The sequence below is a fragment of the Alnus glutinosa genome, chromosome 13 (assembly GCF_958979055.1).
Source record: "Alnus glutinosa chromosome 13, dhAlnGlut1.1, whole genome shotgun sequence".
Classification (NCBI taxonomy): Eukaryota; Viridiplantae; Streptophyta; class Magnoliopsida; order Fagales; family Betulaceae; genus Alnus; species Alnus glutinosa.
In genome coordinates, this window is record NC_084898.1 from 10,008,315 (window position 1) to 10,080,403 (window position 72,089).

General features: G+C 38.8%; 2 protein-coding genes and 1 long non-coding RNA gene across 4 annotated transcripts; 1 reads left to right on the forward strand and 2 right to left on the reverse strand.

Moving 5' to 3' along the window:
• Positions 1-25,512: 25,512 nt before the first annotated feature.
• Positions 25,513-35,371, reverse strand: LOC133854204 (flavin-containing monooxygenase FMO GS-OX-like 4). 2 transcript variants are annotated; one of them, XR_009896791.1, is made up of 8 exons: positions 34,738-35,371; positions 34,580-34,650; positions 34,344-34,496; positions 34,141-34,223; positions 33,694-33,829; positions 33,415-33,588; positions 28,243-32,905; positions 25,834-25,962 (listed from the first exon to the last, which is right to left on the reverse strand). XR_009896791.1 is itself a non-coding variant. In XM_062290291.1 (7 exons), exons 1-7 carry the CDS (start codon positions 35,321-35,323, stop codon positions 25,750-25,752), a joined length of 1,416 nt encoding a protein of 471 aa, XP_062146275.1. In that variant the 5' UTR covers positions 35,324-35,370; the 3' UTR covers positions 25,513-25,749. The 2 variants fall into 2 exon arrangements, 1 of the variants encoding a protein (XP_062146275.1); XM_062290291.1 differs by lacking the exon at positions 28,243-32,905 and having other exon boundaries at positions 25,513-25,962; positions 34,738-35,370.
• Positions 35,372-50,619: 15,248 nt separating this feature from the next.
• LOC133853883 (uncharacterized) lies at positions 50,620-51,534 on the forward strand. The gene has a single exon (XM_062289902.1). The coding sequence runs from the start codon at positions 50,620-50,622 to the stop codon at positions 51,532-51,534; it is 915 nt and encodes a 304-aa protein (XP_062145886.1).
• A 7,490-nt stretch (positions 51,535-59,024) lies between these two features.
• Positions 59,025-67,326, reverse strand: LOC133853779 (uncharacterized). The gene is made up of 5 exons (XR_009896737.1): positions 67,202-67,326; positions 67,059-67,123; positions 66,304-66,358; positions 59,774-59,802; positions 59,025-59,347 (listed from the first exon to the last, which is right to left on the reverse strand). It is a non-coding gene; the product is annotated as an uncharacterized LOC133853779 (long non-coding RNA).
• Positions 67,327-72,089: the final 4,763 nt, after the last annotated feature.

The following is a 72,089-nucleotide window of genomic DNA, read 5'->3' on the forward strand; positions in this document are numbered from 1 at the left end:
ATGAGGCTTTTGAGTACCTGGAACATCATCGTTGACCTTGTCCTTCCCTTTATCTTCAATAGTGGGAGGAGGCTTTGGGACTGCAGGTTTCACAAATACAGTTTTTGAAGTAGAGGGAGCATCAGGAGAGGGAGCTGCATACCCGAGACCGGTCTTGTCAGTTGGGCTCTTCTGGATAGACAGCATTCGAGTCAGCTTCTCATCAGTGACTCTTTCTAACTGGAACTGCGTCTCTAGTAGCTTTTCCTCAAGCTCCTGTATTCTGAGCAACAATGAACTCTTCTCAGTCTGCAAACTGTTTAGATCATAAAGATGCGTCTTACGACCTTCCCTCAGCTTCTCATAGTCTACGTAGAGTGCCTTGTAAGCCTCCTTAAGCTCTTCCCCATTGTCACTATGCTCAGAGTAATAAGAGTCCTCTTCTTCAACGAGCAGAGCCACAAAGGCTAAAAATTTCTCGGACTCTGGAGCTTCTTCTTCTGACTCGTCACTCAGAGTCACATTGTAAGCTTTCCCCTTGCCCTTTTTGAGATTCCCGCAATCGGCTCAGATATGCCCAAAACCCGAGCATTCAAAACATCTGGGCCCTCTAGGATCCTTCTTTTCTTCTTCCTCAAGTTCGGCTTCTTTGGGAGCTTTCTTCACCTTTTCAGAAAACTTCTTTTTAAACCTATCATCTCTCATTAGTCTTCTGAAATTCTTGGCTAACATAGCCATAGCTTTTTCTTCCTCTTCAGAGTCATCTTCAGATGAAGCTTCTACCTACTTCTTGGAAGCCTTTAGGGCAATGGTCTTCAACTTCTTGACCGGAGGCAGAGACAGCTCATATGTTTGAAGAGATCCCACCAGCTCTTCAATCTTCATCTCTTCAAGATCCTTGCTTTCCTCAATTGTCGTTACTTTGATCCTGAAATGCTCGGGAAAAGATCTGTGAATTTTTTGGATGAAGTTTTACATCCGAGATAGGCTTCCCAAGACCCACCATGGAGTTTCTCAGGTCACTCATCTTGGAGTAAAACTCTCCAAACGTCTCATCTTCCAACATTTTAATTTCTTCAAATTTTGAAATCAACATTTGAAGTTTGGCAGATTTTACAAGTTTCGTGCCTTCATATGTTGTTTCCAAAATTTGCCATGCTTCTTTGGCTGATTCGCAATTTGAAATTTTTGCGAATTCCAATGGAGAAAGTGTTCGGCACAGAGCATGGAGGGCTTTATCATTTGAAAGACGAGCGGTTTTCTGAGGGACTAGTTCGAGTGTTGCATCCTTTGGTTTAGTCCAACCAGTTTCAACAATACTCCAACAGTCAATGGATTTCAGAAATAACCGCATACGCTCCTTCCAATAGCCATAGTTCATACCATCAAAGGCAGGAACAAAATTAAGAGTTCGAGACATTTTATTAAATAGAAGTAAAAAATAATGACACTGAAGAAATAAATCTTCTCATAGTGTACCAAGCTCTTATACCAATTGAAAAATGAAATTGACTTTAAAATAAATGGCAAGTGTGTGCTCAAAGTGTTAACAAAAATAAACAATGCCAGAAGTAAACAACACAAGAATTTTTGTTAACGAAGTGGAAACTCAAGAAGAGAAAAACCACTCCGGGGCAGCCAAACCCAGGATATCCACTCTTCAGAAGACAAGACTAGATACAAGATAGTAACACTCACATACCCCTGATGCAGTGGTCGTACTTTGCTCTCTAACATGTAACCCAACACGAATGCCTCCCAACCAGGTCTCCTACCTGAAGGGGTCTTCATTGGAATCCTTTATCTTAGGGCCTACCCTTAAGATATACTTCAGTTGTAGCGTAGTAACAGCACACTTGAAATGGCTTGAGAGAGAACGAATCAGCTCCAATAACTTCACAAATAACTCTCTAAGCTCTAGTGGAATTCAATACCGAATTCTTGAAGTTCTCAATGCCCAGGGGCCTCTATTTATAGGCTGAGGTTCAAATAGGCGACTGCAGTGAAATATACGGGTGCCGTCTAGGCGGTGGACAAGGGCCGTCCGGACGGACAACTGTGCGACCAGAATTTCTGAGATTTTCGCTGAAAATCTTTCCTGTTTGAGAACCTCGTTCGGACGGTGAGGCACCATCATCCGGACGGTCGCACGTCCTCTGCAAGTAATTTCCATATAAGGCTTCGCGTGTACGGACCAAGGGGGATGGCCGTCCGGACGGTTAATCTTCAACACGCAATTGTCTTATCAAATGAGCGCGCGTCCGAACCATGATCGGCAGGCGTCCGGACGGTTGAAGTTGAATACGCAATTTACATATCTGTTGAACGTGCGTCCGGACCAAGCTACCTGACATCCAGATGCTTGTATTTGAATTGCGATTCTTGCCTTATGTATGAGAGCATCCGGACGGGAATCCACATCGTCCGGACGATTGCATCAATCTTCCCTTATTTGAACTTTGAAAGAAAATCTGAAGCTGATCGATCTCTGGACGTCGTCCGGACGGATGCAAGCTGGCACAGAAGCTTCTCGATATAGTGGAAGGTCCAGATGGAAAACCAAGTCGTCTGGACGGATGATGCTTGGTTTGCTGGCGTTCGGACGGGATGGCACAGTTGTCCGGACGACTGACAGGGAACCGATTCTTTTGACTTGTAACCAGTACAGAATCTCTGAAATACTTCTGAATAGTCGACTCCCTGTGAAGAGCATCTTTACATACAAGTGATTTTGTCCTAAACAGAATGAATCCAATCACAAACTAACATAATAATTAAACTCTAGTTATTTTGATATGTATAATTATATGTGCCATGTGTGGCACAACTGCTATCTTATGTATAATTATGCTAACATACTTTAAACATCTATTTTGAGGTATTTCTGTTAGAAGCTCTGAAGTGTTATTTAATCCCATGACTATTGTATATACATTCCGTTGCCAATATTTTATTCTGATAAGATCGTAATGTCACATGAAAATTAAAAAATAATAATAATAGTAATAATAAAATTCACTTACGCTTTTTGTAAAAGCGGGGCATTATAGTAATCCACTTCCATGGGTCAAGCAGGTATGGGTTAAGAATAATGAGACCATTCACCCCTTGAGGGGGAGTGGACTCACCAAATAAAGGTGAAGTCTCACCATGCCTAGGATTTTTATTCCTAAATCCTAGTGCATGTCAGGTATGTTTGCATTGCAGTATTTATCATGTCATATCTTATTTATGCCTTACTTTCTATTTGAGGAACCATTTATTTTATTCCCCATATTTTCTCTTGTTGTCTTGAGAAATTTCTGCAATTACTTTTAGGGGATGACAGAAAAAGCACATCAGGCTGCTATTTTTCTGTCTTGGTAAATTTTGAACCTTTCGTGTGAACAGGTGTGATTTTATCTCACATGCTAGGAGGTATTTGTGTATTTATTTTCATCTAGCATGTTTTTGTTGTTTTTCTGTCTTATTTTTCAACATTATAAAAAAAATAAAAAATAAAAATTTGGGGAGAAGATGCAGAATTTTATATTTTTTTTCTTTTGATAGCTTTTCAGATATTGCATATATTTTTGCCTGATATCTCAGTTCATTGTGCATTGATGGAATATTCTTATATATGATTGAGAGTTTATGCCTGATATTTGCTAAGTCTTCCTGTGCATCTTAATGCTAGATATTTGCTTTTCTTATGCAATGAAAAATTGTGCACTATCCAAAGCTCCCCTAAGATACATTTTTTACTCTTTGATTTTTGGCTTTTGAAATTTCTAATAAGAGAGATTTTTTGTGCTAAGATGGTCAAATTGACCAACTCGCTAGTTGAACCTATAACCTAAAAATTCTGGCATTCTTTTTGGCAATCGTCCAGACGGTTGAAGTCAAATCGGCAATTTCCTTCTTTGATGAACGCGCGTTCGGACCATAGTTGTCAGACGTCCGGACGGTTATATTTAAATTACGATTCTTGCCTTAAGGAGACGCGTGTCCAGACGGGATACCACATCGTCCGGACGGTTGATTGATCTTCCCTTTCTTAGAACTTGGAAAGCAATCAGAAACTGATCGAGTACAAAGAGGTGTCCGGACGTGCTACTGAAACGTCCGAACGGATGCAAGCTAGCACAGAAACATCTCGATACTGTATGGGGTCCGGACGGTATGAACACTTCGTCCGGATGGATGATGCTGATCTATCTTGGAGGTCCGGACGGTAGACACGTCGTCCGGACGGATGGAACAGTGGACAGATGGGCGTCCGGACGGGATGGCTCGATCGTCCGGACGGCTGACAGGGAACTTGAATTCTTCTGACTTGCAAACTCTGAATAGTGGAATCCCTGTTTACAGCATCTTTATACTTAAGTGATTTTGTCCAAACACAGAATGAGGCCAAAATACTAATAGAAAACAACCATGTATCATTCTCAGTAAGTATTTGAGGAATACTTACAGTACTTTGGTGCAATTCTCAGTTCATTATATGCAATAAATACATAGATGTAGGATATCTTTACCATTTCTATTTTCCATACATTAAATCGGTCGCTTTTATATTCATTTTAAATTATAAACATTATAGGGTGATTTATCATTTTCACATAAATCACCAAAATCTTCTGACAACACCCAATTATTTAGATTTAATCTAATAATTGAAAAATACTCTTAAACATAAACTTATCTTTAAACTTTCCATCTTTTAGCCAACACCATAAAATTAATACTAGATTATTTTAAAATCTAATTCATGCAGTTATAAAATTAGTCATGAAACCCCATTTAGAAATTTATAAATCCAGAATTAAAAACTAACCAACAATCAATGAACCCCCTACTAAAATCTTTATTAGAACTCAACAAACCAAAACACAACTCATAACCCACAATTGGCTGATTCTTCAATAACCTCAATAATTTTGAACGTAATGAAGACATCACAACCATTCCAAAATTAACAACTTATTCAATTTTAAAACATCAAACTCAACAATTATTTCAACCGACATAACATCAAAGAAATCATAGCAAAATAGCATACCCAATTTCCATAATTTATTTAGTTAAAAACAGAGGATAAATATAGTTCCAATAGTTAACAAATCACCCATACAATTGTACAAACACTATATAAAATCTATAACCAATTTTTAGAACATCATAACTGAAACAATTACCCATCACAAGCTCAAACACCAATGATTAACCCAATTATTATTCTGCCAGCATAGTACCTCTTTTGCCCCCTTGGTTATCAGATTCAATCAAAACAGAGGTTGTTAATCCCAAAAATCATTGATCCAAAATACTCAAACAAACACTAGCTTAAACTGGATGATATTCGGTTAAGAGCAAAAATAACCAACATCAAACACGGCTCAGCCAAAATATACACTCACTGGACAGAGAATCCAGGAACCCAAATACTCATAGCTGGCCAACACACAGTAAATCTAAACACCCACAGCCGATACACCTGAAAATAAATATAATAACTTCTAGGGGTAATTACCTTTTCCCCCCATCAACTACCAAAAAATGCGCGATGCCCCCATGAACTACCAACTCAACCAAAATAGAGCATTCAACTACCAAAGACAACCATTTTTCCCCCTTCCATCAGTTAGAGGGGTTAAAAGAAACAGTCAACGGGTCATGTGCCGTTTTACATGGGGGCATGTTGAAAGATGGTGGTAGTTCATGGGGGGAAAAGAGGAAGATGGTGGTAGTTCATGGGTGGAAAAGAGGAAGAAAATGAGGGTAAAATGGCGTGTGACGGTCACGTGACCCGTTAACCGTTTATTTTAACCCCTTTGACTGACGGAAGGGGGAAAAAGGGTTGTCTTTGGTAGTTGAATGCTCTATTTTGGTCGAGTTGGTAGTTCATGGGGACATCGTGCATTTTTTGGTAGTTCATGGGGGGAAAAGGTAATTACCCCTAACTTCTAAATTACCAAGTGTGTATTCGTGTGCAACAAAATATCTTAAATGTGGAAAATAAAAAAGACAAGATATTTATTAACGAAGTGAAAACTCTGTGAAGAGAAAAAACACTCTGGGGAAACCAAACCCAGGATATCTATTATACCATAGACAAAGCTAGTTACAAGACACTCGTAGTCATATACCTCTGATGCAGTAGTCATACCTTTAACTCTAACACAAATCCCACCGTAAACGCTTCCCAACCAAGTCTCCTACCTAAAGGGGTCTTCAATGGATTCATTTATTTTATGGCCGACACCTAAGATAGACTTCACACGAAACAAAAAGCACACACTGGCAATGGCTAGAGAGCTAGCGGATCTTCAATTCTTCCTAAACACCCTCTCTAAGCACTATGGAATTCTATACTAAATTTTTACAAATTACAAGCCTAGAGCCATCTATTTATAGGCTTACAGAAAACCTAATTCTACTAGAAAATAGACTCTGGTGAGTAGCGTTTGGATGGTAACTTACCCTCGTCTGGACGGTCTTCTGTAACTTACTTTCCAGAATAGCGTAATCCACTTCCGGACAACTTGGCCGAGCGTCTGGACAGTCTTCACAGTCATTCCTTTCCGCGTCCATAAAGGAAACCTAGAATATTCTGGAATGCTGGGTAGCGTCCGGACGTGTTGCCACGTCGTCCGGACGTCTGACAGAAACTTCATAAATAGTGTCGACTGAAATCCAACTCCGTGTTGAACTTGGAGTAGCTTGACGTAGCGTCCGAACGGTGTTGCTTGGTCGTCCAGATGGCTGCAACGCTGAAGCTTCTAGATACTGAAGGGAGTCCGAACGCCTTCAAAGGCCCGTCCGAACGGTTGCACCGGAACCAGCAGTTCTAATTTGGAAACTGCATGGAATCTTCATGAACATCTTCTAGAACCTTGTGACCAACACATAGCATGAAATGAGACACTGTCCATATTACAAGAAGACTCTGAATAGAACCGATAATCCTGTTTAAAAAGCAACCTTTACATAAAGTGTTTTTGTCAACTAGAATGTTGCCAATATAAAATACTAACAACACCCATTGCAAGGAAAAACAACACTCAAAACATCACACAACCATGTTCAGCCAATAGCAGGGGTATGTGTGGGCACTTGGGTCGGATCTGACCGCTCAACCCACAATGATGGCAAATAGGGACAAACTTTTGAGTGGGTAGTCTCCTATGTGGAGAAACATATTTTGTCTTGGAATGTTCTTCAACATCTTAGGAGCATTCTTCTTATTCCAAGTTCTTGGGAATTTTAACTTACCACAAGTTGGTCTAATATGTCCCACCATCCCACAGTGATGACATGTAGGTAGGCTTCTCTCTATAGAATGCTTAGATTTTCCAGGTGTAATATTATCATTCTCACAAGAAACCATAATAGCCTTACCTTTGTAATTCTGAGGCTCTGAACCTGAGGCCTTCACAAACACAATTTTGGAAGTAGAAGCAATGTTGGAGGAATTAGTAGCTACATACCCGAGACCAGTTTTGTCATATGAGCACTTCTGACCTGTCAGCATCTAAGCTAGCTTGTTGTCTGAGAACTTCTCCAACTGTAACTGTGCATCCATCAGTTTATCTTCCAAGTCCATGATCTTCTGAAGTAATGTGTCTCTTTCTTTCTTTATAGTGTTCATCTTCATCAGCTTCTTTTGATTGGATTCTCTTAGCTTCATGAGTTCCATTTATAAGACATAATATTCCACTTTTAGTTTTTCGTCACTATGCTCAGAGTAGTGAAGATCGTTCTAGTCTTCATGTGGAGCCACACAAGCTAGAAAATTCTCAGAAGATTCTTCTTCTTTCTCAGACTCATTGCTGAAGGTTGCAATGTAGGCCTTCCCCTTGGCCTGCTTGAGATTTGCACATTCAGTTCTCATGTGCCCAAAGCCGGAGCACTCACAACATCTATGACCATTAGGATTCTCCTTCTCTTCTTCTTTTGGCAGGGCTTCACTGGGAGTTTCCCTTAGTCCTTCAATGAATTTATTAGTCTTCATCAATTTGTTGATCATGTTGGCGATCATGGCTAATTCATCTTCTTCTTCATTATCTGAGTCTTCATCAGAGGAGACTCTACTTTTAGTAGTTTTGAAAGCCATCCCCTTTGCTTTCTTGACTGGGGGTAGGGAATACTCATAAGTTTGAAGAGATCCCACCAACTCTTCAATCTTTATAGAATCTAAGTCCTTGCTTTCTTTAGTGGAAGTCACTTTGATCCTAAAACGCTCTAGCAAAGACCTTAGAATATTTTTGATGAGTTTTACATCAGAGACCCTCTTCCCAAGACTCACCATTGAGTTTCTCAAGTCGTTGATCCTGGTGTAAAACTCACCGAATGTCTCATTCTCTAACATATTAATTTCTTCAAATCTAGAAATCAACATCTAGAGCTTGGCAGATTTTACAAGTTTGGTGCCGTTTGAAAATTGAAATTGACTTCTAAAAATAAAGTGTGTGCAACAAGTGTCAACAAAAATTAAGCACAGCGGAAAGTAAAAGACATACAGATTTTTGTTGATGAAATGGAAACTCAATCAAGAGAAAAACCACTCAGGGGCAGCTAAACCCAGGAATTCCACTATTCAGAAGGCGAAGCTAGATACATGATAGTAACACTCACATGTACCGATGCAGTGGTCGTACCTTGCTCTCTGACGTGTAACCCAACACGAACGCTTCCCAACCAGGTCTCCTACCTGAAGGAGTCTTCAATGGAATTCCTTACCTTAGAGCCGACCTCTAAGATAGACTTTAGTTGTAGAGCAGCACACTTGAAACGGCTTCAGAGGGATTTTGAACTTCTCTGAGCTCTTGTGGAATTCAATATCGAATTCTTGTAGTTCTCAATGCCCAAGGGCTTCTATTTATAGGCTGAGGTGCAGAATGGGCGATTGCTGTAATATGTACGGACGCCTTCCGGACGGTGAACTTGGGCCATCCGGACGGACAACTGTGCGACAGGATTTTCTAAAAATTTCGCTGAAAATCTTTCCTGTTTAAGAGCCACGTCCGGACGACAATTCTTCAACACGCAATTTCCATATCTGTTATGCGTGCGTCCGGACCAAGAGAGACAAACGTCCAGACGGTTGAAGTCGAATCGCCAATTTCCTTAACTAATGAGCGCGCGTCCGGACCAATGTTGACTGATGTCCGGACGGTGACATTTGAATTGCGATTCTTGCCTTATTTATGATCGCATCTGGACGGGAAACCACATCATCCGGACGGTTGAAGTCGATCTTCCCATATACTAAACTTGGAATGAATCTGAAGCTGATCGATCACTGATGGACGTCCGAACGGGCTGCTGAGAGGTCCGGACGGATGCAAGCTGGAACAGAAGCTTCTCGACATAATGTAGGGTCCGGACGGAAAAGATACGTCATCCGGACGGATGATGCTGGTCTGTCTGGCGTCCGGTCGTGATGAACATGTCGTCCGGACGGATGGAACAGTGGACAGATGGGCGTCCGAACGGGATGACATGTCGTCCGGACGGCTGACAGGGAATACGAAATCTTCTATCTTTTTCGCAGTGCAGAGTCTTCTGAAAATGCTCTGACAAGTGGAATCCCTTTTTACAGCATCTTTACACATAAGTGATTTTGTCCAAACACAGAATGAGGTCAAATTACTAACAAACTCCCCCTTTGTCCATTCAGGGACAAAAATCACTTGACCGGTTTGAAAATACAGTCCCGGTCCAAAAATTAAAATTACTCCTCATTTTTGTCACAAAGGGACAAAGGGTAAAACAGAGTAATAAAAACCAACTCTCATAAAAATTACTCCCCCTAACGGTCTTAGAAGGAACCGGGAAACAGAGTAATATAAGTCAACCAGTTTTACAAACAAAAAGGAAGGAAAACATCAAGCTGAATGGAAAGAAAAAAAAAAAGTATGGATAGGTCCTTCACAAGTATAAGAGCACGCGCATGTATCCCTGTCTTGAGAAATTAGACACAAAGCATGTCAAAATTATTCAAACATACAGTTGATAGACAAAAATAAGATAGGCACAGATTCCCTTGCAACTCGAATACGGAAAGTAGCACTATTTGCTCATGCAATGTGTGGGTGTGTGAAGACTTTTACGCATAAGGTATGACTTTCAATATTTTGACCAATAGCGACCAGATTTTCTTAGATAGGAGAGAAAATAAATGGAAGATAAGCCAAAAGTCAAACCTCACTAGGGCCTAGCCACCCTCATCTGATACACTCCCCCTGCGATGCAGCACCTAAGTGATTTACTTGTACCATGAAGGACAACGTAAATGTTTTACTTGCACGTAAAGGGCAAGGCATAAAGCAAATATAGCACATAAGCAGTGAATATATACTGTAAAGCATAGATTTCATATGATTAGCTGCTTGTTTCTTATGGTGCTGCAAACTATAGGACATGTCAGAGTTTATAGGTGCTAGGTTCAACTAGCATGTGGTCAATTTGGTCATCGTATCAAAAACTTCTTATCTTATCCAAAATTTCTAGAAACAGAAAGGTCAAAGAAGGAAAGATGTACCTTATAGGAAAGTCGTAGATAGTGCACATTTTTCATCGCATGAGGAAAAGAAGCTATCAATCAAAGCAAGTGAGCAGGAAACCTTTGCATATGTCAGATTTGTGTTCTCAACCATATGTAAGAATAATTCATCCATGCATAGTGAACTAATAAACCAAGTAAAATGCATGAGAGACCTGATATACCTTAGAAGGGACCAACCTGCTATTTATTTATTATTTTTTTTTTTTAAAGCAACATCATGCTAGCAAGAAGCTTATCCCAGCATGGAACATCATGTCTAGGACATGGCACACACACCAATGGCTTTTCGAAGGGACTCAGACCTGCTACCATCTAGAGGTTTGGTAAGAATATCAACCAATTGGTTTTCAGTGGGGATGAATGAGAGTGAGACTACCTCGGATTCCACAAGATCACGTAAGAAGTGATGTCTAATGTCGATGTGCTTGGTCCGAGAATGCTGAATGGGGTTCTTGGAGATATTGATAGCACTAGTATTATCACAGTTGATAATCATAGTATCTTGAGAGAATCCGTAGTCCCCCAGCAATGTCTTCTTCCACAGTAATTGGGTACAGTAGCTACCCGCAGCAATATACTCAGCCTCAGCAGTGGAGAGAGATATGGAGGCTTGTTTCTTGCTCATCCATGCAACAAGATTGTTCCCCACATAGAAACATCCTCCCGAGGTGCTCTTTCGATCATCAGCATTTCCAGCCCAATCTGCATCAGAGTATCCTGTAACAACAAGGTTTGTTTCTCTAGAATACCAAATGCCATAAGAAAGGGTATCATTGACATACCTGATGATACGCTTTACTACAGTGAGGTGAGATTCCTTAGGATTGGCCTGAAAACGAGCACATACTCCCACACTGAAAGCAATGTCTGGCCGGCTGGCTGTAAGATACAGGAGGCTCCCTATCATACTCCTGTAAAGGGATGGATTAACAGATTTGCCTGCGAGATCACTACTAATCTTGACACTGGTACTCATGGGAGTACGGGCACGACTCTTCCCATCCAAACCAAACCGCTTGACTAGATCTTTAGCATATTTTGACTGAGAGATGAAAATCCCTTCAGTAGTTTGCTTAACTTGAAGGCCAAGAAAGTAGTTCAGCTCTCCAATCATGCTCATCTCAAATTCCTGCTTCATGTCCTCAGAGAACTCATGGGCAAGAGAGTCTAAAGTAGCTCCAAAAATGATGTCATCAACATAAATTTGAGCGAAGAGTTTGTGAGTAGGGTTGCCTGATAAGTAGGTTTCGATCAGCTTGTCCCCTTGTGAATCCCTTAGCCAGGAGATAAGTGGTGAGACGCTCATACCATGCTCGAGGAGCCTGCTTAAGCCCATATAATGCCTTCTTCAGTTTGTACACATGATGGGGATGATGAGGGTCTTGAAAGCCCTTTGGTTGCTCTACATAAACTTCTTCTTGAAGAATACCGTTTAGAAAAGCACTCTTTACGTCCATCTGGTATAGCTTGAACCCAAGATGACAAGCAATGGAGAGAAGAATTCTGATGGATTCTAACCTGGCAACTGGAGCAAAGGTTTCATCGAAGTCTATTCCCTCTATCTGAGTATATCCCTGAGCAACAAGGCGAGCTTTATTCCTGACTACAGTGCCATGCTCATCTGTTTTATTCTTGAAGATCCACTTAGTGCCAATGATGTTATGTTCAGCAGGATGGGGAACCAAGGTCCAAACATCATTTCTAGTGAATTGATGGAGCTCATCATGCATGGCAGACACCCAACCTTCATCCTGTAGAGCTTCATCAACTTTCTTGGGTTCTGCTGAGCAAGGTAGCAGCTGTAGGAAACTTGATTGGCTACTTCACTGTTAGGCTGAATGACCCTGCTTCTTAGCCTGCGCCCTTCATTTATGGTTCCGAGGAGCTGCTGAGGAGGATGATTGTGCTTTACCCATGCTTGCTTAGGCTGATTAGCAGAAATATCCTCATCTTCGAAAGTACAAGAGGTGGTGTTCGAAGCTGTGGGGGAAGAGGGAGGCTCATCTGGAGACACGTTTGGAGAGGACTTAATAATGTCAGTTGGAGTTGCTGAAACATCAACTGAATCAAGTTAATTTTCCTCCCTGCTGATTGGTCTCTGAATTTCTTCATCATCAATGACTACATTTATAGATTCCATCACAGTCTTTGTTCTTTTATTGAATACCCTATAGGCACCACTGTTTGTGGCATATCCCAAGAATATACCTTCATCACTCTTGGTATCAAACTTCCCCAGATTCTCCCTGTCACGAAGTATATAACATTTACTTCCAAAAGTTCTAAAGTACTTTACCGTGGGTTTTTTACCTCGCAAAAACTCATAGGGAGTCTTGTTTGTCTCAGGCCTCAGGTAGACCCTGTTGATGATATGGCAGGCAGTGTTTACAGCTTCCCCCCAAAAGTGTTGAGCAAGATTCTTTGAGTGGATCATCACACGAGCCATCTCCTGAATTACTCTGTTCTTCCGTTCAACAACTCCATTCTGTTGAGGAGTGATAGGTGAAGAAAATTCCTACTTGATTCCATACGAGAGACAAAAATTCTTTGAACTTGGAATTTTTGAATTCTCTTCCATGATCACTGCGGATTCTCATAATCTGGCAATTTTCCTCAACCTAAATGTTCTTGAATAAGTGCTGAGCTGTTTCAAAAGCATCAGATTTTTTCCGAATAGGAATAGCCCAAGTATATCGAGAGAAGTCATCAACAATAACCAGAATATACTTTTTCCCACTTAGACTAGCAGTTCTAGTGGGACTCATGAGATCCATGTGTAGTAATTCTAAGTTTCTGGAAGTTTGAATACCTGAGGTCTTCTTATGGGCTGCACGAGTCTGTTTCCCTAGTTGACAAGAACCACAGATTCCCTTTCCAGTCTTCTCCATTTTGGGCAGACCTTTAACCACATCTTTGCCTGCAATTTTCAGCATATCTGAGAAATTTAGATGCCCTAACCTTTGGTGCCACAGCTCACTGTCATCTATGGTTGCTTTGTTGCAGAAGATCTGAGGATCTGTAGTTAACCCAAAAAGACCATAGCAATTATCAGCAGTTCTTTCTCCTCCCATGAGCCATTTGCCACTGCTGTCAAATATATTACACTCCTTCTTGGAGAATTGCACCACCAGATCATTATCACAAAACTGGCTGATGCTGAGGAGATTCGCCTTGAGCCCCTACACATATAAAGCTTCCTGAGATGTTCCGAGGCCTGGAATGTCGATGATCCCTTTTCCAATGACTTTGGATTGGCTCCCATCTCCATAGGTGATCCGTCCACCTTTGCTCATCTGAACTTCTTTTAGTAAAGTCTTATCACCTGTCATGTGTTTAGAACAGCCACTATCCAAATACCAAAAACAAGTATCAAGAATTTTTAGTGCAGTATGAGAAACTAAACACAGATTGTCTTCCCCTTTAATCCAGACTTGTTTGCAAGCTTTTTGATTATTAACTAGGACAGATCTTTGCTCATTAGGGGTGAGGTATGCTAACTTCTCACTAATGAGTTTAACTTGATCACTTAGCATTTTGACTTGCTCTACAAAACCTGGTTCATCTTTTCTAGGGACAAGGGTTTTGTTCCAAGGTTTCTGAGACCTAAGTTGAAAACAATCTGGACGAATGTGACCAATAATACCACAGTGATGACATGTAGGTACAGATTGATTTTCCCTTTTTCCCTTAGATTGAGTATGACTATGAGACATGATAGGCTTAACAAACATGGTTCTATGAATAGACATATCATGAGAAACAAAAGCAACTTTATCCATACTCAAATTAGGCATAATAGAAGTCAAAAAAAAAAAAAAAACACTCAAGAAATTAATCTTCTCAGAGTGTACCAAGCTTTTATACCAATTGAAAATTGAAATTGAGTTCTAAAAATAAATTGTGTGCAACAAGTGTCAACAAAAATTAAGCACAGCGGAAAGTAAAAGACACACAGATTTTTGTTGACGAAATAGAAACTCAATCAAGAGAAAAACCACTCCGGGGCAGCCAAACCCAGGAATTCCACTATTCAGAAGACGAAGCTAGATACAAGATAGTAACACTCACATGTACCGATGCAGTGGTCGTACCTATCTCTCTGACGTGTAACCCAACACGAACGCTTCACAACTAGGTCTCCTACCTGAAGGGGTCTTCAATGGAATTCCTTACCTTAGAACCGACCTCTAAGATAGACTTCAGCTGTAGCGCAGCACACTTGAAACGGCTTCAGAGGGATTTCGAACTTCTCTGAGCTCTTGTGGAATTCAATACCGAATTCTCGCAGTTCTCAATGCCCAGGGGCCTCTATTTATAGGCTGAGGTCAGAATGGGCGACAGTTGTAATATGTACGGACGCCGTCCGATCGGTGAACTTGGGCCGTCCAAACGAACAACTGTGAGACAGGATTTTCCAAAAATTTCGCTGAAAATCTTTCCTGTTTAAGAGCCACGTCTGGACGGTCGCACGTCCGTTGCAAGTAATTTCCATATAAGGCCTAGCGCGTCCGGACCAAGGGGGATGAACGTCCAGATGGCAATTCTTCAACACGCAATTTCCATATCTGCTATGCGTGCGTCCGGACCAAGAGAGGCAGACGTCCGAACGGTTGAAGTTGAATCGGCAATTTCCTTAACTAATGAGCGCGCGTCTGGACCAATGCTGACTGACGTCCGGACGGTGACATTTGAATTGCGATTCTTGCCTTATTTATGATCGCGTCCGGACGGGAAACCACATCGTCCGGACGGTTGAAGTCGATCTTCCCATATACTGAACTTGGAAAGAATTTGAAGCTGATCGATCACTAATGGACGTCCGGACGGGCTGCTGAGAGGTCCAGACGGATGCAAGCTGGAACAGAAGCTTCTCGACACAGTGTAGGGTCCGGACGGAAAAGATAAGTCTTCTGGACGGATGATGCTAGTCTGTCTAGCGTCCGGTCGTGTTGAACATGTCGTCAGGACGGATGGACCAATGGACAGATGGGCGTCCGGACGGGATGACACGTCGTCCGGACGGCTGACAGGGAATCTGAAATCTTCTATCTTTTTCGCAGTGCAGAGTCTTCTGAAAATGCTCTAACAAGTGGAATCCCTTTTTACAACATCTTTACACATAAGTGATTTTGTCCAAACACAGAATGAGGCCAAAATACTAACACCGTTATATGTTGTTTCTAAGATTTGCCATGCTTCTTTAGCGGATTCACAATTTGAAATTCTTGCGAATTCAGATGGGGAAAGCGTTTGACATAGAGCATGGAGGGCTTTATCATTAGAAAGTCGTGTACTATTCTGAGCAATAGATAGTTCGGCAGTTGTAGCCTCTGGTTTAATCCAACCAGTTTCTACAATTTGCCAAACATTAATAGGTTTTAAAAAGAAGCACATATGAGCTTACCAATACCAATAATTCGTGCCATCAAAGGCAAGAATGCAATGAAGAGATTGAGACATTATAAAAAATAAAAGTCAAAAAGATCACACTCAAGAAATAAATCTTAAACAGAGTGTACCAAGCTCTGATACCAATTGAAAATTGAAAATGACTTCTAAATTACCAAGTGTGTGTTCGTGTGCAACAAAATATCTTAAATGCGGAAAATAAAAAAGACAAGATATTTGTTGACGAAGTGAAAACTCTGTGAAGAGAAAAACCACTCCGGGGCAGCCAAACCCAGGATATCCACTATACCGAAGACAAAGCTAGTTACAAGACACTCGTACTCACATACCTCTGATGCAGTAGTCATACCTTTAACTCTGACACGAAGCCCATCATGAACGCTTTCCAACCAAGTTTTCTACTTGAAGGGGTCTTCAATGGAATCATTTACCTTAGGGCTGACCCCTAAGATAGACTTCACACGAAACAAAGAGCACACACTGGTAACAGCTAAAGAGTTAGCGGATCTTCAATTCTCCCTAAACACCCTCCCTAAGCACTATGGAATTCTATACTGAATCCTTACAAATTACAAGCGTAGAGCCACCTATTTATAGGCTTACTGAATCTAGGTTAAATTCGATTCTCTTCAAAAGGATCTTCCAGACTTGGTCCATTAGCAATTTCCTTAAAAACTACTTTACTCCCAAGTGTGGTGGTGGCCTGGGCATGCTCATGATAAGAAATACTGAAATCATCCTCATCAATCATGTAATACCTTGTGGCCATCAGGTGGCTTTGAAACTCTTCTTCCTCTATTCTGGTGACTTCATCAACCAGATATTCTATCTGTCCTTCTATCCTGGCAATTGCTTGAGTGTTTTCCACAGTAGCATTCTTCATGTCACTAATAGCCTGGCCTGTGAGCTCTGACCTTGAGAGTGTCTTCTAAAGTGGATTGTAAGGAAGAAGCTGGATAATTGTAGGATGAAGGATGGGAAGATTGGCTATCGAACTGCGGATAATCAGAATGGTGCAGTTCTTGAAATTGGGGAGCACAATTTCCCATGGCTTGAGCTTGCCACGAGAAATCAGGATGATTGCTCCAGTCCGGGTTGTAAAAATTGGGATTTGCATCAAATCCCGGACTAGAGAAATTGGGGTTCATTTGCTCATAAGAAAGATTACAGAATTGTCCCCAGGAGAGACAACTACTAGCACTATGATAAGGATCAGAGCAATATGAACATGGTTCATGTGGGTTGAAACTGTAAGGGTAGTTGGTTGGAGCAAGTGTCCTACCACTAGGTGAAGCATGTTGTGCCGAAGAATCACAATAATTATCAAAGTAAAAACTCATGTTTCACTTACACCATATAGCAAGAAAATATCCCACCAAAGATATGAACCAATATTTTTATTTTTTTAAAAATAAATTAATCAAAGAAAAACAAACAATAAAATAATATAAAACAGAAACAGAATATTAACAAAATAAACTAAAAACAACTGATTTTTTAATTTATTTTTTTTTTCGGATTTCTGCTGCTTAGAAAATTCTCACGATCGAAGTAAAGTTTGATCGATCGAATTACTTCAAGATCGATCGACTATATATAGGGCGAATGCTTTCTCGATCGATCGAATTGATACTCGATCGATCGACTTCGCAGGGCACTCAGAAAGTGCAGAAACAGCAGAAACAGAACCGGGAACACAAAAATTTTTCTTTTTTTTTTTTTTTTTTTTTTTTTTTTTTTTCTTTTTGAACGAAAACAGAAACAAAACAACAAATATATGAAAGAAAAATCCATCTAAACTAGAAGAAAAAAAGAATCAATTCAAACAAAAATCAATTTCCACAAACAAAACAATTCCCCGGCAACGGCACCAAAAACTTGTTGTGAAAATTTTGATACTCGCAAGTGCACGAATCGTTTGCAATATAGCGTTATACAAGTGCGAGGTCGATCCCACAGGGAATTGTGTTGTGAAAATTAATCCCTATTCAAGCTAATCCCTATTCAAGCTAATCCTATTTTAACCTAGTTCCAAATTTAGGGATTTTTAACAAAAGAAAATATAAACAAAAATAATGAAAATAAAGGGGTCTAAGGTTTTGGAATCCACACTCACCAAATCACAACAACCTAATCTCATGCTCATCACACATATTTTGAGGTTTTCAAATGCAAATCTTAGGTATGTTCTACTTTTGCTTCAAAAATAGTTTAAATCATTCAATGAATCCATTCTTCCACAAATCACAAAAGATATCTAGCTTCAACTAAATCATCAAATGTATCCATAGAATGAAACACAATGAATATCCAACATACATGAAAACCCAAGCCATCAATTTAATGAAACTATATCAAATCATTACTTGTATCCAGAAATCACAAGAGATATCCAAAAATAATCTCAAAAACCGAAATAGAACAATGAGAAATCAAGCCCATAAACTCAAATAGCATAAACAAGCATGAAACTCAGTTTCTATTCACTAGTGAGGTTTCATCCTCAACCCTAGATGAAAGTATTAGCTAGACATGAACAAAGAAAGCATAAATAAACTACAAGAATGCATTAAAAACGAATAAACTTACAAAAGATTGAAGTTCTAGGTCAAAATCAACCCAAAAACCCTAAGATACAGTGAAATCGGCCCCTAGGGCACTCCTAAGCGGCCTCCTCTCCGAACAAAAGAGAAAAGAATGGTATTTATAGAGTTAGCTAGGGTTTCTGAAATTCCAGCTCCGCATAAATTCGATCGATCGATCGATCTACTTAATATTCGATCGATCTACTTTTCGATCGATTGAATTAATATTTGATCGATCTACTTTTTCAGCACTTTCGAAACCCAGCTTTTCTATGTATTTTTGCCTTGAAAATTGTCATTTTTCTCTTATTGCCCTGGAAAACGTAAAAACACTAAAACTAACCAAAACATCAGAAAGTAACAAAGCTAAAGGTTTAACTAATGTAAATTAAGGGGTCCAAATATACACTTTTTGGCACTCATCAAATAGCACAATTCTTCCCAAAATAAGACCACGTCTGGACGGCTTGGCTGAGCGTCCGAACAGTCTTCCATGTCACTCCTTTCCGCTTCCGTAAAGGAAATCTAGAATATTCTGGAATGCTGGGTAGCATCCGGACGTGTTGCCATGTTGTCCGGACGTCTAGCAGAAACTTCCCAAATAGTATCGACTGAAATCCAACTCCGTGTTAAACTTGGAGTAGCTTGACCTAGTGTTCGAAAGGTGTTGCTCGGTCGTCTGGAAGACTGCAACGCTGAAGCTTCCAGACACTTAAGGGCGTCCAGATGCCTTCAAAGGCCCATTCGGACGGTTGCACCGAAACCGGCTATTCTGATTTGAAAACTGCATGGAATCTTCATTAACATCTTCTAGAACCTTGTGACCAACACATAGCATGAAATGAGACACTGTCCATATTACATGAAGACTCTGAATAGAACTGATAATCCTGTTTAAAAAGCAACCATTACATAAAGTGTTTTTATCAACCAGAATGGTGCCAATATAAAATACTAACAACACCCACTGCAAGGAAAAACAACACTCAAAACATCACAAAACCATGTTTAGCCAATAGCAGGGGTATTTGGTCCAAGCTTTCCAGACTTAAAACACACACAAAATCAGGTAACAACCAAACCAAAATTGGCTAAAACATCCATCCAGTCATAAAACTACCCACACACACATATATTCATCCGACCAAAAACCCACCAAAACAGAGGACACCAAACCTGCCAAAGCAAGGGAAGAACATCATCCAACCAAAACAATCCTTAAATCAACAATAATCCCAATAAATTAGAAGAATTGTTTAAAAATTACCTACTGAAATGGAGCTTAAGAACTACCGAAAATCCCACTGAAATCACCGGAAGAATTTCATCCCCGAAATTTAAATCGTATCATGCATGTTTAATAATTTTAAACATTCAAAGTAAATAATCTCTTACCTAATAATCTTCAGCATCGCTAAAGATATGCTCTGGAGGTACTAGGGCAACTTCGTCCCTTGGATCAATGGGGATCAATCCGTTAGGCTGCCCCGCATCGTATTGGCCCGGAACGTAAGGAGCGGGGACTCCCTCTTGACCACCTCATCCCTATGTGTGATGTAAGAATCATGTAATTTAGCATGACCGCATTATTTTCTAAATTGTTTTCAACTGCTTGCTGCATCCAAAAGTATTCATCCAATGGATCGAACTGCCCCAACTCTGGAATGGGATCCACGATCTCATACTCCACTACAGGATCAGCCATAGTCATCTCATTCTCAGGGCTACTTACAATATTACTCTCTTCTACTGATAGTTTCCCTAGTGGATCCATTCAACGAAGCTTCCTGACAATGATAACACTATCAAACTATATATATCACAATTTGTAAATCACATCACTCACATATAGTAGGTATTTTAATAAAATATTGCGAAGGATTTCCAAACCTTTAGAATAGATGTGGATATCTATTTCTCATATCATGCTCAAGTTCCCAAGATGCCTCCTCTACATTATGATTTCGCAACAGAACTTTAACTAATGGAATGGTCTTTGTTCGAAGTTGTTGTTTATTGCGATATAAAATTTGCACTGGTAGTTCTTTGTACTTGAGGTCTTCTTGAATTTTGCAATGGTTCAAAATCAATAACGTGCAATGGATCATGCACATGCTTTCTCATATTAGATACATGGAATACGTCATGTATTGCAGATAAAGTAGGTAGCAGATGAACTCTATATGCCACAGGACCCACAACTTCCTTTATTTCAAAAGGACCAACGTACCTTGGGCTTAGCTTTCCCTTTGTGCCAAACCGCATCACTCCCTTTATTGGTGAAACCTTCAGATACAAAAGGTCACCAATATTAAATTCTAGCTTGTGGCGATGCTTATCTGCGTAGCTTTTCTGTCGACTCTGAACCGTCAACATTCTCTCCCAGATAAGTGCAACCTTATCCTTCGTGTCTTGTATTATCTCTAGCCCAACCAATTGTCTTTCACCAAGCTCATCCCAATATAATGGAGATCTACACTTGCGCCCATAGAGAGCCTCAAATGGTGCCATCCCAATAGTTGTGCCCATAGATATTTAATCCATTTACCTTTAAAGTCAAGTATGCACAATCTCAGCATATCTTCCAAAGTTTGGATGGTCCTTTCTGACTATCCGTCGGTTTGAAGATGAAAGGTCGTGCTAATGTTCAGCCTTGTACCCATTGCATCATGTAAGCACTTCCAGAATCGTGCAGTAAATCGAGGGTCCTTTTCAGACCCGATAGAGGCAAGTATTCCATGTAACCTGACTATCTCTCTTATGTATAGTTCAGTTAACTTCGATACTAAATCCGTGATATGGAATGGAATGAAATGAGCACTTTTGGTAAGTCTATTGACTACCACCCAAATGGAATCTTGGCCACTGAATGCCTTTGGCAAACCTACCACAAAGTCCATAGCAATCTGATCCCATTTCAATTCTGGAACATTAAGGGGTTGGAGAGGCCCTATAGGTCTTTGATGCTCAGCCTTCACTTGTTGACAAACATGACACTGTGCCACGTACTCTGCAATATCCCGCTTCATGCACCCCACCATAACTTCTTCTTCAAATCTTGGTACATCTTGGTGCTTCCTGGATGTATCGTATATTTGTATTTGTGAGCTTCGTCCAGAATATCTCTCTTCAGCTTTGCATCGTTTGGTATGATGGTTCTAGCATCTCCAGTTCTTAACAAATCGTCATCCGTAAAATGAAAACCAAGGGCATCGCCGTGACTAGCCTTCTCCATGAGTTCTTGTAACTCAAGATCATTTTCTTGGGCAATCTTGATCCTATCAGCAGTTAAGGGGTGGATTATTAATGTTGCAAGAGCGGATTGCTCTTCAGTTGGAGCAATGTCCAGTTGGATCATCCCTAATTGCCGAGCAAGTTGATCTGGAGTAGTCAAAGTGTTCAAGGTATCACTTCGTGATTTCCTACTTAGAGCGTCAACAACAACATTTGCTTTACCTGAGTGGTACAAGATATATCAATTGTAGTATTTTATGAGCTCTAGCCATCTTCATTGCCTCATATTCATCTCCTTCTGCAAAAAGATGTACTTGAGAGTTTGATGATCGGTATAGATTTCAATCTTCTCCCGAAATAGATAGTGCCTCCAAATTTTCAAGGCATAAACTACTGCTGCAAGTTCTAGATCGTGAGTAGGATAATTTCTTTCGTGATCTTTGAATTGTCTCGACACATAGGCGATTACCTTGCCTTGTTGCATGAGTACGCAACCTAGTCGTTTGAAAGAGGCATCGCTATAGATAATGAATTTCTTTGACTCCATCGGAAGTATGAGGATAGTTGTAGATACTAACCTCTACTTGATTTCTTGAAAGCTTGCTTCGCACTCGTCGCAAATGAGTGTTTTTCTTCGTCAGAGCGGTCAAAGGGCCTAAAAGCTTAAAGAAGCCTTCTATGGATCTTCGATAATATCCAGCCAATCCTAAGAAACTTCGAATTTCATGGACATTTGTTGGCCGCTCCCATTTCATTACCGCTTGAATCTTACTTGGATCGACAGCTATCCCATCTTTGGAGATTACATGGCCTAGGAACGAGACTTCTTCTAGCTAAAATTCACATTTCTTGAGTTTAGCGAATAGCTTCTTCTCCCTTAGAATACCCAGTACTGTTTTCAAATGATCCCCGTGGTCACGGTGATTGGTGGAATAAACTAAAATGTCATCTATAAACATGACTACGAACCAATCAAGATACATATGAAATACAAGTTCAATAAGTCCATGAATACAGATGGTGCATTTGTTACTCCAAACGGCATAACCAAAAATTCATAATGGCCATACCAAGTACGTATCGCCGTCTTCTGGATGTCTTCTTCTTTCACCTTGAGTTGATGATACCCTAACCGTAGATCGATCTTAGAGAAAACCATGGCCTCCTTAAGTTGATCGAAGAGATCGTCGATCCTTGGTAAAGGATATTTGTTTTTTATCATCACTCGATTCAGCTCGCGATAGTCTATGCATAAACGCATTGAACCATCCTTCTTCTTCGCAAACAGCGCAGGCGCTTCCCATGGTGAGACAACCTAATCTAACATGCTAGCTCTTAATTTAAAGCTCCTAATAGCATAACAAAGGTAAAATAAAATATGACACTGTAACCATTTATGAAAACAAAGAGTGGATATAAACTTATATTTTGAAAATGGCATTTTCTTTTGAAGTGGGAAAACAATTCCTTAAAACTTTTATGTAATGAAAATTGTAAAACAAATAATGAACCAATAAGGATAGAACATTAACAACATGAAAGAAATGTTAGACAACAAAGGTTACCTCAAATAAAGGTTGATTCTCAACTCAACTTCTTATTCTTTGTCTAGAACTTTCCTCTAATCAAGAGTGTGATAGAATAAGTGCACAGAGAAGAAATGGTGCTGAGGGATGTAGGGTAAGGGGTACTTATGGATAGAGAATGCATAGGATAAGGTTTAACTGATCTGGCTATTTGGCGAACATTCCTCAAGCGAATAGTGAACGTTCGTATGAATTTTAGGGTTGGGCGATCGTTCATGGAACGATTTTACACACATGATGAAGGCGTAGGATGTACTTTCCAACACATAGTACAACACGTCAACAATCGTTCGTGATGGGGACCATGAACATTCGTAATGGGGACTACAAATATTCGTAAAAGGGATAAGGATGACCGGCTGCGTTAGCTAGGGTTTCCCTCGATCATTCGTGAAAGATTTGCACCAAACGTACCAAGAGTCACAGAGAATGTTCGGGAGAGAAATAAATGAATTATTAACTAAGGCATTCTTTTCTCTTCATTTTTTTTTTTTTTTGCAAAAAGTTTGTGTTTATTGGATTAATCATTAATAAAAATTTTGATTTTTATACGGAGTATCACATTCACTTTAGACCATTAAAAAAATAAAAATCGTATTTTTGGATTAGCTAAATGAAATGTATAAAAGTATTTTCTTTTTTTTTTGTTTGGATGTTTGAGATAAAGAAAATAAAGAAAGAAAAATTTATGATTTGATCATTATATATAAATATATTGGGAAAACTACACTCTACCCCCTAATGTTTCGCCTATTTTTCAATCTTGCATCTAAAGTAAAAAAAATTTGCGATGGACCTTAACAAAGTTTCCTAATTTTGCATTGTAGCCATTCCGTTAAATGATTCCGCCTTCATGTGATTTTTGCTCTCAACTTTACCAAAACGCCCTCATGTTTCATTGGGATAGAATTCAACATGGGATAGCTACAGAAAGCCTGACTCATATATTTTTGTTGCAAGAGAGATCAAATCCCGGTTCACAACCTTAAGACCAATCGGTATGGTTTTTCATATTATATCCTGGAAGGCAAGAGCATTTCCTCTCAGAACCAGCAACATAGCTGTATGTACTATTGGCCCCACAAATACCATGAATCTTGCAAGGTTTCTGAATGGCTTCCCATCAAATAACCCACGTCTCCTTTTCCTCTTTCCAGCTGTAGACTCGAATATCACCATCGTAATCAATTGTCAGTCTTCTATGAAGCACAGCCCCATAATCAGCTGATACCGCAGTGAAATCATCGGAAGAACTGAAGTTCCCTAAGAAATCAAGCACTGCAATTCTACTATTGTTGTACGTGGACCTTTGAGCATCCCAACTCACAAGCCATGGATCAAACCAATAAATACTGGAAATCTCAAGTCCATCGTAAAGAAGGCAGAGAAGATTATTGTCGTTGAAGAAAAGCTTGTAGAAACTAGAGGAATAATGGCTCTGGCTCCTTGAGGAGACAAGCTTTGTATTTCTAGTGAGTAGTTGTTGGGGGAGAAGGGTATCTGTCGGAAAATGGAAGCTCTCCCACAAAGTAACACCCTCCAAAGTGTGTAGAACAAGATTACCAGTGTTGTAGAGAGACAATTGTACTAATGAATGCGAAAGAGTGTTTATCGCCCATACGGTGAACTTACCGGCGTCAATCAAGATAAGATTTCCAGTTTTAAGAAACATGAAGGCATTTTGGTGAAATCGAGAGCAAAAATCACACGTGTGGTGCACGTGCGGCAATTTCCATCAGGGAAGACGGAATCATCTAACAGAATGACTACATTGAAAAATTAGGAAATTTTGTTGGGATCCACCGTAAATTTTTTCACTTTGGAGGTAAGATTAAAAAAGGAGTGAAACATTTAGAGGGTAAAGTATAGTTTTCCCATATATTTTAATTGTCTTTTATACGTCGGAGGATAGCAAGTATGCTTAACACATATAATGAAGGAACGTGTAATTCCGTACCATTTGGGGGAAATTAATACAAGGGAGTGGAATGGAATATCGAACTCTGTTCTACCATTTGCTTTGCCTTCAAAAGATCACGAACAAGGGTGGTTGATTTCAACTAATTTTTTCATTCGATTCCTCTCAAAATCCCCCATCCAAATCAACCGTTAGTGATGTACAAGGCATCATATCAAATGAATATGACTAGTAACGGGGAGTAAAGAGACAAATGCAAAATGTCATGATGTATTCAATTATATTTGAGCATTTTCTAAGCACTGTCAATCTTGATTTATTCAATTTCAGTTCCCAAGCGCTTAGAAGAATGAACAGCTCTCTCTCTCTCTCTCTCTCTCTCTCTCTCATTATTCTTAATTTACATTATTATTCAAAAATAATGTATAAACCACCAGGAATAGAAGAGAATAATAATAACGCAAGGAAAAAATGAGTCTTGAAGCTTGATTACTGAGAGAGGTATCTGTCACTAACACGATTTGAGATTTGGTCAATGAAATCCTCATGAGCTTGCAAAACCAAGTGATGATCTTCCCATTCGTCACGGTAAGACTCAGGTCGAGCAAGTCTGTTCTTTGCAGTTGAGTAATACATTTGTTTTCTCCATTCTTCATCTGCAGGACATCCACAATGGGCGGCAAGCCAAGCATTGTACTCGAACTGCAAAGTGACACCAAAAATTCTTTTTGAGCATGACCAAATTAATGTAAAGAAATCAGAACAAGAGGTATGCACTTTAATTGGCTTCAAAGGCCAAAATACATCTCTCCAACTTAGCTGGTCTCTTACTACGTGAATCAAGGTAGATTTTAGTAAATGTGTTACAATCCTTACGTAAAGATAAAGACTAACACAATACTACTTCTGGTAATCTGAGAGAGGTAGGCAGAGATATACTTATAGTCTTAACTTACTAAGGATTGTAACATTCCTCCCCCCATACAAACGTCCTTGTCCTCGAGAACAAATTTTGAAAAGCGAGAAATGAAGTCAGCCTTCTTTTCCCAAGAAGCATTTGCTGTAGAATAACCCGCCCAATGTACCAAGATTTCCAGGTATTCCCTTGTGCACCCTCCGCTCCAGTATTGCTTGATGCTGGACCTGCGAATCCAGCCCATCGGGTAGCTCGATCCCTGTAGGTTTTGTGGTACCCACATGCTGCTTAAGAACTGAGATGTGGAAAACAGGATGCAATGATTCCTAGGCAAATCAAGCAAGAACGCGACGAGTACAATTTTTTTAAAAAATCTTAAATGATTCTCCTTGTGATGCTTCTTGTAAATTTGTGCCATTCGATGTTGAGCTTTTAGCAAACAATCCCTCGCCTCCCTAAGTAGCTGATCATGCTCCACTAGAGTCTTCCCAACGGCTTCCACCTGTGTTGTGCCCTTGACATATGATAACAAAGTGGGAGAAGATCTTCCATACACCAATTCATATAGAGTTATGATATGAGCTGAAAGGGTACTAGTGTTGTAGCAATACTCAACCCATAGAAGCCACATAACCTATTCTTTAAGCTTTGAACTCGTTAGACATCCTAAGTACATCCCTACCGTGCGATTAAGGACTTCCGTTTGCCTGTCAGTTTGCAAATGATAAGCCGAACTAAAATTGCATTTAATTTTATGAAGTGAAAAAAATTCAGTCCAAAAACGACTTGTCAATGTTGGATCTCGATCACACAGAATGGACCCCGGCATGGTGTGTCAATGACACAAAACTGAGACAACCATGCCTTTGGGCCTCTTACAACCTAGCCGGTCAACAACCACCAGAAGAGTGGATTTCCCATGCGACTTGGGTAAATCAATAATGAAGTCCATTGAGGCCTCAGCCCAAACGTTAGTATGGGTTGGTAAAGGTTGCAAGAGGCCCAAAGGCATGGTCGTCTCAGTTTTGTGTTGTTGACACACTTCACGCTGCCTAACAAAGGCCTTGACCCGCTTCTTCATTTTGGGCCAGTAAAACAGTCTTTAGCATCTTCATGGTTTTAAAGAGTTCTTCGTGTGTGTCCCATGTATTTCTGCAATGATGGGCTAAATGAAAGAAGAAGTGCTGCGCAAATATACCCGCTCCATAAAGAAAATCAGGCCCTCCTTGAATTGCCATGGCCCACCGCCTCTCCTTGTATTCTGACAACTAGAGCTTGGAGTTCTAGATCAGATTGAATTTCTTCTTGAATAGGCTCTAGCCAATGTGGTACTGGATGAGAAATAGCCAACAAAGTATTCAGACCTTCTATTCGTGACGAGGCATCGGCTACTGAATTTTATTTTCCCCGCTCATACTCAATCTCATAATCTTATTCCAATAATTTTACCAACCACCGTTGCTGGGCTGCAGTTGATATAGTATGATCCAATAGAAATTTTAGGTTTTTCTGATCAGTGCAAACAATAAATTTTGAACCCAACAAATAGGGTCTCCACTTTTAGAGTGCCGAGACTAATGCCAGCATCTCTTTTTCATAGGTAGATAGTCTGAGCTCTCTCCCCTTGGTATCTTTGCTAAAATAAGCTATGGGTTGATTTTCTTGCAGCAAGGCCGCCCCAATGCCTAACCCAGAGGCATCACATTCTACTATGAATGGTTTGGAAAAATCAGGTAAAGTTAGAACTGTGGCCTGGGTCATAGCCCGTTTCAGCTCATTAAAGGATTCCTCTGCGTGGGCTGACCATCCAAAGGCATTCTTTTGAGTTTGGGCCACCCCATTATTGAATCAAGTTTTCCAGGATCCATCTCCACCCGTTGCGGAGAAGTTATGTGTCTCAAATAGCACACCTCAATTTTGCCAAATTGGCATTTATCTCTCCTCAGGAACAATTGATGGGTCCATAAAATTTCAAAAACTTGGGCCACATGATGCAAGTGTTCCACCTAGGTTTTGCTATAAATTAAAATATCATCAAAGCAAACTAAAGCAAACTTCCGAATTACCTTCTGAAAGATGTTCTTTAGGGCCCGAAAGGTGGACTGGGCATTGGATAGCCCAAACTGCATTACTAGAAATTCGTAGTGCCCATGGTGGATCCGAAATGCCGTCTTTTCAGTATCTGGTGGATGAACTCTGATTTGATGATAGCCTAAACGTAAGCCCAATTTGGAGAAAACTCTGGCCCCCATGCAACTCATTCAGAAGATCATCTATCACAGGTATGGGGAAATTTATCCTTAGATAAATTTCCCATGATTGGATTCGAAGCTCAGTAGTCAACACACATAATCTCCATGATCCATCATGTTTCTTCTTGTGCTAACTGTTACTACTCTGGAATTTAAAAAGCAAGAGACTTGCCACTCAATTTCATTTTTTTTTTTTTTTTTTTTTTTTTGATAAAAAGGATACTCATAAGGCCAAACGCTGACCAGACCATGGCTTGACAAGATTGGAATTTTATGATTATGGGCTCTGGCAAGTGCTACGCCTTTGGGCTCATGAAACAGGCTAGAGTAGTGATCAAGTAAGGCCTGGATACCGGGCTCCACTTCTTCAAATTGGGCTCCCTTTTCTCCTAAGTGGACTGCCTTGATTTGTCATACCTCTGCAGCAGCCACGAGTTTCAGAAACTTTGTCCAATCTACCACCTTATCTTGAGGCGTTGAAATTCCCTGCAACACTTCCCAGTCTCCTTCCCACACAAAACTCATCCATAGACTTGAAAAATCCCACAAAATGGAACCTAAGACCCTCAGCCACAGCCGCTAATACAGCCTCACATCCTTCAATATCTAGTATGCAGAAGTCCACCATGAAGAAAACGTTGTCCAGCCATATGGTGATTCCACGACAAACACCCCCATTGAGCAACCATTCGCCGTTAGCCACGAGGACCTCCAGTCTTCCTCCCTTCGTCGACGAGATTCCCACTCTTTGGGTCATGGCGGTGCTGATGAAGTTGTGAGTGCTTTGTTATGTACCTATGCTAGGCGAAACAAAACCCTAGTAAACCCTAGTGGCGGCTGAGACACTTATGGGGATGTAAGGGAGGAAAGTCGTGTACTTGGGGAGCACAACTTTGGGTTAGGAAGTTCCTAGAAATAAGGGGTTGTTATCACCCACTAGCAGCCTAAGATTCAGCCTAAGAATAAGGGATTACAATTCCCATTAGCAGCAGATTTGAAGGAGACCAAATAAGGGAATTATACTTTCCCTAGAATCGGTTATTTCAGTATTATTTATTTGTTTGTTTGCACCCTATTAATAAGGGGTTTTGAGGAGAAATAAAGCATGCAGAAAATTATCAACAAACGACTTCTATAGTTGTTAGGAGGCAGGGATACCTCGAATACCCCATTATTCATTCATCACCTTCACCATAGGTAAACCCAGGAAGACCAATCCTGCAACTTTGCCCCTCACCAAACCCATCACTCGCTCACAAACACAATCCCAAACACAGGCCCATAACATTTTAGTATCAGAGCCAGGTTGTGACATGACGGAACCACGGATCAAAAGATTGGAGAAGGAGATGGGATCGATGGAAGACCGACGACTCAGGAAACAGATGGAAGAGATGCTGGCGGTTCTGGTCGACCAATTCCAAACAGCCTGAGCGGAAGACACAGCAAATTCGCAGGTTCCTCTGGGTTTGGCAGGACAGTCGCCTAGACTGAATCTAGCAACTCTTTCCCAAAGGTTGCCAAATTGAACTTTTCTAAGTATGATGGTACCGAAGATCCAACCAGTTGGGTATGTCGTGCGGAGCAGTTTTTTGAATTTCAACATACTGCAAAAGAAGACAAGGTAGTTTTGGCAACCTACCATCTTGAGGGTGAGGCGCAATTACGGTACCGGCTCTTTAAGGAGACTAAGGAGGACGCATCATGGGAGCAATTGAAGGATGGGCTGCATGTGAGATATGGCACTACGCAGTTTGATGATTTCTTTGGGGACCTCACTAAATTGCGGCAAACAAGGACCGTACGGGAATATCAGGGACCATACGAGCGCTTGTTGAGCAGTGCCGAAGACTTTCGGTAGCCCTACAAAACGAGGGGTTCATCAGCGGCCTCAAAGAGAGTATTAGGCCGAAAGCCCAAGCCTCCCGACCCACCACCCTCACTGCCGCAGTGGGGCTTGCAAGGTTGTATGAGGCATGGCTGCTGTCACAACGAAGAGGCCCAAACGTTTTAGAGCCAAGGAGGGCCACGGGACCACCCAACATACCGCCACTGCCGTCAGCCAATTTGGTGCGAAACCGAGCTCCAATGATCCGAAAACTAAGCCCAGCCGAATTGAAGGACCGAAGGGACAGGGGCCTTTACTTCAATTGCGATGACAAATTTTCACCCGAGCATAGGAAATGTATTTGCGGTGCTTCACCAGCTCTTCACCAAAACAATGGGCCAAGTGGCTCCCTTGGGTGGAGTATTGTTACAACACGGGTTTTCATTCGGCCACTAAGCGAACTCCCTTTAAGATCGTTTACGATTGTCCTCCAGCTTCCTTATTGCCATACATTCCCAGCACAACCAGGTCCGTTGCTGTTGAAGATACATTGAAGGCCCGAGATGACATTCTTCGGGAGGTGCGACAACATTTGTTGGAAGCTCAGAATCGAATGAAACAGGCGTATGATAAAGATCATATGGAATGGGTGTTTTCCGAAGAAGAATGGGTCTACTTGAAACTCCAAGGGTACCAGCAAAACTCTGTGCAGACTACCAGCATCCAAAACTAGCCCCCAAGTTCTATGGGCCCTACAGAATTGTCAAACAGATCGGCCTTGTAGCATGCTGCCTTGCACTCCCACCAAAAGCCAAAATCCATGATGTATTTCATGTCTTCAAGATGATCTCCCCCTTATTTCAAAAGATAGCCAGTTGACTCCCCAAGCCATCCTTGATCAACGACTCCAGCAGGGAAATCCGGAAATACTGGTGCATTGGAAGGAGCTCTCACCCGCTGATGCCACGTGGGAACTCCTCTCGGACTTCAAACTTCGCTTTCCAACTTTTACCCTTGAGGACAAGGGTCATTTTAAGGCCGGAGGAGTGTTACGTATCTATGCTAGGCAAAACAAAACCCTAGTAAACCCTAATGGCGGCTGAGACACATATGGGATGTAAGGGAGGAAAGTCGAGTACTTGGACAGCACGACTTTGGGCTAGGAAGTTCCTAGAAATAAGGGGTTGTTATCCCCCACTAGCAGCCTAAGATTCAGCCTAAGAATAAGAGATTATAATTCCCATTAGCAGCAGATTTGTAGGAGACCAAATAAGGGAATAGTATTATTTCTATGTTTGTTTGCACCCTATTAATAAGGGGTTTTGAGGAGAAATAAAGTATGAAGAAAATTATCAACAAACGACTTCTATGGTTGTTAGGAGGCAGGGGTACCTCGAATACCCCATTATCCATTCATCACCTTCACCATAGGTAAACCCAAGAAGACTGATTCAGCGGCTTTGCCCCTCACCAAACCCATTACTCGCTCACAAACACAATCCCAAACACAGGCCCATAACATGCTTCCACTATCAAAGAGAAGCAGGATTTTGCAGCCACCCATAGTCTTTTTTATCCACATCGTGCAAGGACCGTGAGCTTCGGTGATGGCGTGTAGAGAAATTGCTGGCAGCTCCTCCCCCTCTCTGAGAAATCCTTTGAAATTTTCCGCATCAACCCATTCTGGTAGTGCTTCCTCTTCATCATCCTTCAATTCTAGCCAAAACAATTTGGCACATCAATGGCCAGGTTTGAATTTCTCGTCATAATTCAAACACAACCCTCTGCCCCTTCTATCTTTTAATTCTTTTGCTATGAGTTTTTTGATTTGGGGATTCTTGGCTAGGGTTAGCACCCACGATGGCATGGGCGGCAGATTGGGGGGCCTTAGGGGTTCCGGCAAACTATTCCGGCATTGGGCTTGTTGCTTGGCTTCGTACAACTGTGCCAAGCCTATTGCAGCGATGAGGCTTGCGGGGCGTGCTGCTTGAACCTCCGTGCATATCATGTTTAAGCCCACTGATGAAATGCCCCAATTGGTGTTCTAGAGAAAATTTGCCAACATGACTTGGGAGTCTTTTTAATTGAATTTGATAGTCACGCACTGACCCAACCTGTTTCAGCTTAGATAAATAATCAAAAAAAATCCTCAAAAAGGGTTGGACCATACCTAGCATGGAGACTCCCCCTCTTTAAAAGCGTCACTACTCTTTTCGTTACGGTAGGCAGCTAAGGGTAGTCTCTCCTCCTCGTTTGTACCATGGAATTCAAAAAATTGCTCGATCCGGTAAATCCAACTAGTCGAGTCGTCATTGCTACAATAGCGCGGAAAATCTAACTTAGACACCCTAGGAGCCATTGATCCTCTGGTGCCCAAACCTGTCTGGGGCATTCGTGGTCCTTCACTGCGATTATTAGATCAAATCCCTGTGTTGGTGTGTCGATGATCAAACAGTTGATCAAACCTGGAATTCATTGCTGTGAAAGCTCCCGCATCTCAGAATCAAATTTAGTCTCCAATGGTTCCAGCCGTTGCTCGGAAGGCAACGAGGAAGGTGAAGACATTGTTGGCTCTGGTAACAAGTTGTTACGTGCCTTAGAAATAGACCGCATAACTGGACCTTGGACTGGAAAGTTGATATGATGGTCCTGCGTAACTTCACTATGGTTACCATAAAGAACAAAGATAGAGGCTTTTACATGGACCTCAAGACCTCACAACGCAATTTGATTTTACTGAATAATTCTCTACCCATACTTTATTCCAATACTGCACTTAAATGAAGGTTACAACACTGACTTAGACCAGGATTAGGACTTATAGTCCCACTTGGACTTGGACACTTACTTAACTAGGATTAGAACTGATAGTCTCACTCGGACTAGGACTATGACTCTTGCATAAAGATAAAGACTAACACAATACTACTCCCAATAATCTGAGGGACGTAGGTAAAGATATACTTATAGTCTTAACTTGATATCTAGTGCAAGCAGTGTTTAGACACCCTTATGTTCTTTCATTGTGCCAGTTTGGGACCATTTAACAACACATTGAAAATTGGCCATTAGCCACCAAACTAAATTAATGTGAGCTCACAAAAGTAACAAACATCAAAATAGACCATGTAAGGCTCCTGGCTTGAGCAAATATATACCTGACTACCACCCAAATTGTGAGTGTACCGCTTAGGCATGCCAGAAACTTCGGCCGATGAGTAGAAAGCTTCAACATCTTCCATCATCTCTTGTTGTGATGGAAGCATGAGACGATTAGACAAGACACCAGCTATCCACTTGCCTTGTAATTCAAACATGGGAAAAGGAATAACCTGGCACCAACCACATACAAAGATTTTCTTCCACCATTAACTAAGATCAAAATAATATATATCCAACTAAAAACCAAGGGCATACTATGATAAGTAGGGATAAACCTTCCACGGTAACCCAACAAAGGAAAGCCATGGGGCCAAGACTGGCGGGAAAATGTGCTTGTACAATGGCCCCACACGGTTGTCATCCACAGTCACAAAGCCATCCGTTTCAAGAAAAGGAAAATGATACTTGTACCTTAAAAAGAGAAAGGCTATGGTTGTTAAAGTTTCCTTTATCTTAACAAAGGACCCAAAACATAAAACATTCACAAAACACTTAAAACTGTTTTCACTCAAACTGATTTATGTCAAGTCAAAATACTTTTCAAACCAAAAACAAAAATCACTCTCCAAAACACTTTAACCAACATTCACACAACTTTCAATTATCATTCAATGCTTCATTTTGGGTTCACTCACAAATTTTACATTCAATATGAAACTTTCTGTTAAGGGAATTTTGGTCCTAGATGAAGCTAAGGCCAAATAATGGAGTTTTCAGCATACCCTGTGCAGTGAAGAATGACATCAGCAAGGATAAAGCTACGGTCTTGGAAATATACAGTACCATCTTCACAGACACTTTGTATCTGCATCAATTTAGTATTAAGATTAGCACTTTAGATCAACTTTACGCAGAATCACAGTGAAATTACTCGAATAACTTGTCATAATAACCACCCAATTGTCACCATGGGAAAGTATTTTACCATAGGATGAAGCCACATGTTATCATAGCCAGCCTGCTTTCCAAATGTTCCATCTCCAATTGTTCTCGCAGCAATATGTACTTCTTTGGCAACACCAGCAATGTCCCGAGAAATATCAAAAGCACTTGCTGAACTCCCTATCAAAACTACAATCTGTCAAAAGCATACTTGTTCACTATCCAAACTTTAAATACCCAAAAAAATAAGGATGAAGTAGATAGAAACCTGGCACATACTTGATCTCGAAAAGGCTCTGGAACACGGTAATTGTGGCTATGAATTTGCTTCCCAGGCCATTTACTCATGCCTGAAAAAAAAAAAAAAAAAGAATAAGCTTCTAACCGATTGATTTAGTAATTTACAATTCTCTTTCATGTACCCAACACATAAATACCGGGAATTTCAGCGACACGAGGCTCGGTGTAGTGGCCGTTACACACAACAACGGCATCAAAAATCTCATCCACACTCGTTTCGTCTCTGCCTCTCTTTCTTGACATCACTTTCCATTTCGAGCCCTCCACTAATCCCACGCGCATTACCTCCGTCTCCAGCCGCACCAATTCAGCAATCCCAAACTCGCGCGCGAAGTCTTCGAGATACATGAGGACCTCTCGGTGACCCGGGAAGCGCCTCGGATCTCGGTCCGGGTCATCCCGTGAGACGAAAGGGTAGTCCCGGAAACCCATGGACTCCCGGGGGAGGTTCGTGCGGAGGGAGCGGTAGAGGCTTGAGTGGATCGTGGTCCGGATGGGGCCGAGTCCGAGCAGGTCGGACTCGACCTTTGGGGTGTAGACCCAGGTGCCGCCCACCTGGTCGGCTTGCTCGAAGACCACCACGCTGAGACCCTCGCGCCGGAGCTCCCGGGCCGTTACAAGACCGCCGGCGCCAGCTCCAATCACGGCCACGTGGCGGGACACAAGTGGCATGGGCAGTTGTCGTATTGTTGTCGTCGTTGTTCCTGCGATTGCCCTTTCCATTGTGATAGAAGGGAAATGCTCAAAAAAAGCATCCTTTCATCCCCCTTCATTCACCTCTTTTCATTATATAAATTGATTTTAATGTAGTTTTTATTAAAATCAATTTGTTTAATGAAAAAAGAGGATGAGAGGAAGATGAGGGGTGCATGTGTAGCACCCCTCGTGATAGAAAGAAGAGCTCGCAAATGAGCGTAAGTAATTGACTTGGATAAAAGGACAGAAATTTTTCTAACAAAAAGATTTCTTTAGGTCCGTTTGGGTTTGTGATTTCAAAAAGTGTGATTTAAAATAATGATTTTAAAATATGTGATTTGAAAAAAGTGATTTTTAAAAATTCAGTTAAGCGTTTGGCAAAATCGCAATTTAGCCTTTAAAATCGTGAATTTACCTTTAAAATTCTACGTTTTCAAAAAAGCATCATCTTATCTGCGATTTGAAAAAACAGATTTTCTACGTTTTCAAATCGCAATTTTTAAAAATGTAGTTTCCAAACGATATATGTTCTGCGATTTGGTTTAAAATCGCACTTATTGTCTACGAAATCGCAATCCCAAACGCACCCTTAATTTAGTGTATAAAATTATCATGTATCCCTAAATATATAAAAGGTATAATTGGATTTTGAGGTTGGCCTAAATTACAAATCATTTTATATAGTACAAAAAGTTTATAAAGGGTCCATGTGGTAAACTATAATTACAAATCACTCCCTGAACCCATTTGTCGTCCATCAAGTTAACAGATTCCGTTAATTTGTCACGCCATACTTAATAGGAAATCGATACGTGGCCACCCCAGGCCTAGGGGAGGTTGTGCGCCACCCCAGACATGGCTAGCCACCCCTTTGCTATTTTCTATTTTAAAAATAAAAAATAAAATATTTTTTAAGTTTTATTTATTTATATTTTTTTTATTGTAATGGACATGTGTCAATTTCTTATTGAGTATGACGTGGCAAACTAACGGAATCTGTTAATTTGGTGAACAAAAAACGGGTTCAGAGAGTGATTCGTAATTGTAATTTACCATAGTAAGTATCTATGAACTTTTTGTACCACAGGGAATAATTTGTAATTTAGACCAATCTCAAGGATCAATAATGTAATTATCCTTATATAAAAAGTACATAATTTCTTATTTAATATGTAAAAAATATATGATTTTAAAATAAAAATTATTAAAATTATTAGCGCCTAGGCTCACTCATTATTCTTGGACCAGACATAAAACAAAAGGTTGCCGTTAACGAGTGTTTAAAAAATTGATTCAAGACTACTTACTTATTTTTATGAATTTTCTTTGTATATTGTTCTTCAAAATTAAACTACACCTATATTTTAATATTTTTAAGTTTAGATTTTTTGTCAATTTGAAATCTAAAGTTTGAACTTATTGATCTCTAAAAGTTGTTCATTTTTTGTTAATGTATTTTATTTTATTTTTTTGGTGAAAATTTGTTAATCATAATCCTATTATTAACCTTTAAAAATGTACCTTTGAAAAACAAAAGATGTCATTATAGTGAAAAAATTAAGAATTAAAAGAATTGAGAAGGAATATAATTGGAATCTATTAGGGCAGTTTCCATTATGGTTTGAACTGCATGTTCTTCGATGTTCTTCACGCTCTCAAAATCACTGCAAAACAACAAATCAAGGGAACCTTCCAGGGGTCTTACTCCGATGCCTAAATTAGCTTTTGAGACAAAAATATACTCAATGCATAAAATAATTAATCTGTCATTATATATGGGGTATGGGCCTATTTATAGGCAAAGAGGTATAGGGAAACCTAAATTAAGTTTCCTGCTCCTACTTGACCTTGGAGCACTGCCAGCGTTTGATTTGGAGTTAAATTCCTTATTAGACGTAGGATATAGTCCGGATCTTTAGGGTGATCCTGGATCTTTAGGGATTCCCAAATCTTTAGGGATTATATTAGGACTGGGAGTCCAATCCCAATTCTACTAGGAATATGATTGTTGACCAAATTCTTTAAGAAGTTTTAATTGGATTAGGGTTCGAATTCGGATTTCCTTGGATGAGGCTGACACCTGACTTCCCAAGACATGCTTTGTCCCTGGCCTTGGCTAGCTGATACCTGAGTTACCGAGACATGCTTGTCCCAGGCCTTGGCAAACTGATACCTGAGTTCCCGAGGTACGTTTATCCCTGGCCTTGGTTGAACTCTCGGTCTCGGGATGTCTGCATTCTTGAGACTCAATCTGGATGAACCTTTTTGTCTCTTATCCTCGAAAATAGCCTCTTTAAGGGATGGAATCTATTTCCCTGGATTGGCCTACCCAGGAGTCCTGGTGTCTCGGCTTAGAGCCACCAATTTTCCTCGGGTCGGTATTGACCTGGTAGCCCATGGTTCTTCAGATGGGCCAATATGAGTAGATTTATTCCCAACAATTACCCACCAATTCCCTTAGCGAAAGCATATTCAGATAATGAGAAATCTGTGTCTCGGAAAATTTGAGCCTTGGCTCCTTTCGAGGCTTGAACAAGCTTTTGCTTCCTACTCTTTGACTATCTTGGGTATGAAGCTGCCAAGGATGATGCTCCTTAGTAAACTTTGTAATCTCCTTCCAGAAATGTGTGATTGAAAAATGATTGGACTTCTAATTTATTAAGTGTGTGCAATAGTGTGCAATAGTGTGCAACAAAATATCAAAATGCAGAATTAAAGGAGACAAATATTTTGTTGACGAAGTGAAAACTCAGTTAAGAGAAATAGCACTCCGGGGCAGCCAAACCCAGGATATCCACTATTCATAAGACAAAGCTAGTTACAAAGCAGTAACACTCACATACCTTTATGTAGTGGTCGTACCTTGAACTCTAACGTGTAACCCAACACAAACGTCTCACAACCAAGTCTCCTACTTGAAGGGGTCTTCAATAGAATCTTTTACCTTAGGGCTAACCCCTAAGACAGACTTCAGTTTCAGCATAGCAACAGCACTTGGCAACGGCTTGAGAGTGAGCAGATCAACGCAGTAACTCTAAAATATAACTCTCTAAGCACTACGGAATTCCATACCAAATTCTTGCAGTTCTCAAGCGTAGGGACCTCTATTTATAGGAGGTTCAAATGAGCGTCTAGCTTGAAAAACCTAGGCACCATTCGGATAGTAGACATAAGGCGTCCGGACGAACAACTGTACGACCGACTTTCCAAAATTTCACTGAAATTCTTTCCTGATTTGAGCCGCGTCCAGACGGTGTTGCCTTGTCGTCCGGACGGTCGCACTTTCAGCTGCATGCAATTTTCATATTAAGGCTTCGTGTGTCCAGACCAAGGGAATGGTCGTCCGAACGGTTGATTTGATGCACGCAATTTCCATATATGTAGCTCGCGCGTTCGGACCATGAATGTTGTTGTCCGGCCGTCTGAATTTTGAATGCGCAACTTGCCTTATGGATGAGCGCGTCCGGACGGAAATCCACATCATTCGGACGGTTGCAGCGATCTTCCAATATCTGTGTTTTGAAAAGAAATCCTATAGCTGGTCGAACACTGAGTGTCGTCCAGACATGCTGCTGAAATATCCGGACGGATGCAAGGTAGAACAGTTTGAAGCTTCTTGACACAGAGGAAGGTCTGAACGAAAAGTTCTCGTCGTCCGGACAGTATTTCACGTCGTCCGGACGGATGTTGCTTGACTGATGAGCGTCCGAACGGAATACCACGTTGTCCGGACAGATGCAAGGGATCTAACTACACTGTCTTGAAATCTATACATAATCTTCTAGAAACATATCTCTGAAGAAGACTTCTGAAAACTGACTGAACCCTGATTAAAAGCATAATTGTTTATGTTACTGACTGATAAGTGTCCAGGCGTTTCACTAGGCTGTTCGGACAATAAACTCGGGATCCGACTTTTACTGAGTTGTAGACTTTGCAAAGTCTTAATGGAGTTTGGAAATTCCTTCTTGATGCTTGACACTAATCTCGCCATAATAAGGCCCTTTCCATATCAGAAAAATAAACTCTGAATATTTGGAGACTCTGAACTGATACGGCATCTCTGTGAAATCAGTAACATTACATGATAGTGATTTTGTCCAACAGAATGCAGCCAACACAAAAACTAACAAACTCCCCCTTTGGCTATTCTGGGACAAAAAATCACTTGACCGGTTAAAAATACAATCCCGATCCAAATCAAACATATACTCCCCTTTTTTGTCTCAAAGGGACAAAGGGTAAACAAAGTATAGAAAGAACACAGTAACAAAATACTCCCCCTTGATGTCTCAATAGGACAAAGGTAAACAGAGTATATAAAATCCACAGACAAAAACGTTCTATAATCCAAAACAAAAGGAAAATAGAGAAAAGTCTACAAGTTGCCCAAAAGAGAGGAACAAAAATCCTCCAAGTACCAAATCCCGTTGATCCACTGAAATCAAGTAGCAGAGAGAAATCTGTATAAAAAGCTGGATTTGTACTACTTCAGCTTCTAGCTCAGGAAGCCAAGAACCAAGGACTGAAAAACCTTCAAGCTCTTGATTTTGCAAAGCCTGAAACTAGTTATCCGTAGATTGACATCCTCTAAGCAACTGGTCTGCAAGATAAATGAGGAGATTCACCACTAAACCTTTAACTGATACATATATGAGGGAATGTTACAGAAGGCTCTACATGAGCCTGGGGGGGGGGGGGGGGGGAAGAGCTTGTCTAACACCTGAGACCTTTGGAAATATAAACATATGACTTCAACAACAGTCTGTTTTCCAAAAGATCCATCTGTCAAACAATGTGTTGGGAGCCACTGGATATCATATTCCTGAACAAAAATATCTCCAAAAATACCATTAAATCCTGTTAGTTCCAAAAATAATGTGGTATTTTAAGACGGCTGTCAAATGGATGCCAAAGAAAAATATAAGCAATACAGCTATTCATAAGGCATAAATATATCAAGATCAGCCTAGCACACAGACAGAAAAGGATTTTCATGCACAATATCTCAAGAGAATATTCCAATCAACAAATATTCTGATATTCTAAAAAGAACAAAAACTTAAAAGAATAACGGAAGACACAATGAAGATCATGGAATGAGAAGAGATGTGCAAAGAATGTCAAAATCTCGGGAGAAATCCACAAGAAAAACACACAACATGACATGATAGATCAATAAAAATGCAGAGATGTGCGTATGGCAGAGAAAGAGATGCAAGTCTTAAGCCTGTAGAGATCCCGTCTGGACGTGTCACTTGACCGTCCGAACGGCTATTGCTAAGACAGCGTACGGCAAGACTGCTCTCGTCCGGACGTAAGAATAGGTCCGTCCGGATGCTTCACACTGAAGATCTGAAATTGGAGAAAAATTTGCAGAAAAATATTTTTCCCTAAAGTTATCTTCAGAACACGCATATATAATCAAATGATAAAACAGTCAAATAGCATTACAAAAATATGCAAAGATATAAATGAGAGATAAGTATTCAATAAGCACAAATTTCCTTGCAGATAGAAATTTTAAATAGATTACTCAACTCATGCAATGCGTGTGTGTGTGAAAGCTTTTTCAATAAGGTATGAAGTTCACTGATATGACTTAAAGCAACCGTATTTTTTATACAAGAAATAAAATCGATGATAGATCAGTCAAAAGTCAAACCTTATCTTACTAGGGCCTAGCCACCCTCATCTGATACACTCCCTTTAAGATGCAGCACCTAATTGTTTTTACTTGTACCATGAAGGACTAGGTAAAATTTTACTTGCACCATATAGGACAAGATATACAGCTAATTCAGCATAGGAGCAGTGAATATAAGCACAGAATTCACAAGAATAACTGCTTGTTTCTTTTGGTGCTGCAAACTAGAGAGAAAGCTAGAATTTTTAGGCTCAAGGTTCAACTAGCATATTGGTCAATTTGACCATCTAATTAAAAACATCTCTCTCATTAGAATTTCTAGAAGCAAGAAGTCAAAGAGGAAAATAATGTACCTTAGGGGAGCCTTGGATAGTGCACATTTTCATCGCATTAGGAAAGTAACTATCTATCATTAAGATGCAACAGGAAAACTTAGCAGATATCAGACATAAACTCTCAATCATATATAAACATATTCAATTAATGCATAATGAACTGAGATGTCAGGCAAAAACATATACAATATCTAAAAAGCTATCAAAAGAAAAAATAAAAATTCCGCATCTTCTCCCCAAATTTTTTTTTTTTTTTTTATCAAAACCAATAAACAGAAAAACAACAAAGACATGCTTATGGAAAAGGAAATGACATCTAGTCCTAGCATGTAAGGTAAAATCAAACCTGTCCTCAGGGAGAGAGGTTTAGAAATACCAAGACAGAAAAGCAGCTGCCCGACGTGCTTTAACTGTCATCCCCCAAAAAAATATCTGCAGATATTTCTCAAGACAACAAGAGAAAATATGGGGGATAAAATAAATGGTTCCTCAAACAAAATGCAAGGCATGAATAAGATATGACAAGATAAACAATGCAATGCAAACATACCTAACATGCACTAGGATTTAGGAACCAAAATCCTAGGCATGGGAGACATCACCTACTAGGTGAGTCAACTCACCCTCAAGGGGTGAATGGTCTCATCCTTCCTTACCCATACCTTCTCTACCTGTGAGGCAGGGATGTGAGCCATGTCCCAATTGATCAATCTGACTAGGACATTCTTCATCATGTTGACAAGCCCTTCATTGGTCTGATTCTTCTTGGGCTTGTGAGGCTTCACTTTGAAGTATTCGGATTTGAAGTGGCCATACTTACCATAGTGATGGCATGAGGGAGAATCCCTTTGAGGATAATGCCATTGTTGCCGAAAAGCATGATGAGGCTTGGAAGGTTTAAAGTTGGACTTACCTGTCTTTTGTTCTATTTTCCTGATCCGAGGCTGCTAATGTCAGATCTGAGGATAGTGTGGCCTAATGTGTCTAGAGACACCACGATGATAGCAGGTAGGCTGACTTTGTTTGCTGAAATGCTTCTTGAAGGGCTCTACAAGTTTAAGATTAGCATTTTCACAAATAACAAAGCCCTCTTTGAGATATATGCCTCCTATGGGGCGAAACATATTTATCTGAAGAGGTTTTCTCAATAAAGCCCTTTCTGGAATCCTCCTGCTTCTTCCAAGGTCTGTGGGATTTTAATAGATAACAATTTGGTCTAATATGACCAACCTTCCCACATTGATGACAAATAGGAACAAACTTACCTTGTGTTCTCGAATCCTTGGAGTTAAGCTTCACACAGTTATTTAAGCAAGAATTTTCAGAACAAGCTGCATCTACTATCACATGCTTAATATCAACAGAATCTAATTCAGAATCAGAAGCATGTGAAGTAGAAGTACTTAAATCAGCAGTCAAACTAGGCTTGTTAGAAATATCTGAATGAATACACAACATGCTTTTCAAATTATCACTTGAGAATTTTTTCAAGAGATTTTCAGATTCCTTTAATTTATTCTCAAGTGTATCAATAATGTCAAATAGCATGGTATTCTCAGATTTCAATGAGTCAATCAAAGCATGTGATTCAGATAACTGAACAATCAAAGACTCTTTTTCTTGCTTCACCTTTTTGAGCTCTTTTGGAGAAACAATTTTATCTAATTTAGCAAAACTTTAGAGAGCTCAATATCTTAATTTTCTTTAGGTAACTAAGAGAAATCCATGATAAAAGGTGTAATAAAAAATAGAAGTCACAAGAGATGAGGATCACACTCAGAAAATAAATCCTTAACAGAGTGTACCTGCTCTGATACCAATTGAAAAATGATTGGACTTCTAATTTATCAAGTGTGTGCAATAGTGTGCAACAAAATATCAAAATGCGGAATTAAAGGAGACAGATATTTTGTTGACGAAGTGGAAACTCAGATAAGAGAAAGACCACTCTGGGGCAGCCAAACCTAGGATATCCACTAATCAAAAGACAAAGGTAGTTACAAAGCAGTAGCACTCACATACCCTTATGCAGTGGTCATACCTTGAACTCTAACGTGTAACCCAACACGAATGCCTCCCAACCAAGTCTCCTACTTGAAGGGGTCTTCAATGGAATCTTTTACCTTAGGGCCAACCCCTAAGATAGACTTCAGTTTCAACACATCAACAACACTTGGCAACGATTTGAGAGTGACCAGATCAGCGCTGTAACTCTAAAATATAACTCTCTAAGCACTACGAAATTCAATACCGAATTCTTGCAGTTCCCAAGCCTAGGGACCTCTATTTATAGGCTACAGGTTCAAATAAGCGTCTGGCTTGAAAAACCTAGGCCTCGTCCGGACGGTAGACATAAGGCGTCCGGACGAACAATTGTACGATCGGCTTTCCAAAATTTCGCTAAAATTCTTTCTAGATTTGAGCCGCGTCCAGACAGTATTGCCCTATCGTCCGGAGGGTTGCATTTCAACTGCACGCAATTTCCATATTAAGGCTTCGCGAGTCCAGACCAAGGGAATAGTCGCCCGGACGGTTGATTTGATGCACACAATTTTCATATATGTAGCTCGGCGTCCAGACCATGAATGCTGTCGTTTGGACGTCTAAATTTTGAATGCGCGACTTGCCTTATGGATGAGCGCGTCCGGACGGGAATCCACATCTTCCGAATGGTTGCAGCCATCTTCCCATATCTGTGTTTTGGAAAGAAATCCCTTAGCTAGTCGAACACTGAGTGTCATCCGGACGTGTTGCTGAAATGTCCAGACGGATGCAAGCTGGAACAATTCGAAGCTTCTTGACACAAAGGATGGTCCGGACGAAAAGTTCTCATCATCCAGACGGATGATGCTTTGGATAGGTGGACGTCTGGACGGTATTTCACATAGTCCGAACGGATCTTGCTTGACTGATGAGCGTCCAGACAGAATACCACGTCGTCTGAATGAATGCAAGGGATCTGACTACACTGTCTTGAAATCCGTACAGAATCTTTTAGAAACATATCTCTGAAGAAGACTTCTGAAAACTGTAATACCCGGAAAAGACACCCTACTTAAGTTATTAAGATATGTGCATAAGTACAAGGCTTAAGAATTGCTAATAGTCTAATAAAATTATGTATTTATGCATGTAAAGAAATAGATCAGTAAAGTTGAAATCGATCGAGCGACTTTCTGGTCGATCGAGCGATTATGGGTCGATGTCGATCGATCGACTAATTTTGGATCGAGCGACTTTATCCAGTGCGATGCAGCTTATGGGTAAACAGCAGAGAAGTGATTTTCTACCTTTGATTTTGAACCCATTGCTTATGGACGGCTCCAAATGATTGAAACTTATTTAGTTGGCCTAAGTTAGCTTAGTTTGGTTGAAATTGAACTAGATATGGTAGTACAATCTAATTATGACACTAGATATGGAAAACAAATCTAATATTAGATATTACATGATCTTGCATGGATATCTCTCTCTCTTGCGGTCAAAGATCCGACCACTGGAAGAAATTGTGCTGGCTTGATCTCAGCCATTCGAAGTTATTATATATAGCATGCATGGGACATCAAAAACCAGCTAAAGCCCTCCCCATACCACTCACGTAAGCCTCCCTTCCTTTCATTGTTTTGATGCTGGATCTTCCATGGAAAATCTCTCTCACTCTTCTATGAAAACCAGCACTTATGAGCCAGAAATGAAGCCTTAAATCTCCTCTTGTTTCTCAACAATACACCAAAAAAACCAACATCTGAAATCTCTCTCTGATTCTAGCTCAAAAACCAGCAACTTCCAACTCATTTCAAGCACTCTGTTTTGGAGTTAGACCCCTTCCTTTTATCCAATCTGTTGGGTGCAAATTTTGGTAAGTAAATCTTCCTTTTTACTCTCTAAAATTCAGTATGTGTTCTATAGGATCATGGGTAGTTTCTCCTCTTGAAAGAATTACACTCATGAAGTTTTAAGCAAGCAAGATAGTAGCTTTGCTTTAATATTTTGTGTGGGGATGAGCTGCTGAAACAAAGGTGTGTTGATTAATAAAAAGGAATGTGTGAAGTGAATGGTGTGTGTGTGTGTTGTATGCTGGAACTCCCTGCATGAATGAGAATATTAAGTATAAACTTAGTAAGTGACTGTAAATGGGTATATGGCTAATGTTGTGTGTGTGTAGAAGTAGTATTTTGGCCTCATATGGGTATGAATGGGAGTTATATAACAACATACTAGTTGGAATGAATGGCTAATAAAAGAAGATGTCTTAGTTTCATTATTCAATAATCTAAGATAGCATTCAATATCTTGATTAAGAAAACCAAAACGGAAGTATTAGGACAACGGTTAAAATAATACTTTAAGGATAAGTATAGTAAACATATTTGTAGCCTCTTTTCACTAATTTAGTATTACTACATGATTGAAATTATGCAGTTATAGAGAAAGACTTTTGAAGCAGAAACTAGTAAGTATCTCTATACTTACTGAGGACGAAGCTGGTTGACTTTTCCTATAATACATGCTTACTGCTTTATTTACTTGTTTGCGCATGTGGTTTTGCATATTTTATTATTTCTAATAATCTGTCTAATAACAAGCTATTGGATCAAGATCCACGGTGGGTATGCGAGGCTTCACATGAGTTCCAAGGTTCTCAGTGAATGAGGAGGTACCTGAAAAGAATAATAAATACAAAAACTGGTGTACCAAGGTCACCAGGGAAACCAAGGTTTCCAGGAGCCAAGGCTCCCAAAGATTATAATTAAAAGTTAGTGAGGAAACCAAGGTTTCAAATAACACGCTAACCGTGCCAAGACCAACAGAGTAGTGGAAAAAGGGAAATACCTAAAACTCTACACTTAAAACTGTCATTGCTTTATGATTACGTTTATGTTCATTTTATGTCTATGATTCGCAATCATAGATTATATTTTGTATATACATGTGATTATATGGCCATTGCATTATGTTGCATTAATTAAATAAATCAGCACTCATATTATTATTGGAAACAGCAGACTCACTTTGGTGTTTATGTTGTTTTCTTCTCTTTGTATGGTATTTGTAATGGTTCTGGCTATGAAGAAGAAGAAGATTATCAGGACTATCCCGACACATAGACGGTTCCTAGTTCAGTTTTTTGTAAGGCTAGATAGCCTATATTTTGGGACTACCCTGTTGTAGTTCATTAGCCTAACTTAAGACAGTACTTATAATTTCTCCAGTATATGTAGATATTTGACTTGTATGATTACCTAGCCCTGTGAGGCATGACTGGTATTACTGTTTGTATAGTTATGCTGACTGACTTATTATATATTTTGAGGTATTTTAGTAGTAGATCTGAGGTGTCATTCTATTCCCAATCGATATTACATTTATTCCGTTGCCAATAATTACCTCTGATAAGTTAGTAATGTCTTGTGAAAATTCAAAAAATTTCACTTACGCTTTTTGTAAAAGCGGGGCGTTACAAAAACTGACTGAACCCTAATTAAAAGTATCATTGTTTATGTTACTAACTGATAAGTGTCCAGGAGTTTCACTAGGCCGTTCGGACGATAAACTCGGGATCCGACTTTCGCTGAGCTGTAGTCTTTGCAGAGTCTTAATGGAGTTTGGAAATTCCTTCTTAATGCTTGTGACATTGATCTTGCCATAATAAGGCCATTTCCATATCAGAGAAATAAACTCTGAATATTTGGAGACTCTGAACTGATACGGCATCCCTGTGAAATCAGCAACATTACATGATAGTGATTTTGTCCAACAAAATGCAGCCAACACTAAAACTAACAGTGATGCTTTTGTAATTTCTAAAAACCTGAAACATGTAGCTTGCAAATTCAATGGTTAATTCCGACCCCCCATGCCTTCTTGTTTTCTACCTTAGGGTTTTTTCCCTATCTCAGGAGATGGCCTCCTACCTCATGAAATCGTGGCTTGTCTACCTTGTACCTATAAATCTGTAACCTGAAAACTGAGGGATACCTCCGACCCCCCCTTGCCTTATTTTTTATTTTATTTTTTTGTTAGGGTTTTTTTGTCTACCTTGTTTTTTATAGGGTTGTCTCCCTCCCTTGTTTTCTCTACAGGGTTTTCTCCTTTCATTTACCTTAGGGTTTTCTGCCATCCTTGTTTTCTCTATAGGGTTGTCTCCCTGGATTGACCTTAGGGTTTTCTCCCATCCTTGTTTTCTTTACAAGAGTTTTCCTACATTTACATTAGGGATTTCTCTCATCATTGTTTTCTTTGTAGGGTTGTCTCCCTGATTTACCTTAGGGTTTTCTCTCATTCTTGTTTTTGATAGGGTTGTCTTCCTGCATTGTTTTCTCTTCAAGGTTTTCTCACTGGATTTGCCTTAGGGTTTTTCTGTTTGGAATTGGTTTGCAAAAACAATATTGTGCAGTGAAAAATAAAATTACCAAATCCAGGAACGAACTTTATGAAGAACAGACAAAGAACAATGGTATTTTAAAAATAAACTACAAATCAGAAACAGTTACTTGAATGTGTTTAAAATAAATGGCCACTCCTTGGCTATATGGACAAGATTAAGCTCCTTTCTCCTTGTAACGCCCAGTAAATTCAAGCTCTTAAGAAATCATTGATATTGTTGAGGAAACAATATCCACATGTTTTTATAAGCAAACCTAAAGTTGTTTCGAAAAATTAAAAGATCAAAACCTAAAAACCCTTAAAAACTTAAAAGTTACATTTAAGCTTTAAACTTTGATTGAACCGAAAATAGGTCAAACGAACTCAGATTTAGATAATTCAAAGACCGTTGTACTTACAAAAGAAAGATCTATCATATGGCAAAAGTTAGTAAAGAAGTCCACCAGTTGACTTTTTGACCCGAGCCTAAATAACCCAACTGTCGATATTAAACGAAAAACTGTCAAGAATAATATCTCCATGCTTCTAGAAACATTTATGTATAAAAAACAAGAGTAATGATGAAAGGATAGGATATCTCAAAAGTAATCATGAAAAGGAGGAAAAATCAATAAAGCAAGTGTGAACGCTGAAAGTGGATAAAAGATATTTTGGCTTTATAGACAGAAACTTTGACTTGACTGGAACTAAGTCAAAACGGACTCAAAATGAGATGAACCAAAAAGAGAAAATGTTTGTCATGAAGTCCTCTATCTACCCTCAAAATTTCAAGTCAATCAGAGTACGTTTGACCATCAAAATAATTCCCGGAGTAGGCTGCCCTCTAGTTGGACGAAAATTCTAAATTCCCAATTTACAAGACATTATCCAATAAGCTAATTCTTTTATTACATTTTGGACCTAAATACCCCTACCTTCGTCCTATAAATAAGCATGCAAGGCTCCTTGTTTTCCACACAAATCCTAGACAACTTCCTTGAAAGCTTTGTGCTTTGGTTTTCTCTCCCTTTTTTCTCTCCTTCTACCACACAACCACTTCGGTGTTCTTGAAGTTATTTTTCTCTCCAAATCAAATTGGTAAGTAAATCTTGACACTTCTTCCTTACTATTTGATTTCATTACTTTTTATGAATTGTTTAAAAGACCCAATAAGCTTAAGAGATAAAAGAATTAAAGTAAAGGGTAATATAAACTGCTTTTACATTTCATTGTCCTCATGACTGATCTTATGACTTTCATGAGTTGATCATATTTATATTTCGTATTTAAAATTCATTGTCCTCATGACTGATCTTATGACTTTCATGAGTTGATCGTATTTATATTTCGTATTTAAATTTCATTGTCCTCATGACTGATCTTATGACTTTCATGAGTTGATCGTATTTACTCTTATTGTCCTTATGATATATTTTAATCCTTCAAGTTCATATTTGGTGGTATTGGTCATATAGCCTCGTCATCAAATTATGAACCAAGGTTTTACGATTATCGTAAGTGATCGTCTCAAATATAATGAAGTGATGGATAATAATAAATATAAAGAGATGAGGGTCTATAAACAATGATTTGTTTGATAGATAATTGATTTGTATATTATTGTATGGATGGATTTTTATACAGAAAAGAAGTCTAAGGACTACACGGGGAAGAGTGTAAGTATGGATGTACTTACTGAGGAATGATTCTATGTTTCATTAGGACTGTGTGGTGTGTGTTTATTGCATGTGGTTGTTCATGCATTGCATGTTGTGTCCAATTAATATAACGGTTGATGAGATAGCCATCAACGAGCTGATGTAGTAGCAAGGGGAAGGAAGGCTAGTCAGTGGATCTAGGGGGTTCAGAGTGACCCAGGGGTATCCGAAGGCCTAATATATAACTAATGCTGGGACCAGTAGGATTCCAGTACAAACAGGTAAGACTTTAAGTGTGAGGCAAAGGACGTGAACGGGTTCAGATAACCTAGAACGAGAGGTCTGAAGTAAGATGATCCTAAAACACAAACTAAATAGTTACTACGATGCATATTCATACAACCCTTACATTTGCATTCTATATGAACTGTTATTAGATTGATGGTAACGTAGATATGAAAATAGATGACTCACTTGTTTGTCTATGCAAATATGATAACGCCATATTTGCATAGTTACTGATGCAGATCTGGAGAATGAAGGCATGGACCCATATGCCAGTTTTGATGGTTTTTGAAACCACTCAACGAGCGATTGTGTGCTAGTTTAGAAATTACTAGTTGTGCTTATGTTTTGTTTTATGGCATGTAAATATGTATAGCGGTGTCATGTTTAGCATGTTTTATGTTATAAGCTTATGTGCTGTTTGTGGCACTAATTTTGATGCACCTAGTGTGCATATGACATGTAAAGATAAACATAAGTAACTTTTAATAAATGTACCGAGGTATTTCAGTCAGCTCTAAATGTGTTATGCTATCAATTCCTAAGGCTTTAGAAGAAAAAAAAATATATTCCGCTGCGAGAGTTTATCTCTGATGTAGTAATGTCACGTGGAAACCGGAGGTTTCTGCTTACGAATTTGCAGGCTCAAATTCGGGGCGTTACAGTTTGGTATCAGAGCAGTTCGCTCAGGTGACCATCGGAATTGACCTACCTAGAAACTAGAGCATAACCAAGAGCTACTTTTAATAAATGATTTTATAAACCACGTAAAAGATTTCGTTTGAAGAATCTAGTGTTAAGTTTGAAATAATAGTAAATGAATAATTATAGAACTGTAGAAGCATCAGTTTTGTTTAAATATGCTATGTACCCTAAGTAAAATAAAAACTTTTGTGTGTAACCTCTTTGTAAGAATTAAAGAATGATAAGCTTTTGAAGCTAATCAATATGCATCTATGTGATTAAATATATTGTGTAGTATTTAAATTAATTATTATTTTGGTGATTAACTTGATACGATGGTATAGAATTATGGCACCTCGACGTTACCCTGTTCGTAACGAAAACTACGGAAACCATCGTCATGGCAACCGTGATAACGAATTCCCACCTCCACCTCCACCATTTAATGATGGAGTGAATCTAGCCTTAGCTCAATTTATGGCTGAAACAACTAGGCAGTTTGCTGAAGTAGTGGCAAGAATTCCACAACCTGCCGGTCGAGTGGCGCAGGTAGGTTGTTCTATGCACGATTTTGCTAGCCAGCAATTTCGCCTATTTGATGGAATGCAGGGACCGTTAGTTGCTGAAGCATGGATTACGGATATCGCGCTATTGCATGAGACCCTTGGCTGTACTGATGAGCAAAAGGTTAATTACACAATACTAAGGTTAACCGATGAAGCTGCAAGATGGTGGAAGTCTAAGAAAGGACTCTTAGGAATAGAGTTAGGATATGGAGTTGCTATCCCTTGGGATAGGTTTGTAGAGGCATTCAATGGGCGTTTCTTTCCAAGGGCACAAAGGCAGATACGGGCCATTGAATTCCAGAATCTGGTGCAAGGCACAATGACGGTAGAGCAATATTCCTCGAGGTTTATTGAACTATCAAGGTTTGGCCTCAACTTAATCCCGGATGAAGAAACAAAGGCGGAACGTTTTGAAAATGGCCTTAATCCTCGTATTAAGGAAAGAGTCATGTGCCACGAGATTAGAAACTTTGTTAAATTAGTCGATATAGCATCAGTTGCTGAAAGGGGAATGCGTGAATCATCCGCCGCTTATGAATTGAAGAGGCGAGCAGCATCGCAGGTGTCATACCCATTCAAACGACTTGCACTTAGTACTGGAAGCAGGCCAGTTGAGAAGAGGAATTTCCCTCCTACAACAGGGAATCAGGTGCCTTTATGCCAGAGGTGCGGGAAGGTGCATGCTGGAGATTTATAGGCTCAGAATACTAGAAGCCTGGGAGATTTAAGCAATGTTGGACAAGCTGCAGTTGAAGTTCTAAATAAGCTAGAACTCCTTTATAGTGGTGGATGGCTACGGTTAGGAAAAACCCTAGCCTTCAATCCTTGTAGTTGATGAATTGGGCCAGGGAAAAATTCCCTGGTCCATGCGTCAACTGCACTGCTAGTGGGCTTGGGTTTTATACCGAAGCCTAATCTACCCCTTGCATCTAATCACAGTTTCTCTCTAGCCCATGTTTTTTAAATAATTAAAACAACTAGCCCAATAAATAAAAAGCCTGATCTGGTTAAATTAAATTAGCTTGGTGAGGGGCCTAAAAGAAAAATAAAAAACTAGCGAAAATAGTTCTGACCTCTTCCGGTCACTATGTAATTACAATTGATTCCACTAAATAATTGTAATTGCACACTAGTTTATATTTTTTTATTAAAACAATTAATACTTTAAATTTACTTAATTTTGACTTATGATTCCTGCATGAAATCTTCCGTAGTAGAATTAAAGCCAAGATATTGCCATTTAATTCTCTACCTCTTTTTCCTTGAGTCCCCTGATTTTATATATTATTTTCCGTAATTCGTATGTTTACTATGCCAAAATCGCCCTGCAATATAGGACCAAAAATCTGGACAAATTTGGAAAGATTCTAATCCAACTCCAACCGATTTTGGACTTGTAGGCTGCATGAAATCATCTATGTTTGTTCCTAAACTCTATAAATACTCATCTAAGTCCTTCAAAACAGACACATAAGCTTTGAGAGTGGAATCGGAGGCTAGATCAAGAAAAGGGTTTTGGTTTTTCTTTCTTCATTTCTTTATTTTCTATATGTATATACTTTTAGTCTGAATTAGTTGTAGTTAATTAATCTTGTTGGGGCTCGATTGAAGCCCTAATTATGTTTCTTTAAGGTTTTGTTTGCGTTGCTACAACTATTTGTGATTCTTAATTGATTATTTCTAGTTTTCTTGAATTCCTTGCATGTTTATGTTTGATCATCATATGCATGCGGTACAGATTTGTTATTTATGTCAATTTGAGTGACCGAGTCTTGGGCATAATAGAGTAATGAAAGAATCCCATCATAAGTTCTTGAATTAATCAACATAAAGACAACTAGTGTAACACCAGGTAATAGGATGCCTAGATTAATAATGCATAAATATAAATATATGCATATGTATGCATAGGTATAGCACTTAATTATTTTTAGTTATAGATTAATAGAATTCTATATATATATATATATAGAAGTCGGTTGGACAATGATATTTCAACCAAAGTCGATCGAGCGATTTTGGAGTCGAAGTCGATCGAGCGACTTTATTATCCAGTACGAAACAGTTTACGTTTAAGCTACAAGTTTCCTTTGATTTTTGAACCCACTACGTGTGAACGGTTCCAGATGATTAACACTCATCTAGTTAGTCTAGTTAGCTGGTTTGGCTAAAAAAAAAAACGTGATTTGGTACAATAATTATTCAAAGATATGAAAATTCAATCTTAGAAGATATGGATGATCTTAATACTATTCTCCCTAGATGATCTGTCATTAATCTAGCCATTGAAGTTGTGATACCCTGTGTTTCAAGATATTAAATAAAATATCTTAAAATCACATTTAAGATCTAATAAACTAAATATGAATATTTATTCATAAATATTAATCAAGATATGTTCAAAGAGAGTAAATGTTTATTGAAAAATATGTATAAGTGTATCGGCATGTTAAAACGGACCTTAAACTTTGGAATAACAAAAATAGGGTCCAATGAACTCCGTTTTGGTCGATTCAAAAGCCAGAACACTCATCTTGGAGTCCTCTATCTACCTATAAAGTTTCATAAAAATCAAATTATAGTAGGTTTGCCGAAACTATCCGTGAACCTACTGCCCCTGGACTGGACAACATGCATGCATGGTAGCCCAAGATTCTACCACGTCACCCTATTGATTTTCGGATGCTTTCTTGAGTTGACAAGTGTCCATTCTTGTCTTGTATGGTAGTTTAATAGTTATTATAAGGTCAAGTAAATATTTAAGGATAAAATTATCTAACTATAGGATAAGGTTACTAAGATAAGAGATATTTTGATGATGTAACGATTACTTGGGTGTGTCATCAAACTTGCCCTTCAAGATTGGTTTCTAGTCATTGGATTAAATCCAAATGGTGCAATCTTGGCCATTCATTCTTTTATAAAAGGATGGCTCCTCTCACAAATCGCATCTTCTTCTTCTCTTGGAGAAACTCTCTCAAATTTCTCTCTCGGCTTCTCTCTGTGTGCACAAAGTGTAAACAAAATAATAACAATGCAGAATTTAAATGAGATAAGATTTTTGTTAACGAAGTGGAAACTCAATATGAGAAAAACCACAACGGGGCAGCTAAACCCAGGATATCCATTATTTAGAAGACAAGACTAGTTACAAAGTAGTAGCACTCACATACCCCTAATGCAGTGGTCATACCTTTTACTCTAACGTGTAACCTAACACGAACGCCTCCCAACCAGGTCTCCTACCAGAAGGGGTCTTCAATGGAATCATTTACCTTAGGGCCAACCCCTAAGATAGACTTCAGATAAGCGCAGCAACAGTACACACAATAACGGCTTCAGAGAGACAACTCAGCTCAATAATCTCACAATATAACTCTCTAGGCACTAATGGAATTCAATACCGAATTCTTGCAGTTCTCAAGCCTAGGGACCTCTATTTATAGGCTGCAGGTTCAAATGAGCGTCTGGCTTGATAAAACCTAGGTGTCGTCCGAACGGTAGTCATAGGGCATCCGGACAGACAACTGTGCGATCGGCTTTTCAAAAATTTCGCTGAAATTCTTTCCTGATTTCAGCTGCGTCCAGACGGTGGTGCTTTATTGTCCGGACGATCGTACTTTCGCTACAAGTAATTTCCATACCAAGGCTTCGCGCGTCCGGACCGACGGGATGGTCGTCCGGTCGGTTGATCTGATGCAAGCAATTTCCATATCTGATGCTCGCGCATCCGGACCAAGAGGATTGACGTCCAGACGTCTGGATTTTGAATGCAATACTTGCCTTATGGATGAGCACGTCAAGACGAGAATCCACATCGTCCGGATAGTAGCAGCGATCTTCCCATAATTGTATTTTGGAAGGAAATTCCATAGCTGGTCGAACTCTAAGTGTCGTCCGGGCGTGCTGCTGAAACATTCAGACGGATGCAAGCTGGAGCAGTTTGAAGCTTCTCAACACAGAGGAAGGTCCGGACTGAAAGTTCTCGTCGTCCGAATGGAAGATGCTTTGGACAGATGGGTGTCCGGACGGTATGTCACGTCGTCTGGACGGCTGGTAGGGAACCGAAATTTCTAACTTGTAAACTGTGCAGAATCTTCTGGAAGCACTCTAAATAGCAGAATCCCTGTTTAAAAGCATCATTACAAAGAAGTGATTTTGTCGAACAGAATGTGGCCAATTACAAACTAACATCTCTTATTTTTGCAGCTCTCTCTTCTCCTCTTTTGGTCTGGTTGCATCAAGAGAAAGGAAGAAGATCTCTAGCTCTTCCTCTAGTCCTCTTTAATTAGAATTGCATCAAAGAAGAAGAATTGCATCTTCTTATCCCTTGGACAACAGCCTTTTGTAAGTTCTCTCTTCTTTTCTCTTGATTTCTCTAGTTCTTTCATACCTCTGTGCATCGCTCCATCCATGGATGCCGTAGCACGAAGAGCTCTTGCTGTTTCCTTTTTAGTTTCGGTTCTAAAGAACAAGAATTCTCTTTTCTTTTTCACGGACATATATAGATATCTCTAACTCTCTCTCTCTACCTCCCGGTTTGGTACTAGAAAAGGAGAATCGAGGATCTCCATCACTATACCTTGGCCGGATTTGGTGTGTGTGAGCGTTGTGGGAGAAGTTCTCTTAATTCCTCTCTTTCTCTTCCTCTCAGGTGTGTAGCAACAAAGAGGAAAGAAAGATCTCTCTCTCGGGTTTTGATTAAGGTAAGAATCTCTAAGATCCTCTCTACGTTATCTCTTGATTAGTAGAAAAGATAAGAAAATGGAAAAGACATTTTAAAAGATAATTGGTAGAACGAGATATGAAAAGGAATGAACGCTTTAAAAGATAAGAGGTAGAACAGATTAAGAAACGAAAAGAATAACATGCTTTATGATTACGTATGTTACAAAATATCCTAGAGGATATTTTGAGATATTTTTCAAAATATCCCAGAAGATATTTTGAGATATTTTACAAAATATCCTAAAAAGATATTTTAAATATTTTGAGATATTTTACAAAATATCACAGAAGATATTCTGAGATATTTTACAAAATATCTTAAAAAGATATTTTAGATATTTTGGATAAGATTCTTATCCTTTAATGATTTAAGTTATGTTTTAAAATAGTGTTTTCAAAGCGGAGTGATTGAAATATAAATCATGCCGTTGTGATGCTCGAGTAAAAGGGTATTTTGATAATTATTATGGTTAAGGGTATTTTGGTAATTTAATAATGAATGCAGTTATAATGTCTACATGAAATATATGGCATTATGATTGAAGGATTTTATATGCCGTTACTATATCGAAAGAATAATAGGATGAAGAAATCAGAAATGAGTATAGGGTTAAAATCTATGTTTAGTGAATTGTACTGATTCACTATTTGCTTGTGTAGCAGGAAAGAACTGTGAGTATTTCTTACTCATTGAGGGTGATACGTGTGGTTTAGTCTTTAGCAATGAAGTGATCTCTGTTTTATTTGATTATATGCTAATTGATGTTTGGCATTTAATATGTGTAACATGTTTTGGTTGAGATTATGGATGTGATGTTGTTTGCATGATTATACTGTGGTGTGATATAAGTCTTAATAAAAAGACTGGAGGTTTAGGTACCAAGGCGTCAGTGAATTGAGGAAACCAACGGATAAAGTTTAGGTACCAAGGCATCGATGCACTGATAAGACCAACGGATGAACCAAAGGTTGAAGGAATAATAGAGAAATGTAGTGATAGAAGAATGTGATATGTGGTTGACTAATGATGTGATAAATTAGCGGAGAAGATAGCGCTAATAGTATGTTAAATTAGCGGAGAAGATAGCGCTAATCGTGTGTTAAGAAGAGATGTGACTATGAGTAGTAAAGAGGTAAAGTAGATGAACCAGCATGATAATATATGGATATGGTTATGTGAATGTGTAGCATGATTATATGAATGTGGATATAATTGTCAACATTTAGATACATTGTATATGCAAGTTTTGCAGGAATGAAGGCAGGAGCTGCTAGGTTATGGATAAGACCTTTAGTTTGTAGATGTTATATACAATGGTTGTGTAATGTTTGTGCCGCATGTGGTACGTATGTTGTTAATTGGATGTATTTTATTATATCAGAACAAATGGTTATTATTTTATATATTGAGGTTATTCAATTAGCTCTAATGTGTTATTGTAAAAGAAGAAAATGTATTCAGCTGTTAATTTATACTTTGATAACATCATTGATGATGTCATAACGATACGTGGAAATAGAAATTTTCACTTACACCTTTTTGTAAAAAGCAGGTCGTTACAGTTTGGTATCAGAGCGGTTGGCTCTGAGACCCAGTGAACCTTTAGTGTCTTAAGGTGACCTTTGTAAGTTACAGTTTAGTGCCAGAACAGTTTTGCTCTAAGTACTGTCAGATATGACCCTAGAAGTCTAGAGGTTACAGAAGAGCTATAGGTAAAATAAATAACTTTTTTAAAAGCTTTTGTGTGAAAAATTATGTGTTAGTTTGTGATTGGCTTCATTCTGTTGGACAAAATCACTTCCTTGTAATGATGCTTTTAAACAGGGATTCTGCTACTTAGAGTGCTTCCAGAAGATTCTGCAAAGTTTACAAGTCAGAAAAATCGGATCCCTTGCAGCCATTCAGACAACGTGATATACCGTCTGGACACTTAACTGTCCAAAGCATCATCCGTCCTGACGACGAGAACTTTCCGTTTGGACCTTCCTCTGTGTCGAGAAGCTTCGAACTGCTCCAGCTTGCATCCATTTGAACGTTTCAGCAGCACGTCCGGACGACACTCAGTGTTCAACCAGCTATGGGATTTCCATCAAAAAACACAGATATGGAAAGATCTCTACAACCGTCCGGACGATGTGGATTCCCGTTCGGATGCTCTCATCCATAAGGCAAGTATCGTATTCAAAATTCAGACGTCTGGATGACAGTCTTCATGGTCCGGACGCGCGAGCTACTTATATGGAAATTACGTGCATCTGATCAACCGTCCGAACGACCATTTCCTTGGTCCGGACACGCGAAGCCTTAATATGGAAATTGCGTGCAGCTGAAGTGCGACCGTCCGAACGACAGGGCAACACCGTCCGGACGCGGCTCAAATCAAGAAAGAATTTCAGAGAAAGTTTGGAAAGCCGATCGCACAGCTGTCCGTCCGAACGCCCTATAACTACCGTCCGGACGGCGCCTAGGTTTTATCAAGCTAGACATTCATTTGAACCTGTAGCCTATAAATAGAGGTCCCTAGGCTTGAGAACAGTAAGAATTCGGTATTGAATTCCTTAATGCTTAGAGAGTTATATTGTAAGGTTATTGTGCTGAGTTAGTCTTTCTGAAGCCATTGTTGTGTGTGCTGTTGCTGCATTGATCTGAAGTCTATCTTAGGGGTTGGCCCTAAGGTAAAGGATTCCATTGAAGACCCCTTCAAGTAGGAGACCTGGTTGGGAGGCGTTCGTGTTAGGCTACACGTTAGAGTGCAAGGTACGACCACTGCATCAAGGGTATGTGAGTGCTACTACTTTGTAACTAGTCTTGTCTTCTAAATAGTGGATATCCTAGGTTTGGCTGCCCTGGAGTGGTTTTTCTCATATTGAGTTTTCACTTCGTTAACAAAATTCTTGTGTCTTTTAAATTCCGCTTTGATACTATTTTGTTTGACACTTTGTGCACACACACACTTGTTTATACTAGAAGTCAATTTAATTTTTTCATTATGGTTGATGAGGTTAATAACTGTTGTTTACAGTTAGGATTCTTAAATATGGTCATCTATGCTTGCATTGTGTAATTTTAATGATGATATACATCTGTAATAATTATAATGATGTATGCATAATATGACTTTGATGTTTATGTGTTTCTTTGCTAATCATGATCATATATGCATTGTATGATCTTTATATATATGGCTCTTGCTAATCATGTTAGTAAACATATCAATATCATTTGTGTGGTAGAGAACATATTGATGTGACTTCTAGATTAGTAACTCATAGATTTGATTGGTAGGTTCAATATAATATTTGCATGATTGCATGCTAAAAAAAATAAAATGGATTGCAATAGAATTTGTTTTGGATTTGGACCCTTGGAAAATGTGTAACGACCCGCTTTTTACAAAAAAAAGTAAGTAATTATATCTGGATAATTACGTGTCGTTAACCATTTAGAGACAATAAATCTGGCAGCGGAAAAATACGAATATCTTTTTTTTTCTTTACAACCATCAGGGACAACTCCCTTACAATACATTTAGAGCTTTAACTGACATCCACTAGAAATACGTTAAAAGTCTTTCACACTAATTACAAAGAAACATGTGTCACACATGATACGAAAGCATACATGGAAACTTACTACATACAAGTAAATTCCTAAACATGTTACATACAGAACAGTACAAACATTTACAAGTACCAAGCACTAAAATCTTAACTACAATAGCTTTAAATCTCTTAAGCTAGCATTTAATCCATTCCATAATCTTCAGAACCTGCGCAAACATCTATGAGATGGTGGTTATAACCACAACCCCATAGTTTCATAAGTGAGTTAACTGTCATTCAACAACATCATGATTTATGCGTTATTTAAGGGACAGAGATATGACATAATGATGAGGTGATAGTTTTCTATGCAAAGTTTAACAGTTCAATATAGTCATTGCACTCCTCTAGTTTGAAGCCGTTAACTCGGTAAGCGTCTTTCTTGAGGCCGTTCCCTCTACATTACATTTTGATTAGCTTATTTTCGCACTAGCAGAGTACGTCACACGTCACTCTACTAGCACTTTGAGAGACGTTGACTCCAATATTAATAGGTTAATTATTAACAGTATGCAATAATCAGTCACACGCACTCAATTAAAATAAAACATAAACACAACACTATTGAAATCCAGTACTACCCTCAGTAAGTAATTTATACTTACAGCCCCTTTGTGTTGTCACAGTTCATCATCTGCATCAAATACATATACATGTGCATACAAGGTCAATACCATTACTTTTAATAAACCCGTGCTTAAACATGAATTCTATTTCACATATATGCATACATAGAAGCAATCATCTTTTTAATTTAGAAAATCATTTACATTTGTTAACACTTAACATGGTTAAGTCTTAATATTTACTTAATCAATTAGCAAATCAATACCTTAGAATAATATCTAATCTAGGTCTCAAGTAGCACTTGAGTATAATCTAACATTCTTAATATCATCTTCTATAGCATTGATAAATCAGCTAACAAGAAACCTATGCATATTTCTAGCAATACCTTAGAATCATATCTAACCTATGCATATCTTCACATTGTTAACTTCAAAAGCTTTCAACCATAATACACAACCAAACAAAAAAGATGTTTGAACATAATTATAATTAAAGAGAACTCAACATTTTTTTTTTTGATAAGTAATAGGAATTTCATTAAAAAAGCATAAGGCGCCCCTTAGTACACAGGGAGTATACAAAGGAACAATCTAGCTAGCCCATAAAGGAACAAGATCCTTATAATTAAAGAGAACTCAACATATGAACATGTTTTCATATTTAAACCATATCACAACTCAATAACAACATTCATACATTTCCTTAGATTATATGACTCATTTACATAATATTCAATCTTTTTCATTTTAAAAGAATTCCCTTTAAAACATCAATGTCAATTTATTAACATATTTAGGATGAAGATGCCACATTGCAAACGTTTGATAATTGAACTAACACCAATATTCTTCCTACACTCAAAATATCACCATACTCATAATTGGTCAACAACAAAGGCCACCTAGGGACTTAAATTCAGTTACCAATCCATTAGGACTACATTTAACCCATTTCAACTTAACTAAATATATCACACATAAATATCTAGCCAACACCTCCAAATAACATTCCAATATCTATTCAATTGAAACAACCTAAAACAAATATCCAAAACACCATATGGCCAACATAGGAAATCTATCCTTTAAAATTCATCACTGATCCGATTACTAAAATACTAATACACTCAAATATTCATTTAGCTATTCTAAACTCAAAATCAGGTATTTGTTTATTTTGAAAAATCCCCAAATCTTTTGGTTAAAACAGGGACATCAACAACACATACTCAACCGGTCAGCAAGACCTAAATTCCCGAATATAAACCAATCAAACCAGCACAAATATCAACTCAAATCAGTCCATCACAGTCACAACAGAGACAGTTTTAACCTCAAACCACCAAATCAAAACACTCATCATTAAATCTCCACAGCACCCAATTCAATACCCATAGCCACTGCCGACACATAACCGGCCAGAACAGGAACACAAGACAGGGAATTCAACATCCAAAAATACCCGAGTAATGATAGGCAGGGGCCATCTTGCCGGCCCCTGCCCGGCCCTTTCCTACGTGGAAAGGGCCATTTCAGTTTTAAAGTCTTTTTTTTTTTTCAAAAAAAAATATATATATTAAAAAATTAAAAATTTCAAAATTTGAAAATTTGAAAACAAAAACCAATACAGCACCCCATTTTCTCATTTTTGTTCCCCGAGCTTCCCCCCAAATTTTCCCTCCCTCTCTCCATCTACCTTAAAATCTTCCCACCGGTCGACCACCACGCACGACCCGCCACCGCCAACCACCACGCACTACCCACCACCGTTCGGAGCTCCGTCGTTCTTCCGGTTCTGGCGACCAGTTTCGCATGAGCCCGCCACCGTCGTTCTCCATCTCCGGCGGCCTTTCATCTCCGACAAAGTGACCGCCGACGAGGTACCCCACCGTCTGATAAGCACCGTCGACCACTGCCTACTTCCATCTCCATCTCCGGCCACTAGGTACTGCCAGGTGCCATCACCGTCGTTCTCCATCTTCCCGCCCTCTTCCATCTTCGGCCGTTTTCCAGTTCCGGTTTCCCCCCAAATCTATCTCCTTCAAGTCTAGGTCTCCGTCAGGTATTAAAGCAAACACCTTTCCTTCATTTTCTTCCTCTCTCGTGTACTGAGAAATTACGCTTGTTTGGTTGTCAAAGTAAATGGTGAACTTGTGGGTAATGGGAAAGCAAGTGAGACCTCCAAAAAACGAAAAGCAATTACCGAAAACGCAGTGAAGGAGTCTGCAAGCTACGACTGGAGTGAGCTTGCGGACAATGGGAAGGTGATGTTGAAAGTTTATTTGTTCTCTTGCTTCAATCCTGTGGCTTCTTCTGGGCCAAAGAAGAAAAAAAAAAATTCTCATTGTTTTAATTTTGCTTTTTCATGCAAAAGTTGATGAAATTGAGATTAGAATAGGTTGTGCCTAACATGGACTTGCACAAAAGTACAACCGCTTCCTTTTGCAAATTCTGGTGATTAATAGGAAAATTTAGGCTTCTTTCGTTGTCGCCTGAGGGAAATTTTTTACAAAGAACAAAAAATAAAGTTGAGCTTCATAGATTTTTCTTTTTTTCCCCTAAGGCTACAGTTATAAAATTTCCCAAGCATATCATTCTTAAATATCCACCAGCATTGAGGGCTTAAAAAGAAAAACCTGCAAAGCTTTTTCTTTTTAAACTAAAAGAAGATAATCAACATATACACTGTTAGATGAAATTAAATATTTTTTTTGAATCATCTTCCGCTAAGCTACGGGTAAATCTCGAGTAAATGCTTTCAAGTAATTATCCAAATTAATTACCCGAGGGCACTTGTAATTCAGAATGGTAGAAGGGCAGATTAGTCAGTGCAATGGAAGGTTTTTTGACATGGATTGTTTATCAACTTGCTTGATTGTTGGGTTGCCTTGTCGCTTACCAATGGGTCATTTTTCAATTTATATGAAGATTAGAATTTAGGAAAGGAATAACTTTCTTTTTATTCTCCTTTGTGTTTATGGATTTTAGGAAGATTTCATTTTTCTGCGTTCTTCTGGTTTAGGTTCGGAAATAAATAGGCACTTGCTTGCTTGTCTGGTTATTTAGGCGGTTTTTGTAGCTTTGTGATCTGCAATTTTAGCATACGTTGCTTTTTTTTTGTTATTTTAGCTTTTTATTTTTGTGTTCTTAAATCTATGAGAGAATTTTTGGTTTTTCTAGGTGTATAAGCTCTGTTTTATTTATTTATTTTTTTAGGGGTCTCTGTTTGTTGTTTGAATCTTTTTCTTGCCTGGTTTCTACTGATTTGAAGTGGGTTTTGCTATGCGATGAAATGGTCTGATTGCCCTAACCTTTTTTATTTGATTTATTTGACGCTTTTAAGGGCTCTGATGCTCCTGTAGGAATAATAGTTTAATATCCTAAAAGCATAAGTTCCATGTTCTTGGTGGGTTGTGTTGTGCTTTCTTTTCTGACGGTTGAGATATCCTTTCATGTGTATCAATTTTTTGGATATTTGAGTACCATTGAGGTTTTTTTTTTTTTTTTTTTTTTTTTTTTGAGTCTCAGAATCTGCGTTATTATGTAAATCTGCAGTAGTAGCCAGTGATTTGTTTAGTTTTATTAAGATTGCCTGTTCTCAATTCAGTTGACGTATCTTTTTTGGGGCTAGAAAATTTGTGTGCCTTTAAGAACAATTCATTGCTCATATTGAAGCTGTAACTTTTTGAGTACATAATAATGGTCATTTTGGATGGTTTGGATCGTTCCCATGTGTCATTAAGTTCTTTATTTAGGCCTGAGGTTCTCCAGATAATTTTATGAACTATTAAGTTTCTTCACTTGAGTTATTAGAACTTGCTTTTATTTGTAACCCCTCATGACAGTGCATTTAGGATTCCTGAGGTATTCGCATTCTACTTAAGTTATGGATTCATTCGAGCAAGACGGTAACAGCACAACAGATGGAGGCAGCACACAGGATGCATTGCCACCTCCTCCCCCTGTTATCCCACTAGATGTTGTTCCTCTGCATGCAGAACCAGAACCCCTTGGTGCTTGGATTGTAGTGTATTTCAGGTTATGGTTGCGCAATTTTTTATGAATATCAGCGGTGCTCAGCATCTTTGTTCTTCTTGTTGTTTCTACCAGCATCTAATTGCACTTTTCACTTCAATTTGATCTTTTTGTTGTGACTTCTTATGCAGAAGATTGGAACTTTAATCAGCATTGTCGTTTATTATCATTTGGAATGTGTAACTGCTGTATCGTATTGTTTATTGTGGCTGGCTGAGTCTTGGTTTCAGCATTCTTGTAATTCTGAAAAAGGTGTGAAGAATGTTTGCTAATATATCTACAAAGAGGGTTGAGATATTGATTGGGGCGTTTTTTTTCTTGCTCGACAGAGTTTGGTGTGGCCATAAGTTCTCTTTTCCTGCGATTTTGAAGGGATTCTTTTTGCTTGTTCTAATTTTTCTTTGTTGGTTTAGTGTTGCGGCCTGTAACTACTTTTCTTTGGAGCTCCGTCGTTCTTCTGGTTCCGGCGACCATTTTCGCACGAGCCCGCCACCGTCGTTCTCCATCTTCGGCCGTCTTTCATCTCCGACAGAGCGACTGCCGACGAGGTCCCCCACCGTCTGATAAGCACCGTCGACCACTGCCTACTTCCATCTCCATCTCTATCTCCGACCACTAGGTACTGCCAGGCGCCATCTCGGACGACCCATACCCAACCACCCACCGGCAGTCTTCCAGTTCCGGCCCTCTTCCATCTCCGGCTGTCTTCTAGTTCCAGCAACCAGTTTTTGGTTTTTTCAAATCATATGTTCTTGGTTTGGTATATTTTGTGTCATTGAGTTGAAATATGTGGTAAATTGATGTGTAAATATGGAAACATATATATTCCATTTTGATGTGTAAATTGTCACTCTAATTGGATTTTTTTTTCTTTGATGCACAATGCTCTCATCACTTTGAATGAAAGTGAATTTCATTATTTGCAACTTTTCTTCGAGTTGATTGTGGTCTTTTATCATATGCTGTAATGTTTCTTGTTCATTACTATCTTTGAAACATTTTTTTATTGTTTTATGCAACTTCACAAAGGAAGGGATTTGGATTTGGTTTGGTGAATATGGTCCAACCATTATAACTGTCACGTCGAGCTTCAGTCATAACATCCCAAGTACTATGCTACGACGTCATTCATTAGATCCATTGAACCTGCAGTCAAAACATCAGAGTCTATACGGTTGTGGGGTTAACCACATCCGTACAGGTGAAAGTGTGAGTTCACCACCTCAGTAGTATAAGACTCACTATGTATACAACATACACAAACATAAATGAATCTAGAGTTCAACAACGTTATTCACAAATTATTAAGTTCACACAACAACACATTATCAAGCACAAGTCACGCTGTTCATCACACATTATATTATCACGATTTCTACTAACAATATTCCACGCATACCATAAACAATATTCCACACATCTCACGTGTGCTAACACTTCAATGCTAGGCTTACCACGTATCTCACAAGTGCTAGCACTTCAATGCTAGGCTTACCATCAACACCCCCCATAAAGCTACGACCCGCAGGGCACACATCTCACGTGAGCTAGCACTTCAATGTTAGGCTTACCACATATCTCATAAGTGCTAGCACTTCAATGCGAGGCTTACCATCAACACCGCCCGTAAAGCTACGACTCGTAGGGCACACATCTCACGTGAGTTAGCACTTCAATGCTAGGCTTACCACATATCTCACAAGTGCTAGCACTTCAATGCTAGGCTTACCATGAACACCGCTGGTAAAGCTACGACCCGCAGGGCACACATCTCATGTGCTAGCACTTTAATTCTAGGCTTACCACACATCTCAGCCAAGAGCTACTACCCTCTGACCTACCACTATGCCAGATATTACAACACTGGACTTACCATCTATCAACTACAAGTTCTCATTAATCCAAATTACCTCATCATACCCCTATTGTTACACATATGTCCAAACAATTTTTCCATCTACACACATCCACAATTCCACCACATATATCTATATATATACATATATTCAACATCTTGTTATTCAATCTCTAATAATTCCCACATACAAATTCAACCATCTCAACATAATTCTTAATTCAACACTTTACAACTCAATCATCAATACAAATCTTCGTCAAAATTCCGCGACCATATACAACCAAGATTTATCCACATCCATTTATCCATACAATTTACAATCCAATATCTCACAAACTCATTCACATTTATTTTCATGCATATTTCTACATTATCTTATTATCACATTTCCATTCACAATACAAATCTCATGCATTCTTCAATATCAATTCATCAACATATATCATATTCACAACATAGATCTTGTGCGATATTCAACATCAATTCAACATTGTGCCATCATTCGCAATACAAATCTCATGCATCCTTCAACATCAATTCATCAACATATTTTCACAATATAGCTTATAATTACATATACCAAATCATCATCATAGAGTTAACATCAAATTAAACCAAACATATCAATTCATATATCTAAATTCCTAAGTCCCTCAATAAGTAGAATACTCACCTGGTTGCGCAGATATCAAGCTTAGGTCTCCTAGACGCCACCTTGCAATGTATCACTATGGAATAACACATTGCACTATTTAGCACTTTAAATAATTAACACCTTAATTAGCACTTGAATCGTTCAAGGCTAAACCGTTGGAAAACCCCTAATATTTTTAAGGGTCCCAATTACACACCCGTAAACCTTATTTTCTAATTTTAATCACAACACCTCTAACCCAAAACACTTGATTAAGATTAGACACTAAAATTATATCCTATTCTCTTACCCATATTAACAAACACTAATTAAACCTAAATAACATTAACCCCAAAAATATTTACTAAGGGTTAGACATTAAAATTATTATTTAATTATTTACTTATAACATTAATTGCTAACTTACCATTATTTACACTAACCCATAAATTACTAACATTTTCTCCATAGCATTAACCCTAAAATTATTTTCATTAACCTAGTCACGTAAAACACTACCGTATTAAAATAACATTAACCCTAAAATTACGTTTACTAATCTTTTTATAATAATTACCAATTTATTAACATAATTTAATGATCTAGATTTTAATCACTTAAAAACCTCCAAATTAATTTAACCCATCAAATTAAAGTTTCTAACTTTAAATCATGATTTATAAAATACTACCCCAAACACAATATTATTAACCCAACAGCTTTTACTAAGGGTTAATCACATAAAAACTCAATTAAAATTAAATATCCAAAAGTTAGAGTTTGAGAAAACTCACCAAAAATTCCACCAAATGTAAATCCAACACTTGGATAGTGTTTAGCAAGCTCCACAGAACAAATCCTGAGAACACATAAAATCAAACTCATATATCTTTAGATTTAATCTAAAATCTCAAAGACCAAGAGTTTGCGAAAATACCTCATACCAATCAGTAGAAACGTAGATCGGGCTTCGTAGATCACGTTACCAAAGTCGGATTTGAGTTTGGACGGTTAGATCTTCGTAGATCAAAGGTTTTCTACGAAAAATTCTTCCCCCCCCCCCCCCTTTTTCCTTCCTGTCTCTCGGGTCTGATGGCTCTTTCCTCTTCTTTTTTTGCTTTTTTTTTTTTTTTTTTTTTTTTTTTTTTTTTGTGAAGGGCCACTTGGCCCTTCATTTTTTTTCTTTTCAGCATTTGGGGAGCAGATCGCCCCACATGTTGCATTTTTTTTTTTTTTTGACTTCTTCCTTTGACTTTTCTTTCTTTTTTTTCTTTTTTTCTTTTTTTTTTTTTTAAATTCTTTTTTTTTATTCTATTCATTAATTTCTTTTATAATTTATTTTGTTTTATATTTCTTTTCTAATTTATTTTCCTTTTAATCTTTCCTTTTACTTAATTTCTATTTTTCATTTATTTGGACATTAACAACATTCTTTTGTATTTTATTTTTCTGGCTACCATTTACAAGTCCATAGGATAAAAATAAAACACTTTGTTTTATTTTACCACACTAAATAAACTTATTTTATTTAATCCTGATAAACTCATTTTATAAACTTTGGTCTTTTAAAAATATTATCTTGCATTTTAAATACACCTAATTAAGTTTAATCAATTATTTACTCAAATTTATACTTTAATTACTAAATAATTTCTCGGACATCACAGATGGAGCAGGGAAACTTTGAAGATATCAAACAAGAACTCTCAGTTATATAAAAGAAAAAAGAGTAATGCACCAAGAACTGAGACATCAGGAAAAAATACATAAGATATCTGAAAACCTAAAACTAGGAATAAATGTCTGCATCTTTCTCCCCCCCTCCCCCCTTTTTTTTTTAAAAAAATAAAACCAGAAAAAAATAAAAACATGCTTCACAATAACGAGGATAGCATAGTCCAAGTATGTAAGGTAAAAGCAAACCTGACCTTAGGGAGAGAGTTTTGATAGTACCAAGATAGAAAAGCAGCCACTCGACGTGCTATTTCTATCATCCCTATATTTTATCTGCAGAATTTCCTCAAGACAAACAAGAGGGAATATAGGGATAGAAAAGATGGTTCCAAAACAACATGCAAAGATTTCATAAGATAATATAAAAATGCTATGCAAGTGTACCTATCAAGCTCTAGGATTTAGGAACCAAAATCCTAGGCATGTGTGACTTCACCTACTAGGTAGGTTCGCTCCCCCTTGGGGGGTGGGTGTCTTCTTTCTTGTCCTGTCCTTCCTTATTTCGCTGTAGTGTCAGATATCTGACCAGATCTTGCATGAAAGATCTAACAGAAGATGTTCCTTCATAGAAGATTTCCCTTTCTGTAGTCTTATGTTTCTCCACATACGGCTTCTTGGGGACCGAAGTCTTTTTTGCTTGAGTATACTTATGTAGCTGTTGATGCCTTGGAACATGATTTCTGGGTGGAGATCCATGATGCCTGGGTGGCTTAGGTAGAGGATACCTAGGTCGGACATGACTACTAACTCCACAGTGGTGACACATGAGAGTTTTAGGAGTCTGCCAATTTTTCTTCTTCTAAACTTGCCGATAGGGGCACTTAGGTCTGATGTGCCCTAGTTCACCACAGTGATGGCATGTGGGAGGCTTTCTTCTGATAGGAAGCTTGGCCCAGGCTGAGGGATGACTGGTACTTTTCCATCCATAACAGTTTTTCCCTTATCCACACTTGAGGGTGGAGACTTGGGAATGACTGGCTTCACAAAAATAGTCTGGGAGGTAGAAGGAGTATCAGAAGTACAAGGAGGAACAAACCCGAGTCTGGTCTTATCAGTTGGGCACTTCTGAATGGAGAGCATGTGAATTAGCTTCTCGTCTGAGACTCTCTCAAGTTGCAACTATGTCTCCAAAAGCCTCTCTTCTAAATCATTAATCTTTATTAGCATAGCGGTCTTCTCAGTCCTGAGGTTGTTTAGCTCTTGTACCTGCTGCTTGTATTTCTCCCTCAGCTTTAAGAATTCGACATATTGAAGTTGATAGGCTGACTGCATATCTTCTTCTGCACTATTCTCAGAGTAGTAGGACTGAGAATTCTCCTTTTCTTCATGTGGGGCCACGAAGGCCAGAAATTTTTCTTCCTCAGGAATTTCTTCTTCCTTCTCAGACTCATTGCTGAGAGTTGTATTAAAGGCTTTCCCTTTTAGTTTCTTCAGATTTGCACATTTAGTCTTGATGTGCCCAAAGCCTGAACATTCAAAGCATTGGGGACCCCTTGAATCTTTCTTCTCTGCTTCTTCTGACTCAGCTGTGTGGGGAGCCTTTCTTAGTCTGTCAGAGAACTTCTTCTTGAATTTATTATTTTTCATGAACCGCTCGAAGTTCATGGCTAACATTGCCACTACATCTTCATCAATATCAGAGTCTTCGTTAGATGAGACTCTGGATTTCTTCTTAGATGCCTTAGATGCCTTGAGGGCAATTGTCTTTGCCTTTCTAATTGGAGGTAAGGAGTATTCATATGTCTGAAGAGATCCTACTAGCTCTTCAATCTTCATCTCCTCCAAATCTTTGCTTTCTTCTATAGTTGTCACCTTAATCTTGAAATGCTCAGGCAAAGATCTTAGTATCTTTCGAATGAGTTTTACATCCGAGATTTGCTTCCCAAGACTCACCATCGAGTTTCTTAGGTCGCTAATCTTGGTGTAAAACTCTCCGATGGTCTCTTCTTCTAGCATCTTAATTTCTTCAAATTTAGAGATCAACATTTGAAGCCTGGCAGATTTTACCAGTTTTGTGCCTTCATATGTTGTTTCTAGAATTTTCCATGCATCTTTAGCAATTTCACAATTTGAAATTCTTGCTAATTCAGATGGTGAAAGTGCTTGACATAGTGCATGGAGGGCTTTATCATTAGAGAGTCACGCGCTTGTTTGAGTAATAGTAATTTCGTCTGTTTCTTCTGGTTTAATCCAACCAGTTTCAACAATTTTCCAGACGTTAATTGATTTTAAAAAGAAGCGCATGCAGGCTTTCCAATAGCCATAGGTCGTCCCATCAAAGGGCGGAACTGATTAAAATTTTGAGGCATTATAAAAAGAAACAAAACAGAAGTCAAGAGATTACATTCAAGAAATAAATCTAAAACAGAGTGTACCAAGCTCTGATACCAAATGAAAATAAATATTGACTTGTAACAACCAAGCGTGTGTGTTTGTGTGCAACAAAAATATCTTTAAATGCGGAAAATAAAAAGACAAGATATTTGTTGACGAAGTGGAAACTCTATGAAGATAAAAACCACTCCGGGGCAGCCAAACCTAGGAACTCCATTATCCAAAAACAAAGCAAGTTACAAAGTACTCATACACAAAAAATCTATTGCAGTAGTCATACCTTTAACTATAACACGAAGCCTATCGTGAACGCTTCCTACTCAAGTCTCGTACTTGAAGGGGTCTTTGATGGATTCCTTTACCTTAAAAAGACTGGAGGTTTAGGTACCAAGGCGTCAGTGAATTGAAGAGACCAACGGATAAATGAAAGTTTAGGTACCAAGGCATCAATACACTGATAAGACCGACAGATGAACCAAATGTTGAAGGAATAATAGAGAAAAGTAGTGATAGAAGAGTGAGGTATGTGGTTGACTAATGATGTGATAAATTAGCGAAGAAGATAGCGCTAATAGTATGTTAAATTAGAGGAAAAGATAGTGCTAATAGTATGTTAAATTAGCGGAGAAGATAGCGCTAATAATGCGTTAAATTAGCAAAGAAGATAACGCTAATAATGTGTTAAGAAAAGATGTGACTACGAGTAGTAAAGAGGTAAAGTAGATGAACCAGCATGATAATATGTGGATATGGTTATGTGAATGTGTAGCATGATTATATCTTAATGTGATTATATGTATGTGGATATAACTATCAACATTTGGATGCATTGTATATGGTTATATAAATCGGTGTGTCACTATGTGGTTGAGGACAATTGACTCACTCGACTATAGTATGGGATTGTGGTGTTAACCACAATCACATGCAAGTTTTGCAGGAACAAAGGCAGGAGCTGCTAGGTTATGGATGAGACCTTTAGTTTGTAGATGTTATATACAATGGTTATGTAATGTTTGTGCCGCATGTGGTACGTATGTTGTTAAGTGGATGTATTTTATTATATCAGGACAAATGGTTATTATTTTATATATTGAGGTTATTCAGTTAGCTCTGATGTGTTATTGTAAAAGAAGAAAATGTATTCCGCTGTCAATTTATACTCTAATGACGTCATTGATGATGTCATAACGATACGTGAAAATCGAAATTTTCACTTACACCTTTTTGTAAAAAGCGGGTTGTTACAGAAGTACCTCCTTGCTAGCTTGATCTCAACCATCCAAGATTATTATATAAAGCATGCATGAACAATCAAATCTTCACCAAAGAACAGAAAATCAACAAACTCTCCCTCTCACCTAAAACTTCTTGCTTCTCTTTTCTTTTCACTACAGAAACTTTGATAAGTGTTTTCCTTAGTTTCTCCATATTTCCAGAAGCTAATAAACCAAGAATTCAAGTATTAATCACCCTCTTTTCACCACAAAACCAATAGAAAACTTGGAACGAAAACTATCCCTGTTCTGGAGTGTAAAAACAGAGTATGTATAAATCATCTTGTGTGTTTTAAATCCTAGACCACAGCACCTTTACTCATTTAGGATACTTGGGGGCAACTTCAATAAGTGGTTTTTCCTTCTACTTCTTTGGGAACCTTGTCTTTTGCTTCTTTAAATTCATTTATCCAAACTTCTTCTTCTTTGAAGAAGAAGCACCACATATATATATGTATATATTTATAAGTTTTCTTTTTG

What these genes read in the sequence shown, in the direction of transcription:
- LOC133853883 (XM_062289902.1), top strand. Translation starts at nt 50,620, where the DNA reads ATGGCACCTCGACGTTACCCTGTTCGTAACGAAAACTACGGAAACCAT.
- LOC133854204 (XM_062290291.1), bottom strand. Translation starts at nt 35,323, where the DNA reads ATGGAAAGGGCAATCGCAGGAACAACGACGACAACAATACGACAACTG. An exon ending in ACATGTGGCTTCATCCTATG is followed by an intron (nt 34,224 to 34,343) that starts GTAAAATACTTT and finishes AAATTGATGCAG; the next exon opens with ATACAAAGTGTCTGTGAAGA. An exon ending in TTGTTGGGTTACCGTGGAAG is followed by an intron (nt 33,589 to 33,693) that starts GTTTATCCCTAC and finishes GGTTGGTGCCAG; the next exon opens with GTTATTCCTTTTCCCATGTT.